At 40.0% G+C, this 55,621-nt stretch overlaps 4 protein-coding genes across 8 annotated transcripts; 2 read left to right on the top strand and 2 right to left on the bottom strand.

Annotated features, from left to right (window-relative positions):
• Positions 1-9,677: 9,677 nt before the first annotated feature.
• MARVELD2 (MARVEL domain containing 2) lies at positions 9,678-17,900 on the bottom strand. The gene is made up of 7 exons (XM_079995595.1): positions 17,445-17,900; positions 15,597-16,775; positions 13,902-13,937; positions 13,482-13,615; positions 12,335-12,506; positions 11,345-11,395; positions 9,678-10,676 (listed from the first exon to the last, which is right to left on the bottom strand). The coding sequence occupies exons 2-7, from the start codon at positions 16,758-16,760 to the stop codon at positions 10,566-10,568; spliced, it is 1,668 nt and encodes a 555-aa protein (XP_079851721.1). The 5' UTR covers positions 16,761-16,775; positions 17,445-17,900; the 3' UTR covers positions 9,678-10,565.
• A 501-nt stretch (positions 17,901-18,401) lies between these two features.
• RAD17 (RAD17 checkpoint clamp loader component) lies at positions 18,402-33,550 on the bottom strand. Of its 3 annotated transcripts, none has more exons than XM_079995504.1 (17): positions 33,476-33,550; positions 31,943-32,044; positions 31,222-31,482; positions 30,125-30,208; positions 28,244-28,400; positions 27,439-27,575; positions 26,871-26,923; positions 26,458-26,583; positions 26,304-26,373; positions 25,215-25,326; positions 23,607-23,786; positions 23,017-23,102; positions 22,712-22,858; positions 21,609-21,755; positions 20,705-20,825; positions 20,032-20,089; positions 18,402-19,162 (listed from the first exon to the last, which is right to left on the bottom strand). In XM_079995504.1, exons 2-17 carry the CDS (start codon positions 31,985-31,987, stop codon positions 18,892-18,894), a joined length of 2,055 nt encoding a protein of 684 aa, XP_079851630.1. In that variant the 5' UTR covers positions 31,988-32,044; positions 33,476-33,550; the 3' UTR covers positions 18,402-18,891. The 3 variants fall into 3 exon arrangements, with proteins under 3 accessions (XP_079851630.1, XP_079851629.1, XP_079851631.1); XM_079995503.1 differs by lacking the exon at positions 33,476-33,550 and adding an exon at positions 33,079-33,215; XM_079995505.1 differs by lacking the exon at positions 33,476-33,550 and adding an exon at positions 32,924-33,069.
• AK6 (adenylate kinase 6) lies at positions 33,536-37,634 on the top strand. Its single transcript, XM_079995878.1, has 5 exons — positions 33,536-33,671; positions 34,488-34,580; positions 35,141-35,199; positions 35,293-35,438; positions 35,591-37,634. The coding sequence occupies exons 1-5, from the start codon at positions 33,587-33,589 to the stop codon at positions 35,778-35,780; spliced, it is 573 nt and encodes a 190-aa protein (XP_079852004.1). The 5' UTR covers positions 33,536-33,586; the 3' UTR covers positions 35,781-37,634.
• Positions 37,635-39,294: 1,660 nt separating this feature from the next.
• On the top strand, positions 39,295-52,650 carry CCDC125 (coiled-coil domain containing 125). 3 transcript variants are annotated; one of them, XM_079995614.1, is made up of 12 exons: positions 39,295-39,455; positions 42,242-42,539; positions 44,233-44,291; positions 44,707-44,793; positions 45,170-45,247; positions 46,139-46,224; positions 46,324-46,406; positions 47,404-47,519; positions 48,155-48,262; positions 49,437-49,611; positions 51,741-51,874; positions 51,977-52,650. In XM_079995614.1, the coding sequence occupies exons 2-12, from the start codon at positions 42,254-42,256 to the stop codon at positions 52,316-52,318; spliced, it is 1,554 nt and encodes a 517-aa protein (XP_079851740.1). In that variant the 5' UTR covers positions 39,295-39,455; positions 42,242-42,253; the 3' UTR covers positions 52,319-52,650. The 3 variants fall into 3 exon arrangements, with proteins under 3 accessions (XP_079851740.1, XP_079851739.1, XP_079851738.1); XM_079995613.1 differs by having other exon boundaries at positions 42,179-42,539; XM_079995612.1 differs by having other exon boundaries at positions 42,124-42,539.
• Positions 52,651-55,621: the final 2,971 nt, after the last annotated feature.

Raw genomic sequence — 55,621 nt, 5'->3', positions numbered from 1 at the left:
GTAGCCACAGACACGTACTGATAGCAGCAACTTTTAATGTTTCACCGAATGGGCATGAAGTTGGGAATCAGGAAATGGGAGTTTGAGCTCCACCAGGGAGAATTTTGCATGCCCATAAAAAAGTCCTGTCTCTATGATGTAAAATCTTCAGAAAAGCAATTTTTCTGGGTTTTTGTGAGGAGGGTAGTTTTGTTTATCTATTTATTTAAATATATGCAATATTGTGTGTTGTAGCCAACATTGCTATTCTGATCACTTGTACACTGGAACTCTCCTCTCCTGTGCAGCCCTCTGCACATGCTCAAAATCTGCCCCAGAGAGTTGGGCGATCCTCCAGAGCAGATTTTGGAGACCTGTGCGGAGAGGAAAGGGAAGTTCCACTGCATGAGTGGAACACGATTCACACAGATTTGGATACAACCTTTACCCCCATGAAATCTAAACTTATTTTAGTTTTAACAGCATAAACAGTATTTTTTATGGCTTAATTAGCATGTATAATCATGTTTTGCATATTTATAAACATTACAGAACAATCTGATGCAAGCGTACTTCGAAATAAAACACATTCTGTTTAGCAGAGTTTATTCCCAGTTCAGTAAACAGACTGGAAGGGAGAGGAGAAAAGGTCAGCCTCAAGGGAGTGTCTCCAAACTAGATCAAAGGTCTCCAGAAGAAGGCAAAGATTTTTTTTTAAATAAAAAAAGTTTTTATTAATTTTTATTGGGTTACAAAAGTACGTACGGCATCTATGCTTTCAGTTCAGAGTTCTTTCTACAGATAATTCATATTCCGTGTGGGACACTGGTGTTAGACAGTATAAAGTTGTAGGAGAAGAAAGAGAGGTGAGGAGAGAGAGTGGGGGGGGGGGACTTTCATTCTTCTACATAGTGTATGTGTAAGGTTTTTGTGTCAGTGTCACATGGGTAGGTTCTATTTCTATCCATTTATTCGTTTTTGTTGGCAGCGAGAGGCATTGGTGGGGGGGCAGGGCATGATTAGTTGCCCTTACAGTACAGTGGTACCTCAGGTTAAGTACTTAATTCGTTCCGGAGGTCCGTACTTAACCTGAAACTGTTCTTAACCTGAAGCACCACTTTAGCTAATGGGGCCTCCTGCTGCCGCCACGCTGCTGGAGCAAGATTTCTGTTCTCATCCTGAAGCAAAGTTCTTAACCTGAAGCACTATTTTTGGGTTAGCGGAGTCTGTAACCTGAAGCGTATGTAACCTGAAGCGTATGTAATCTGAGGTACCACTGTAGTTGACTGCAATGAGTTTTGTTTGAGTGTGTGAAGGGGAGGGGGTTGTTGGGTCAACTTAGCCATATTGATTCATATACTGTTGGTGGGTTCCTGTTGTTGTCTTGTTGGGCTGCGTATGTAATAAAGGGGAGCCACACTGGGGTGAAGTCGTCCTCTTTTGTTTGTCTCCATGCTGAGAAGACAGCAAACCTGAGGTTCACATTTAAATGTAGAAATGTATCTTGGATTGGTGTGTTATGCATATCCAATATACATAGAAATTTGAATTCTGCATTGTCTCGCACAAAAATCTTTAAACTACGCAGTTTGAGTTGGTTAAGTCAGCATTTCTCATAGATATATTCCAGTGGTCCCCCCATTTTCCAATTTTCATGGGCCTTCACATCTCTAGTCAGGGGCTAAGGAGAGGGAGCTCCCAGGACTCAAACCTACACTGCAAATGTCACAGAGCAGGCTAGTTTCAGCAAGCCATTGTCATATCTATGGTCTGAAGGTGACTTTGTTTGAAACCAACCCGAATTACGGGTTCTACAATTCTCGTGGACATCCGATCAAGCTGCATGTTGGAAGATTCAGGAGAGATAAAAGAAAGAACTTCTACACACAAGCATAGTTAAACTGTGGAACTCACTTCCACAGGGGGCAATGACGGCCATCAAACTTTGAGCTCTTCAAATGAGGATTAGACAAATTCATGGATGAGAGTGACATCAGTGGCTACTAACCATAACCGCTGTGCTCTGCCTCACTGCTGGAAATGGTGATTCTTCTGAAAACCAGTGGCTGGAAACCACAAGACGGGAGACTACTGTACTCTTGTGTTCATGTCCTGTCTGCGGTTTCCTACAAATATCTAGGTAGCCACAGTGAGAACAAGATGCTGGATTAGATGGGCCATTGGCCTGATTCAACAGGCTCTTCTTATGTTCAGAAGCATAAAAACAAAAAGCTTCTAAGCTCCCATCTCCTCCCACCATGTGGGTGAAAAGAGAGGAGGGGGAAAGCACACAAGCCCAGGAAGGAGGCATGGGTAATTCACATAGCAGCTAAACAATGGTTTGGTGTTACACCTTAAGGCAGTCAGAGATGATTCTGCAGTTTAGGTGATTGCATACATTCCACTTGAAATGCTTCGCTTCAGTGATGTATCATAGCAGGATAATGAATGAATATGCTTCATTGTTGGGTTATTTATTTATTTATTTATTTATTTATTTATTATATTTATGTATTACCTGCCCTTCATCCTAGGGTGTGTTACAGCACTATAAAATAAAACATTAAAACCAGTTTAAAACAAATTTAGTTATTTCTATTTTGGAATAGGAAATAAATCAATCCATCTGCTTTTGATGAAAACTATACCGGCACACTGTCCCTCAGCTGAAGAGTCTGGTAGCAAAACATTGAATAAAACATTTCTAGGAATACCTTGCCATGTGCTAAACTGAGCACCTGCTGGAAGAGTTTAACAAATTTCCTCGACATGGTTATAAATGAGTAGGCTTCTTGCATAAATACATATATGTATTTGTGTAGATTTAGCAATTAGGAAACTCTTTCGTTCATCTCATGATTCACGTGCTCACAAACAAGTAATTAAAGAGGTTGACAAATCCTAATGATTAAGCATGGATAAATTCAGCTATAACGAGTTGCATCGTTCTATTTAAATATTTCCCCTTTACCTTAGGCTTTCATTTCCTCTTTCTTGCATAATGCTTTGAATCGTGACTTAATAATTTCCCTGGCACCCTTCTCTGACATAATTATATTGAAAAAGAGGATATCAAGCATTAAAGTGAATTGGGAACATACAGATTAAGTTTTGACAGATGTTGGATCCAAAGAGAAAGCTGCTACATGCCCCAGGATAAAAAACCTCAAGGATGGGCCACACACAGTGGGATTGAAATGTATAGTAATGTTTAATTCAGCAGAGATTATTACAATATAAGCATTTCTAAACACCTGCAGCTTCTTGACTTTCAAGGCAGCAGAGCCTGGGTTCAGTATGATAAACAAACTGATATTGTTTATATATCATGCTAATAAAAGGCAACACATTAAATACTTCCTTGCACAATGTACACTTAACAGCAGGAAGTCATTGCCCCAATATTTATTTTAAAGTATTTATATGCTGCCTTTCTGAATAAAAATTCATCTAGGGCAGATGATGTTTTATTATTTATATATTAATTACCTGTCCTTTACCCTAAGGTCAAAGGGCGGGTTACAGCATTAAAACACAATATTAACAACAAATTGAAACAAATTGGAACCATAAAAATAACATGGGTCCTAAAAATATATACCTTGTATGTCAAAACAATATAACATTCTCCAAAAGCTATATTTATTGAAGATACCAGATGTAATTCTGTGGAGAGGCAGTTCCACAGTTTAAGGCCGTCAACCCCCCCGCCCCCCCCCCCCGCCAGCTCTGAGGACAGAGGAACTACCAAGAAGGCCCTCGCTGTGCTCTCTTATTTTAAAACAATAGTATATCAACTAACATAATAAAATACCTTCCACAAAACCTCCTAAAGAACAATAAAACAACAATTTCTAGTTCATAAATGCATGGTTCATAACAATATTGGCCAGAATCCAGAGAGCCACTTTAGGAGCTGTTATTAGCTTCACATGCCCACTGGCAGTTTTGGCTGCTTTGCCTTTGTCTAGCAAAACCTATCACTCCATATCGCAAACTGTTTCTAACAGGTTCAAAAGCACTTTGTCATGTGACATGAAGGCCGATTGCTTCTGTCCAACAAACACTGGTTCAAACCTCCCATGGGAGTACAAAGTTAAGTTTCAGAGAGCTTTAGATCCTAGCTATTGCATGTAGTCGCTTTTTCATCTCAACAGGAACAAAAAAAAAAGCACAGAAACAAAAGGAAACACTAAACATTCTTCATGATTGAAGTATTAAGCCACAAGTATTTTTGTGTTTTTTAAATACCGTATTGTTCCGTGTATAAGATGCCCTCCATTTTGGGGGAATCAAAATTAAGAAAATACACTACGCACTTACACTATGCACAATCTGTGTATAAGACGGCCCCTTATTTTAAACTTCAAAGATGTAGGGGAAAATATAATCTTATACACAGAAAAATACGGTACATTAATATGCATATTAGCAACTCTTCACATTTGCAGCATTCAAATAGTAATGAAAATAAGAGTTTCCACATTGTACCAATGCTATAATAAGTTTCTACATGTTCTGTATTTACTTCCCTACTGCCACTGTAAAAAAGAAGCTGAGCCAGCTTTTCCAGAGGTTTGTACTTCTTCCTTCTATACATTTAATGCAACATTCAGTTTCAAAATAATTAATATCACCTTTTTATATTAGCTTTAAATATTCTTCTGCAGACAGAAAAACCATCATTCCTAAATATCCAAACTCTTTTCATTATGTCTAAAAGAACTATCATTGAATTGTGTAACCCACTATGAATGACTTTCTTAATAGCATTCTTAAAAAATACTATCATCACCACTGGGCATAGTCATCATGTGATTGTACTACAGCATTTGCCATCTTTCCATTCAGGCATTTACCGTGAAACAATTTGACACTGCTGTGGCTCTCGCAGTGCATTGTTAAACATATTTCTAGAACAATGGAAGGGAGATCAGTTTAACGCTTTAGCTCTGCTGTAACAATTCTAACACGGATTAAAAAAAAAAAAATTATAGCACACATGCAAGGGATTTTCCATCCTTCATAAAACTGGTCAAGTTAATGTTTGCTTTTCAAAAGAGGTCATAATGTATTGCTGAAGTCGAACAATTCAACATTGTGATTTATTTATTCCTCCTGAAACAATAACAGGTTGCTGAGTAACGCAACACAACAAAGGCTGATTAGGTGTCCCAGGCAATAGTCTTCAATTCTGAATGTGTCTGTTCTTGCTCAAAAGCTGTTTCTCATACTTTAGGTGTTTATGAAAGTGTTCCTGGATGACACTGAATATCTGGAGCCACTTCAATCTGGGTTTAGACCTGGTTTCAGGACTGAATTGGACTTGGTCACCCTAATGAATGATCGGGAGAGGGACAGGAGTACAACCTTGTTACTCCTACTTGATTTATCATCAATTTTTGATACCACTTACCGTCACATAGAGGAGGGAGAAAGGTTGTTTTCTGCTGCTCCAGAGAAGCGGACACGGAGCAATGGATCCAAACTACAAGAAAGAAGATTCCACCTAAACATTAGGAAGAACTTCCTGACAGTAAGAGCTGTTCGACAGTGGAATTTGCTGCCAAGGAGTGTGGTGGAGTCTCCTTCTTTGGAGGTCTTTAAGCAGAGGCTTGACAACCATATGTCAGGAGTGCTCTGATGGTGTTTCCTGCTTGGCAGGGGGTTGGACTCGATGGCCCTTGTGGTCTCTTCCAACTCTATGATTCTATGATCTCATCCTCTGTCTTTAAATAATCTTTAAATTTTGTCGAATCTTCTTCCACCGTTGCTCTTCCCTGGTCTCGGATTCTGCTCGTCATCTCTGCCAATCCCATATAGTCAATCACTTTCGTCTGCCACTCTTCCACGGTGGGTAGGTCTTGTGTCTTCCAGTACTTTGCGATGAGTATTCTTGCTGCTGTTGTAGCATACATAAAAAAGGTTCTATCCTTCTTTAACACCAATTGGCCGACCATGCCCAGGAGAAAGGCCTCTGGTTTCTTAGGGAAAGTGTACTTAAGTACCTTTTTCAGTTCATTATAGATCAGTTCCCAGAAAGCCTTAATCCTTGGGCACGTCCACCAAAGGTGAAAGAATGTTCCTTCTGTTTCTTTACACTTCCAACATTTATTCTCGGGCAAATGATAGATTTTTGCAAGTTTGACTGGGGTCATGTACCACCTATAAATCATTTTCATAATATTTTCTCTCAAGGCATTACATGCCGTAAATTTCATCCCGGTGGTCCATAACTTTTCCCAGTCAGCAAACATAATGTCATGACCAATGTCCTGCGCCCATTTAATCATTGCAGATTTAACCATTTCATCTTGTGTGTTCCATTTAAACAGCAAATTATACATTCTTGACAAATTCTTAGTACTGGGCTCTAACAATTCAGTTTCTATTTTTGATTTTTCCACCTGGAAGCCAACTTTCCTGTCTAATTTAAAGACTTCCATTATCTGATAGTAATGAAGCCAGTCTCTCACTTTCCCTTTTAACTTGTCAAAACTTTGCAATTTCAATCTGTCTCCCTCTTGCTCCAAAATTTCCCAATATCTCGGCCAATTGACCTCCATATTTAGTTTTTTAAACAGCTTTTGCCTCCATTGGCAACAACCACTTTGGAGTTTTACTTTCCAGCAGATCTTTATATCTAATCCAGACATTATATAATGCTTTCCTGACAATATGATTTTTAAAACCCTTGTGAACTTTTACCTTGTTGTACCACAGATATGCATGCCATCCAAAAAAATTGTCAAAACCTTCTAAATCCAAAATGTCAGTATTCTCCAGAAGTAGCCATTCTTTCAACCAGCAGAAAGCTGCTGATTCATAGTACAGTTTAAGGTCTGGCAGGGCAAATCCGCCCCTTTCTTTCGCATCAGTTAATATCTTAAATTTTATTCTAGGCTTCTTGCCCTGCCAGACAAATTTAGAAATATCTTTCTGCCATTTCTTGAAACAATCCATCTTATCCACTATTTGCAATGTTTGGAACAAAAACAACATTCTAGGCAATACATTCATTTTTATAACTGAAATTCGACCCAACAAGGAAAACTTCATATTTGACCAAATTTCTAAATCTTTTTTTACTTCCATCCAGGTTTTCTCGTAATTATCTTTAAATAAATTCAAATTTTTAGATGTCATATTTATCCCCAAATATTTCACTTTCTTAACCACAGTTAACCCTGTCTCATTCTGAAACTTTTCTTTCTCCAATACTGTTAGATTTTTCTCCAAAACCTTCATTTTAAACTTGTTTAGTTTAAATCCTGCTACTTGACCAAACTCTTGAATTAATTCTAATACTCTTTTGGTACTAGATTCAGGCTCTTGCAATTTGCTAACACCACAATGAGCTCTGCAATGTGTGTTATAATATGTTTCTATATAGACATTTTATGGGATGTAGAAACATATTTCAGAATAAAGATTGAACAAGGTTATTCTTTCAGCAAAGAAGAAAACTGTTTCAGTGCCTCTTATTTTTATTAGAAAAATATTTTGTAAAATCAGTACAAAAGATTAGAAGTTGATTGCCAACAGCTGAAATTTTCTTTAAAGATCAGGATAAGAGAGTATATAAATACTAATGTTTAAAACATGCAAATGTTTGCCATAAGGCGCAGTGTAGACAGGCACACAATGTTTACCAAAGGATTCCACCCTCCTGTTCAGGTGGGAACATGTGCTTCTATTTACAAATAGTCACCTTTATCCAGCAGCAGCAATTTATGCACTGAACACAATCAACATGTGGATCTGCTGTTACATTGGATAGTAAGCTGTTGTGTGGGCAATGAAAGATTGAAATGAACCCCCCTTTCCACCTGAGATTATTAGTTCTATCAGTTCAGTGCTAAATATTTGGCAAGGATAAATTTCACCAAGAAAAAGATCAGCACCAATTTTCAAACCAAAAAACAAACCTCAAAGTGAAAACATTGCTTCATTTGCAGTAGCACTCCCGTTTTATGTCATACCTAGCTTGTTTGACTATAAACCTTTTTATCAGGCTGTAGCCACCTCCTTTCCCAAAGGTAAGGAAACTAATCCCCTTCTTCTACAATTAAGCACAAACAATATAATATTTTGGGGAAAAGAAATGACTACTGACTGAAGAAGAGGTTATGGTACACTCAAAATGCATTAGACATGCCATTCAATTGCTGTACTTTTTTCAAATAAAACTATTTTCTTTAGCTTCCTTTGAGGTTCATCTGCTTTTTAGGCAGTATGCAGGTGCCCTTCTTCAGCTTCCTCCTTTCATATACAGTGGTTCCTCGGGTTAAGTACTTAATTCGTTCCGGATGTCCGTTCTTAACCTGAAGCACCACATTAGCTAATGGGGCCTCCTGCTGCTGCCATGCTGCCGGAGCACGATTTCTGTTCTCATCCTGAAGCAAAGTTCTTAACCCGAGGTAATATTTCTGGGTTAGTGGAGTCTGTAACCTGAAGCGTATGTAACCCGAGCTACCACTGTATTTTGCATCACGTCCATAAGGGCAGTCGTCACTATAAAACTCATTTTTGTCCTTGAGTGTGAGAACTTGAGAGCTGCGCATAGCAGAGAACAGTGCTTTCTGAATTTAAACATCATAAAATTGTAGATTTGGAAGGGACCACGAAAGTCATCTAGTCCAACCCTCTGCAATGCAAGAATCTTTTGCTCAGGGTCAAACCCATGACCCTGAGATGAAGAGTCTCATGCTCTACCGACTGAGGTATCCCAGCAGTCATTCATAAATTTTTGAACGTTGTGGCACAATTAGACAGGGGTTTGATCCATCAACTTTACTAATACAAATTGATTATTTTGCTGCAAGGCAAAAGTAGGCCCTTGAATGACTGCTTCAGTTATTTAAACGTTCCGTGATTAAGAGCCACAGAGAAAGTTTCTGAATAAGGTAGTAGACAGAAAAGTTAGTACAGTGGTACCTCGGGTTAAGAAGTTAATTCGTTCTGGAGGTCCATTCTTAACCTGAAACTGTTCTTAACCTGAAGCACCACTTTAGCTAATGGGGCCTCCCGCTGCCGCTGCGCCGCCGGAGCACAATTTCTGTTCTCATCCTGAAGCAAAGTTCTTAACCCGATGTACTATTTCTGGGTTAGCGGAGTCTGTAACCTGAAGTGTCTGTAACCTGAGGTATCACTGTATTTTTAAATAGGAAAAAATGTATTTACTGGTTTGTGAAACTGACCCAAAGGATTGTAACAACAACAGAAAGAACTGGGCAAGGAGGAGGAGCTGCTCAAACAATGGAACCTGGCGAGCAGAACTTTGGGCAACAGGTTTCTGTTTCCAAATCCCATTGTACAAAAATGGTGCTCAACATAAAGGAATGAAAATTTCTCTACTTAGAACTTGGTGCTGAATATAAGAGTTCCCAACACTTCACTGGGAACCATGTTCACAGAGAACTGGGAAATCAGCACTCTTAGCCTTAAGAGCATTACTTACTTGGGAAGTAAGAGTGACTCTTCAGTCTTTCAAAGAGGGAATCAGCCTTACTGACAGTACAGTACTGATCATTTGTTGGGCAGTTAGGAATGTGTGTGTTATGTGCACACACCAGCAAGCAGGCAGGCTGTTACATAAACCTAATTATCACAATCGTACTTTCAGACACAACAGATTCACATTTACAAGAAGCCAACATCCAAATTAAAAGCAAAAAAATAATCAAGCAGCAAAAGGAAACACTCAAATTGCATTTATATATGATCAAGGAGCAGGAACATAAAGTACAAAATTTACATAAATGAAGTAAAACCTTAAATTTTGTTCAAGATAACGGCCTGTCTCACACACAACGCTAAACCATGTGGGAAAAAAGAAGGAGTCCAAGTACAGTGGAACCTCAGGTTGCGAACGTGATCCATGCGGGAGGCACGTTCGCACCCCGCAGCGTTCACAACCTGCAGCGCCGCATCTGTGTGTGATGTGATTGAGCGCTTCTGCACACGCACAAAGTGCGATTTAGCGGTTCTGCACGAGCTCCGAAACCCAGAAGTAACCTGTTCCGGTACTTCTGGGTTTGGCGCGTCTGTAACCTGAAAACGCATAACCCACTGCATTCGCAACCCGAAGTATGACTAAAGCCTTGGGTTTAAGCACTCATTCTTCCCTTCTCGTCCTATGGGGCTGAAAGAAGGAATATATGCTAGCATGTCGTTTCCATTAACCCAGACTTCTTGTTAATAGCAAATGAAAAACTTGTTTAAAATGCTGGTTAGTTAAACAAGCCAGCTTCATAATGGTTTGAAGATGGCTTGTTTCAAAAACTTATTATAGTTTTAATCCACAGTCTCTGATTCTGAATGGCAAACCCAGATTAGCTGGAAACCAAAGTCCTCTCAGCTGCATGAGGGTAGGGGAGGGGAGCACAGAAAGCCAAGGCTTTGCTCAATCTTGTTCCAGCTTGTGCAAATAGCAGTAAACCATGGTTTAGCATTATGTGCCAGTCAGCCCAGTAATAAAATTTCACAAGATTTAAAAATTCATTTCACAGCAGAATGTTTATACAGTTATGGCAATAAATAAATATAAAAAACCACTGAACTAAAACCTTGCAAATAAAGTCCCCCTAAGCATTCCAATTCATAACTTTGTCATAATCTTGAATTCTCTGTTTTATGTGAGAAAGCTTTTTCTTTAGATATTCACAACGTTCTTTTTTCTCAAGAAATGTGGGATCCTGCAATACAGAGAATAAACAGATCAGTAATTTATTTTGTGGAAACCTGCAGAGGTAGGTGGGTCAAGTCACAAAGGGTAATTTCAATAAATCTCATGAAGTGTTATTTTGTTTTGCTGGGTTTCTTTTATATTTTGTCAGCAAACCTTAACATTTGAGATCGGGAAGTAATACATTTAAATGTATACATGCAATGAATTTTATTTTATTTTTAAATCCAATGCCAGAATAAAAAAAAAACTTAAATCTAGGGCAAGTTCTCTGGAAACTAGGGCAAGTGAATGGAAACTAGTATTTGAATGGAAACCCACTTATGACTTTCAGCCTTATTAATGGAACTGCCTGCTAGAATTGAGTGATACCCCCTCTTTTTCTGATGCCCCTTCCTCAAATTCTCTCTCAAAATCCACCTTTTATGTGAAGAATTTTAAGCAAAGTCCTCATCTCCAACCCAAACAAAGCTGAAGTATGTGCACCTAGGACACATGTTCTTCCTGTTGGCCCTCCCCTTCATTCTTATTCCCTACCTCTCTGCCCTTTGCCTTCCTTGTGCCAAAAATTACTATGTAAAACAACTCAGGGCAGGGGTATTTTTGTTACTGCTCTGTTAAAACATTATGCACATTAACAATCAGTAATTACATAAATAAGTAGATATGAGAACTCACATTCTTTTTCTTTCTATACTGTTGCAAAACATTTGCAATTCTGTCATGTTCCTGTAGAGGGGGGGGAAACAGCATTTCAAAATATCATGTCTATTATATCCACAAATAACATATTAATTTTCTTCTGTCCTAATATTTTTTTAATGTAACCATAAATACCATTCCGAGAGGTCATCTGCTTTGCTAGTTTGAAACTGCAGGAGCTGAACAACAGCAAAACCCTATAACAACTAAGCTATATTAATCCTGAATATTGCTACTTCAGTTCAAAAATTGGTGGTCTTTCTGGTTTTGAAGGGAATGGGACAAAAGGGAGCATGTGGTGGTTACTAGTAATCTACTGTATTTTTCACCCCATAGGGCGCATCTAGGTTTTTTTTTTGGGGGGGGAATAAAGGGGAAAAAATATCCCCCCCAAGCATGGGGCGGGGGAAGCCCGAGCTTCCCCCGACCCCAGCCCCCAGAACAGGCTGCTGTCCGCAGGGATGCAGGCAGCTCTCCTGTGCAGAGCTGCGCGAAGCCCGAAGCCTGGGGCGCGCTGAGCTCAGTGCACCCCAGGCTTCGGGATGCAGGCAGCTCTCCGCAAGCCGTGGGAGCCCAGCGGGAACTCCTGCGGGCTCCCAAGGCTTGCGGATAGCTTCCTGAAGCCTGGAGAGCGAGAGGGGTCGGTGCGCACCGACCCCTCTCGCTCTCCAGGCTTCAGCGAAAGCCTACATTCACCCCATAGGACGCACACACATTCCCCCTTCATTTTTGGAGGGGGGAAAGTGTGTCCTAATAATAATTTCACAGCTAGATGACTGACAGTAAACTACCAAGTGCTTTTCGCTGCTATCTCAAGCAACAATTTTCTGCAGCAACCAAACTAAAATGTCTTTGGCTTGCTAAATGTAAAGGATTGTGGTGATCCAATGTCTAGGTTGCCATGTGACTCCAGCCAAAACTGCTTATAAATGCAATTTTTAAATCCATGCTCAATTAAGTACTTACAAGAGTGTTTCCAGGCTGCTGAGGAAGCTTCTGCATCAACGCATCTAGCTCATCAAATTTCTTTAAGACTGCATGAACCTCAGCAGAAAGCTCTTTATATTCAGAAAACTGATCATTAAACACAGCTTTATATCGGTCTCTTTCCTCATCTGAACGAATTGCTGGGTATTTCCTGTAAGAAACTATAATTAGTCCTACAGGATCAACCATCTATGTAAGCTTCAAATGTATGCATTATGGATTTTTGAAAAGACAAAAAAACCTTGTAAAAGTGTATTGCCACATGAAAATTGTGACTCAAATTAGAAAAGACTACAACAATCTTAGATTACCTCCCACCCTCTGTAGAGGACAACTTGGTTTATTTAGTCAAATCACCTGGACTGTTTCCCAAACAATTTCATTGGTTATGACCTGGATGGCAGGCTAATTGCAGACTCTGCTTTAGAATAGAGGTTTGGGCTTGGCAATATGTCAACAATAAAATTGTTATTGGCACTTGATACTAAGTGATTCAAACTCAAAAGTTCAAAGAGAACATTTTTTTAATTAACAGAAATCAATATGGGAAGTCTCCTTTGCATGATGTAATTTGAAATGCTTTATAGCTAAAAACTATGCACTCAAAATCAATATCTGCAAGAACAGAATGGAACCACTGCTGTACAAGGCATTGATTTCCGGATACAGTTCTAATATGAAAATATAATTAGGTGGTTAAAAGTCAGCAATAATATAGAAACAAACCTTTTTCCACCAAACACAAAGTCACCTAATTTAAGCCATCTAATTTGGTTAAACCAAAAAGCCCCTCATTATTCATGGTTTCCTGTTTCATCCAAACTGAAAAATGATGATTACTGGCTTCAGAACAAACCATGTTATCACACCAACTTCAAACCAATGTTTAATATCCTGACTTGTTCCAAAGCAAGTAAATGTAATTCCCTAGTTTGGATGAAATGAGAAATTATGACTAGCTGAAGACTCCCTGGTTTGTTTGCTAACGCTGTGAAAGCAGGAGCAGAAGGCTCACATCTCAATTCATTCATATATTATTAAGCCAAGATGTGATCATCTGTAGTCGGTCATTGGGATTTATCACTCCAAGAGAAAGCTTCAAAAGGAAGGTTGCAGAGAGACTCACGCTAAGTAGTCTGGCATCACTATAGGTTTAGGAATATGTCCTGCAGGTATATGGCCATTGAGTAGTTCAGGTTTCAGTTCCACAGACTTGAAGTTCTTTGCGTTTGTTGCTACTTTGGGACTGCCATCTTCATACTATGTAAAATGGATATTAACAGTCAATAACAGTCAGTAAATCCACTTTAAACAGCACTAATTTAGCATGGAGAAGAGTGATCAGAAATAAGACTGCAATTCTATCACATACACCTCACCCCCATGTTGACAGGAGAGGATTATGATAGTTGCCTCTCTGGTGGCCCCTGTTGTCAAGTGTGTCTCAACCTTTACCTATTTTATCCGAATTCTTGTTGAAACTAAAGTAGTTCAGGCCCTGAAAGTACTCAGTATTTGAATATAGAAAAAAAAGTGTTGTTCTTACCATCCTTTTTGGGGCAAAAGATTGCGTCGTTATCATCTAATAAAAAACCAAAAACATCATCATTAAGTGTGCAAATGTAGACAATAAAAGCCTTAACACGCAGACATCTGGGGCGGAAAAAAAAGGCAAAAAGAGATTGCGCTTCTCCCTAAATCCAACCAGTGGAAAGAGCTGCATACTGTTTCTATCCTTCCTTGGAACCTCACTGGTAGTGTCTGCTGATATAGTTCCTCTTCATCTTTCTTTGAAAATGTCCCAGCTATTCTGGATTTTCAGGAAAAATGAAGGAGAAGCAGCTCTGTCCTGCTCTTCTTTCCCCTTCTGACAGAATTAGGGAAGGGGAAAGGACCAAAAGATTCCCCTGTCTGTTTTTGGTGCTAGGCCACCTGGAAGCAGCAATGGTATATTTTGACTCTCCTTTGAAAGTAGGAAGCAGAGAAACTTGGGAGGAGGAGGTGCTCTCAGATCCTGGAATGTTGCAAGGCAGCAAAGTTTAATCTCTGGTCAAAAGCACCGATATATGTCCCCACAAGACAATGTAGTATCAGTGTAGTTAACACTGCTGAAGGTATGCTAACAAGTATTGTTTTTGATTAGGTACATTCACAAGCAAACTCCACCTATTATACTGACATTATGTGGTCACATACACAGAACCTCAACAAAGTATATATTACTTGAACTCAATTCTGTTTAGGTGAAATTCTTCATAGACTCACAGAATTGTAGAGTTGGGAGAGTCATCTAGTCCAGTGTTTCCCAACCTTGTGCCTCCAGCTGTTTTTGGACTACAATTCCCATCATCCCTTGCCACTGGTCTTGCTAGTCAGGGATGATGGGAGTTGTAGTTCAAAAACAGCTGGAGGCACAAGGTTGGGAAACACTGATCTAGTCCAACCCCCTGCAATGCTGGAATCTTGTTGCCTGTGGGGCTTAAACCTACAACCCTGAGATTAAGGGTCTCATGTTCTACCAAGTGAGGCTCATCCTTGCATGAACAATGTTCATTTCAGAATTATATGCAAAAAGTTGCACATAGTTAATATTAAGATAATCTATAAAAATTCAAAGGCCTCAAATCAGGTCCTTAGATTAGTGATGTAACTGTTACAGAAGCAAGTACAACAGTAAGGAGACATAACATCTACATAGTGGGCTGGTTCAGATGTATTTATCTTAGCTGATTAAGCCAAATTCTGCACAAGCCTTGTGCCTGGGTGCTGTTTCATGTTGCCTTCCTTCCTCCTTTTTTTGGCATGCCATAATTCAACAATCAATTCAGCTTGTTTTTATTATTGCTTGTAAGCCGCTCTGAGCCTGGCCTTGGCTGGGGAGGGTGGGGTATAAATAAAAATTATTATTATTATTATTATTAACAATCCCTGGATTAGTGAAATATGGTTTCCTTTGCTTTCCAATAGTTACTGAGATTAGAAGCAGGCAGTTTATTTCAGTCCTGGTTATCGAAGTTTCCTCCTTGTACTGCAATGGGGTTTTTTTTGGTTAATAATTGTTTACTTACACAAAGGAGGGATGGGGTAGCAAGGGGACAAAAGACACAAGCACATGGTTTTAGGACACCTTGGCTTTAGTAAATTGAGATTTATGTGTCTGATCCAGGCCAGTGAATAAATGACAGTAACTATTTTACAAACTAAATGTATGGTAGGAACAACTGTTTTCTACAGAACTTACCTCTTGTTGCATAAGCTCTCGCTGTTTCCGTGCACTTTCATGCCTCCATAGTTTTAGGCAAACGATTGCGCCAACAAGATAGATTATCATTGTTACAAACAAGAAGATAATTGCAGCTGTCTGCCCCCCTTCTATACGGCAAAACATTGCGTTCATTGGCGTATTAAATAATGGGTAGTAGCAAAGTCCTCCTCTGTTAGCATCGTTCACATAGACTATCGCAGCTGACATATACAAAATAAACAAGGCAACATTAATTCCAAACTCGGTTAAAGGCCACCAGTGGGAATCTAGAAGAATTGTCCTGTAATACATGGACATACCAAGTACTAGAATTATAACAGTCACTATCCAAACAAGTGCTGCAAGAACAAGAACGAAAGGGGTTTTAGGCCCACTGTAGTAATAGCCTCCATACATGCTGCTTCCCCCTCCATATCCATACATGCTGCTTGCCCCATGTGGCTGAGAGTAGCCATACAAGTTGTACCACTCATTGTCCTTGTGAATGTAAGCTGTAACACAGGCAAACACAGCTGCACCCAACAGCAGTTCGGCAACTCCCAGGATCCTGAGCAAGCCGGCCCAAGATTTCATGTAAGAGTATCTCAAATTAAAGGCTTCTACTTTCTCACTGTATGCTAGAACAGTTTGTGTGTGCCTGTCTAGGGAGCCATAGGGATCTTGTGGAAGCATAGCTTCAGCTTCTTTCCGTGAATTGTAGGTTCCCCCCGATCCTCCATAAGGATCCTGGTATGAGCTTGGAACTGAAGTATTGCCTGGCTTCACCGGAGTAAGTGTTGGAGATGATGGTGGAGAGCATTTAGCTCCACCAGAAATCGCAGCTACTGGCTTATTCCATTCAGGGCCGTCTCTTTTCCCTTTGAAGAAGTTTTTCCACGAGTCTGGAATGAATTTTCTCACTGGTTTAAGATCAGAGGCTCCAGCAGTTTCTTCGCTGTCACTTGGATAAAATTCAGGGCCAAAGGGTGGCTGTAGTGGAAGAGGTGGTGGCAAGGGATCTGTGTTAAGTATGTGTCCAGCATCTTGAAAATCCCTTTCAGCATCTTCTTCTGAAGAATAATCCACATTCACTTCATCATAATGGACTGACCGACTGTGTTGTCCTGGTCTGCGCTCTGACGATGCATTCCTTGAAGACATTTGTGGTCCTTTCCCCTGTTTCAGAAATCAAAAGAGTGAAAAGATTCCCTTTCATTTCCTGGTTTCACATATACTGTGCTTGACAAAAGAAAAAGCAAACTGAATTCCTGCTTTGAGAGTCTGCAAAAAAAAACAACCAACATCTTCTAAAGTCCTTAAATCTTCTAAAGAAAACAGCTGATATATTTCTCTTCTTCTATCATTATAATTTAAAAAAAACAAAAACAAACCAAGCCTTTTAATCAGTTTTTGACTGGACTTCTAAACCAAAACGAAGGCATGTGAATCTATTAACAGAGTACCTTTCACTACATGAAGAATGCTAGCACTATACACAGGATTAAGAGTTAAGGCTTCCCGAGCAGAGGGCAAAACGTTAACTATACTCACAGTTCCACCATCTTACAGAAAATCATAAATATGTGTGCACAGGAAGCAGGAGTCTCGCACATAACGGGTATCAGCGTCAAGCCACCTAAGAAAACAATGGCTAGCTAGTCGGTTACACCATTACCCCACCCTTTTCCCTTGTTTTCCCTATACACAAGGAGGGAGGCCCAGCTTCGCCAGAAACTTTGCTGCGTGCAGTCAAGAGAAAACTACGCCCCGCGTCTCCCACCTACATTTATGAGGGTCGCCGCCTTCAAGCTGCGCTTCCGCAATTCCAGCTCGGCGCCCACTTACCTGGGAGGAAGTCTCAGTGGCTTCACAAGGGGACTTCTTTCTGAGCAGCCAGATATTGGAGCACACTGGACGCCTCTCAGAAATGGGAACTCCCGGACTCCTCAAGTCCCGCTTTTCGCCCGGGCACTTTTCTCCCAAGGCTCAACCAACGACCACAGCACCTTCCTGCCGCCGCCTCACTCGCAACCACACCTCGCGGGCGCCCTGCGCTCCCACTACCACCGCCAGCGGAACCAAGAAGGCGCCTTTTTCTTTCTGGCGCAGCGCAGCCTCACCGCGCTCAGCCTTTCTCTACGCAGCTTTCCTGCCCCAGGAGAGACTTGCAAGCTGGCTTCAGGCGGGGAAGGAATGCGCAAAAATCCCGGGAAGGACGAGGTTCCTTCTTCCGCCTTCCCGGCGAGGTTTCTTTCCCTCAGCGGCTCTGCCAAAGAGAACCGTCCCCTCCCGCGCGTCATGCGCTCATGTCCTCGTCGCGAGTGAGGCGCAGCCTACCTGCCCGCCTGCCCGCCCGCTCCAGGTAGAGCGGCTCTCCTGCTAGGCTGCCCCCACCGGCTGAAAGGGTTGCTGCTTCCGCTTGACGAATATTTTGCTCCACGCGAGAGGCGCTTCCCCGCCCCCCAATCTTTTGTATCCCCCACCCACCGCCTGGAAGGTCTAGAGTGGGCCCTCAACTCAAGTCTCCAACCTGTTAACCCCTACAAAGTTGAAGTCAATTCATTGACCAGCTGGGCGAATTTATGGAAGAGTAAATACCAGTTTTGTTTAGACTTGCAGATTATGCAAGTGGGCAAAGAAGCAGGCATTGTATGGTGGGGGCAGGGAGATAGCCTTTTAAAGGTCCTTTGGGCCAGTTGCACGTTTTGGATGCAGTTGAAATGACTTGTGGCCCAAAGGCAAGTTTGTCTAACACACGCTGTACCCGCTTCAGTTTTATAAACATCAAAAAATCACAAAGCATACAAGGAATTCAGAAATTTATTTACATCTTAAATAATACACAGCCCAGAACTTACAACGCTTTGTACAGGTTTTCTATCACTGCAGGTAAAGGTTACTTTTGTGAAACTCTTAACAAAACTATTGACAGTGTCCCTCCAAATATCTGTAAGAGGCATGTAAATCAGTGCATTTGTCTCATAATACTGATTTCCACACCACCTCTCGGACTGGGACCAAAATTTTGAACTGAAGTACACACCATCGAAGCTTTACAGTGTAGAGTCAAATAGTACTGGCGAAATCCAGTATTCAGATATCTTGTGTATCATTTGTTTCTCTGGAAATGAAGCTGCGTGAAACTCTGGCAAAGTAGTAATAGCTCAAAAAAATAAGTTGAAGTTATCAGTAGTAGCACTCTCAGTACAGTTGGCTAAGACTGCTTATAAAATATGAAACCTAAAATTATGTTAAACACTATCACAGCTTTGGGGTTGCCATTTCACACCGTCTAGTCACTGTCATATTCCTCTATGATTAGTTCATTTTCCTCCATGATTGCTTGTGCTAAAATTGGCTGAGGTTGACTGGCTGGTAGTTCATTTCCACTAGATTGGCTGGAAGGAAGAGGACTTTCATATGGTTCATTTTTCTCACTGGTTTTGTTTTTCTCCATTTGGGTAAGTACATTTGTGGACTGCATCTCAGCAAAATCCCCTTCATCGTCACTGTCTAGGACCTGTATTGCTGAGTCTTTATCAGTAAGAGTTTCAAGCTTCAACCTGTTGTGGAATGAAAGTAATAAAAGTTCAGAAACATTTTATGCTTTTGCAGAGAATTACTGAGGAATTCAGGTATGCAAATAACAGATAAAAACTAACATCTGTTTTCTCCTTTTCTCTCATTGCCTTTCAAAGTTAAGCTTATAAAGCTGCATTCTTAAAGTGAGCAACAGGTAGGTGTGTGGACACACGAGAAGAAAATAGTTTTGTATGCCTAGTTTGTAATACACCTAAAAAACCCTTACAGTCCAGATTTCCAAACTGTGTGTATTGACAGCGGATTACATGATTTGCTGTACCACTTTCTTCCTGTTGACTTTCACCACAGATTGTGACCCCTTAAAAACTACTGAAAAGGAGGAGAGATTGCAAATGCCTAGTTGCTGTTAGCCCAGTTTTTGCATTTAAACACAGAAAGCACAGTTAGTTGCCTTATAGGACAAATCTCACAGTGTATAATTGTAAATTTAAAACCAACATGAGGTTTTACACTTCTTAGTAATATCTCATATATGCAGACTATTCCCTCTCCCAACATAGCCCAGGGCATGGCCTTGAAGACATATGAGGCCTCCACTTTGCTGAAGGCAAGCAGGTCTGGGCAGTATATGGATGGGAGACTGCCTGAAAACTGTACATACTCTGGTTTGGGTTGCATGTAGAAAGGTAGGATATAAATAATAAAAGAATAAATAATAAAACACATAGAGTCCTTGATATGGTCAGAGTGACATATCAAGTTGATTGTTACTTTTCCCACCTTATAGATTGAGAAATAACCAATGTAGTCAAAGTGCTATATGAAAGTATATACTGATATATCGAGCAAACATATTCCAATTTGCAAAAGAGCCACAGCAGGCATTTACCTTCCAAAGTGTTTCTTTAAAGGAAGCCTTCCAATGTCCTGAATAAAAGTAATCTGAGCTGAGAAAGAATACACAAAAATTATTCCTTAGAATTGTGTTAGAACTTGAATTTGTTGTGTATCCAGAGTACACAATCCCATTTTAAGCTAAGACTGTTTTGCAATACTTCCTCCACTCCTGATTTAGACCAGAGATAGATAGATGATAGATAGATAGATAGATAATATTAACATACCATCTAGGGTTTGCTTAATCATTACATTATTTTCCATGGCCAAAGGCTTTTCTGGTCTAAAGCTCCACCCTCCATATCCCAATCAATACATTTGTCATGCTGCTGTAGGAAAAACTGAATGAGTGCAATTTTAGCAACTGCCCTTGCTCCTAAAAAATGAGCATCTATAGAAGCCCTTTGGCCCAAGTATGCAAACAAGCTACAGGCAGCACAATGAGAAAAACAATGTTGAAGCAATAGGGCAAAGCATCAGATGCAGATGTGCTGACACAAACGCTTAGAGAACTGACATTGCAGAGCATGATCAACATCTCCCATGTGGTGTTAAACCAAGGTTAAGAGTAAATTATCAGTACTAACTGCTTACCATCAGAGTTTGGCTAAGAACTTCCAATACATTTTCTGAAAAAAAGAGTTGTTGTTTTTTTTTTAAAGTACCTTGGTTTCTCATTGGATTTGTCAGCATGGCAAGATAAGGTAACAGCTGGGTCTGAAGGCACAACGGTGGTAAACAGAAACTTGAAAAGAGGGATTTTGCAGCACTGCAGTTTTCCTGAAACTATAAGGAGGCAGAACGAAGAAGTCTAATAGTAAAATATATTATCTACAGTTAAAGCACAAAATTTCTCTTCCGACTCTCTACCAATTATAAATATCAGGAGGTTATTTTGCCAGAACTTCCATGCCTTAGAAACCCAACATTAAAACAAGCGTGCAGCACTATCCAGGAAATAACTATTGAGATCTGGTGTGATACATCGCCTAGACAGCTGCAGGAGCTTAAAGCATCAAGTTATTTCTTTCCATTTTGATTTTCCTATTTAATTTTTTCTGGAGATAGCATAAATTGAAGGTCTGTCCATTTTTACTCGAAGCTGCTACACTAACAATCCAAGAGGTACACTTCTTTATTCCTAACCATGTTACAGAGTATGTTGAAATGTATTTTTCCCAGACCAAATGCTACTTTGTGGTAGCCGCTAAATATATTTCTTCTTGGGTTGTTTGTGTAGTCAAGCTGGTCTTAGATGACACTGCAGGAATGATTCATCTAAGATATTTTCCTTGGCTAGATGGCACAAGGCAATCCTTTAATTAAAACTTAAACTGAAACCTTAATCTTATTAAATAACTCTTTAATCTTGTAATGAATATGCTTATCAAAAACATGCAAGCTAAGGCAATCTTACAGCATTATTAACCTATACAAAAAATCAGATGAGAATTAGACTAAGAAAGCTGAACTTAATTTACTGTTTCTATTTTAGGTTATGATTTGCAATAAATGTAAAGCGTTTTACAATAAATGTTGAAATAAAAAATATCATTTCAAAATAATTACCTTTTTGTTTATTAGGAACCACTGTGGTTTATGAAGGGGTCGAAAGCCCATTCCTCCTTTGCTTTGAGCAGAGGCTCTGGATCTGTTTGAATGCATTACGCCCCTTGTGGCTATGGATGCACTATATTCCCGGAGTGTGGGTCTTGCCTATAGGAAATGATAAAAACAAGATCAAGGTGAAAGGGGAACATTTCTGGCAGTCAAGTTTTCACCTAGCTGCAACTGAGCATTTATTTGAGGTAAGTATTTTAAATTCCCAGGTTTTTCTAAATTGGTTAAAATCATTTGATGATTTGAACTTATCAGTTTCATATGGTGAATAATGAGCAATGCACCCCCTCACACTTGCAACAGCTGGTATTTTTCCATGCCATGTAGTCTGTTGGTTCGAACACATGGGAGCAAATTTAAAGGATGTCTGTTGGATTGTGTCATGGATATCCACTCCTGCTTCCTCTCCTTTACCCATAGCCCCTCACAACTCCAAGATAGACTCTAGGGGTCCCCCAATCTTCCAGAGCAAATTTGGTATGTGCATTAGAGGCTGTAGGGATGAGGAAAGGGAGATCAGCTGGGTGTCATTTATAAAAAAAGTATCTGAGACACGACAACTTTATCCAGACTATAGAAAGACTAGCTAGAAAATGGCACATGCTTTCTTCGGAACAATTGTTTGGTAAGGCAAAGCACGAACAGTAAGCTTTAAAGTTACATAAAACACACTGTCATACAAGAACAACTAGTCTAAGGGAGGGCACTAGGTAAATGTTGAGGTCTGTTACAATTCTAAGCAGGGAGGGAGGTTATTGGTTTGTCTTCATTATGCATTTTGTTTTCATTTTGCGTTTTTATGTTGTGAACTGCCCCATGATCTTCAGATGAAGGGCGGTATTATTAATTCATAAGAAGTAATAATAAGCAGAAACAGTTATGGTAATATATGAAATACAGAACCTACAAATTTAGCACACCCACTGGGGAATGGTGAAGCCATTCACTTTCCTTGGTTCTAAATGTTTATTTCCCTCCTCTGACATTTATTCTGAAGCCTTCATATTTCTATGTTTTGTTACTTTAACCTATTGTTACTTTTTAAAACTTACATCCCAGTTACTGCAAAGGAAGTCAGCAGTACTCAAATATTCACTGGCTCTCACAAGATCATCTATATCAGAGAAAAAGTCTATGTAGTTTTGATGAAGGTATAAATTAAATAAGTCCCCAGGCATGTGTGACTTTTCTACGACATCCTAAATAAAGGAGAATATACAGAATTAAAGTTATGCATCAGGAGGAAATGAGTTAGCATTATGACATATTAAGAATATCACTGTTACATCTACCACTTACATAGGATAACTAGCAGTAAATTTTTACTCAATTAATAGTAAACAGTAATTGTATTTACCTCAGGATGAACAAGCAAGGGATTTCGTTCATATTCTGTTAAATGAACAGGTAACCGAGGAAATTCCAAGTCTGTTGCTGGTTCTCCTGTAAAAATAACACACACTACAGTTACATATAAATTTGCATTAAATCTGAGAAGCATAGAGTATTTGGATATGGAGACAGGTTACTGACCAGAGATGAGGGGATTGTCTACAGCTCAAACTTGGCTAGTACTGGTTCACATGGCTTACAGCACATATAGACTTCCATGTGACCAAGGCTCCACTACCAAGGGTAGTGTGTGCAAGTTTTAATTGCATGGAAGCCTGCGCATGAGCTGGTACTCATGCTCAGTTTATGCCAAGGCATGGATCTATAGGACAGGGCTTGCTCCCAATAACTGTGTGATGCCCTCTGCTCACAATTCATATGTGACAGATTCCATTTAGGAAAAACATTTAGCTACTGATTCTTTATATTGTCTTAAAAGAGTCAGAAAAGTAAATGAATCAGTTGTAGGCAAATGTAGAAGCTGTCAATAATTGACATGAGAATTCTTCCCCTCACACAAATAGAGTTAAGAATAATAGGTTAACGTGTCCTTACTTTTGCAGTAAAGTATTTTCCCCAAGGCATGGAACAGAAAGATGGAGGAATCTTTGGCGCCAACAGCTTGTAACTCCTGGTTACCAAATTTCTTTTTCTTCTTTACTTTAGATAATGTATCATATTTTAATGTGGAATTCCCCTTTTTCTGTGACAGAAAGTAGTTCTCTGATGAGCAGTCTGGTAATCAAAAAGCAACAAAAGAACAAAGTGGTAGACTGTAAAACATGAACTCCAGAATTTTTTATTCAATAGAAAAATAAGATATGCTCATTAGGTCAAACATTATCTAATTATAAACAAGCTTTATAATTTTATTGCATTCAATAAGATGCATTACTCTTCAGGCCAAAAAGACAAACTAGTCAGAAGGTAGCAAACATTAAGCACAATATAAAAGTTTTAAAGAGCTGGTATTAAAATCTGTAGAGGAACTGACGCAGACCTGAATTTTTGCCTTTACTCACAAAGAGCTTAAAAATTAGTTTCTCTGTTCCTGTTCACAAAATTTGTTTGATGATTTTTTTACTGTATTTGCAATATTTTATATTATATTTTATTGTAGTTAGTTGCCTGCTTGGAAGCTGGTTTTGATGGAATAAGGGTCTTGCAATAAAACATGAGTTCATAGTGAGGAATGGAGCATTTATAATGCTCGAAGTGAATGAAAAAACAATGTCAATATATTTCTATAGTAGTTTGCCACCATTCAGTATCTGGTCCATGTCCCCCCGGTTCCAATACTGGATATTCAGAACAAGTCCATAACAAACCATAGCCATCCATATTTCAACAAGTAAACAGTCGGCAAATGTTAAGCAGCAAAATGCTGGGAACATTCTGGAAGCCCACAGTGAAGGAACTTGATTTAAAATACTGTAAGTAACAGAATAAAACATAAACTTTCTTTTCAGATTCTGAAGGAACCTTTTTTGACAAGAATAAGAAAGGAGGGTTATACTGCTCTAAATCTTATTTCCCTAAAATATATGTTTTGATGTCCTACTCCTCTAGTATCAGTAAAATATGTTATAAATGCACTTGGTTGGATCCAGACAAACTTAAGACACATTTAGGTCTGATTGAAATGAACATGAAAAGTTATTAATGACTAATTTAACTCCCATTAATTTAAATGGGAACTAAGTATGGCTAGTTTAGTTAGAATTCAACCCCCCAATACTGCACAAACTCAAGGAGTAGATCCACATCGTACATTTAAAGCACACGATTTCCCCAAAATAATCCTGGTAACTCTAGTTTTCCACACACAGAGCTACAGACTTGCTCCAACATTGTGTGCACACTATGAAAATACTTTCACTATTATCCTTTCTGGCAATGCTGATGTCCTGTTGACGGGAAGAAGTGGGTACCAGCACTGCAAGCTGTGAAAGGACTGAGGATCTATTTCACAAGCGGAGAGTTGTCTTTGCTGTTCATCTTTGGATCAGCGCCACTGTATAAAAGCCCCATTTAACAATCAAGAGACATTCAGTTCCTGTCTTGCATTGATAGAGTTCCCGCAAGGCTACCACAATAGTGTTAAAATAAAAATGATTTTCACAAAACACAAACTTATTTAAGCAGAAGAAGTTTCATACTTGCCTCTTAAAGAAGAAAACTGAAGGTTATTTATTGCACTCCTAATATCACCTGAACATCCTTTGCAAATCAACTCTAATGAAGATATGTCAGGGACATTGGTTTTTTCTCCATTCTGCAAAGAAAAGCAAAAGCATCTGTAAGGTCTTTAGTCTGCACAACAAGACTACTGTTAGTTTGTAGATAAACACTGGCCACAAGCTTTATATGATTTTATAAAATTGATGTTTGCAGCATCAAGTAACCTAAGAGATTAGACTTCCATTAGTTCTCACCTCTTTGCTCTCTCAATCAGCGTACTATCTGGCATTAGTGATACTCAGAACACATTCACGGGTTTCCCTACTCAATGGTGGAACAATGCTGCATATGATATTATTATTTACATTTCTAAGTCACCTATTAACTGAGCATAAACACATATCCATACACTACTTAAGAACCTACAGCTCCTCTGATAGTGAAATAAATTACAAGTGCTATGTGTGGGGAAGCCATCTGTATACATCCATGCATTTCTGAGCCTCTTTTTGTTTTACAGTGGTGCCCCGCAAGACGAATGCCTCGCAAGACGAAAGGGTTTTCCGTTTTGCGAGGCGCTTCGCAAGACGAATTTCCCTACGTCTTGCGAGTCTTGCGATTTATTTTTTTTGCTTTTTTCTCCCTTTTTCTAAGCCGCTAAGCTGCTAATAGCCGCTTAGCCGCTAATAGCCACTAAGCCACTAATAGCGCTAATCCGCTAATAGGGTTGCTTCGCAAGACGAAAAAACCGCTAGACGAAGAGAATCGCGGAACGGATTCTTTTCATCTTGCGAGGCACCACTGTAGTTTTATTTTACCTGTATTTTCCCTCAAAGGAGTTCAGAACACTGTATACGGTTGCCCATTACAGATCTGTGAGGTAGGGTAGTCTGAAAAATGCTGACAGACCTCAGTCATTTGGCAGCCACCTCAAACACAAGCCACTTGTTAAAAGTTATTCTGTTTTTTTGGAAGGAGCAGATTAAGTAACTCTCTCAATTGATACCTTCAGCTAACTTTTACAATATGACCATATTGCAACTGTCCCAATGCTGCTTTAATTTGACCTACCGTCTTGAACTCTGCTCCAGCTATTCGATTTAGAACTTTCATCATCATCGTTGGAGCCACGGGGTTAAAACTGAGAAAATTAATGAGGCAGATGGTCAATATACATTTAATATGAATCCTCAGTTGGGACCAATGCATTTAATGAACCTTTTACCTAATATTAGCTATATGTAGCTCTTCCTGAATCTCCTTTGGAAATAGAGACCTTTGGTTGCTGGCTCCACTGAAGGCATCTGATATTATAAAAACAAGAGGACATCTGCTTGTCCGCACAAACCTTCTAAAATGAAAAATGAAAAGAGAAAGTCCCAAGTTTAAAGGCAAGTGTTGATCTAGATATCAATCTGTAGGAGTCTATACTAGCAATAAGCAACTAGAAGCCTCTGGCCCAAGAATGCCTCCCACCTCAAAATGTTTACATTCCACCCCCACACACAAAAAAAATCAGAATAAATTGAATGATGTGAAGGTTTCCATTTGTGTTCGTGGAATTTTATAGCACATCAGCCGTATTCCTCAAAGTGGCCCTTTGATAAAACAAATTGCTAACCATGGCTTTATACTCACCTCAAGATTTCATGTAAACAGCTATGGTCACGGTAAAAATGGTTTGGCATATCCTATAAAAACCAAATACAATACTGTTATTCCAGCTTTTTTCCATTATCATTGGAGTTACACTGTTCAAACTGAGAAAATTGTCAAGAGAAGTCTTATGTCATGACAAATGCAGCTGATCCTCTCCTTACCTTATATTAGCTCTTCACAATATTCCTATTTTAGCATCTCTGTAGCATTAATATTGTGGGTGACCATTAAGACTATATGAGTCGTATGCTTATTTTACTTGACATTTATAATAACAAACTGTTTAGATTAAAGTGCTACTTTAGATAAACCCAAATGTTCCTGTGCTCTTAGTAGGCTCACTGTGACAAAATTTTCAAATCATCCTGTGAATCACCCCTTACGATTATAGTAACTCCTATCTTGCCTTATTTACCTATTTATTATATTTACATATTGCTTAATATTCAAAATCCCTAAGCAGTTTACATAAAACAGTGTCCTTTAAAATATAAGAAAAAAATATAAGATTTTAACTTGAATTAGTTAGTCAACTATTTTTACTTACTTCCACAAGAATAAGTCTTCTGTCAGTGTCCATGGATTGTCCAACCATCTGAAGACTGGCATATTTGTTTGCTCTTAATAGAAACTCTTGAAAGAGAGCTGTCTGGCTCTGATAAGGAAGTATCTGAAAATCAGACTCTGAACAGGAGAGTTTATTTTACAGTGTATACCTTATAAATAACAATAATATGAACATGAAGATTCAGTATCCTAGGACCCATCTGCTTTGAATTTGGTGTTTTAGAGCAACAGGCCATTTTTTGCCTGCTGCCAAATAGCACAGGCTAAAATCCACCAAAAGTGTAGATTACGGGAACTGGATGGGTGGTCCAAGTATACCACATCTTTGAAGAAAAAGAGTGCAGATATGATCTTCATAGTTTCTATTTTCCATCAGCAGATAACGATATCTGCCTTAACTTAGAAATCCCATTCACCTTCATTTTAAGAGCTTCAGTTGTTGTACAAATCAGTATACTCTACAGAAAAAGCAGCTCTGCAAGCTTAAGAACCAATTTACTGGGGGGGGGGGGAGGCCAGCCCCACTGTTCCCTTCCCATTACTGCAAAACTATCGGTTTTGAATTGTGAAAATGTTTGAAATCATGGGGTGAAAAGAGGGTCTACTAGTGAAGATCTGAGTATGTATCTAAAGTATCACACTATTAAGTAGAAATGAGTCTCATTAATTCCAATGAAACTTAGAACAATTTGATGGGCATCAGATTGTGATATTATGACAAATACACAAACCTACCAAATATATTCTAACTGCTTGACTCAAAAAGTCTTCAATTAAATGCTTACCAAGGCTCAAAGAATCTATGACGTCGTCTTTCTTGAAGTCTAGTGATACAGGATTTATCCATTCTTGCACTTGAATGCCAAGATCTTTGGCTAATATTTCCACAGTTGCAGACTTGCCACATCCTGGAGGACCAGTTAATAATAAAATAGAGCCTTCCTACAAGACACCATATAATAAACCAACTTGCTATATTAGAAGGAAAGAGCAGGATAAAAATTTAATGGACTTTTATTAATTTTCCCCCTCCTCCCCACACTTTTTGTTAGCACAGTTTCTGTTGTTAAATTACAAATTACAATCCCAATGATTCAATATTTCACCACACTTATACAAGTGTAAAATTAATTGCTTATTAGGTAATCATATATATTGCAAAGAATTGGAAAATGAAGCAGCAATTAAATGCTACCAAAACAAAATATTTGGCAAATTCTGTTACTACCCCTAATACTAGTTTTTATTTGAATTAGGCTAACAAAGCTAACAGCAGTTTGGATCCCATCCATATCTGTCACATACACACACACACACACACACACACAAACTATGTGGAAGGGAACTTGCCAGCAATGCTCTTCTGAAAACACTTGTGCAAGAGGAAGAATATATGGAGACTTTTCTCATGCAATGATTTAGCTCCAAGTATAACACTGCAAAAGGGACCCGGGTGGCGCTGTGGGTTAAACCACAGAGCCTAGGACTTGCCGATCAGAAGGTCGGCGGTTTGAATACCCGCGACGGGGGACCCGTTGCTCGGTCCCTGCTCCTGCCAACCTAGCAGTTCGAAAGCATCTCAAAGTACAAGTAGATAAATAGGTACCGCTCCGGCGGGAAGGTAAACGGCGTTTCTGTGCGCTGCTCTGGTTCGCCAGAAGCGGCTTAGTGATGCTGGCCACATGACCCGGAAGCTGTACGCCGGCTCCCTCGGCCAATAAAGCGAGATGAGCGCCGCAACCCTAGAGTCGGCCACGACTGGACCTAATTCTCAGGGGTCCCTTTACCTTTATAACACTGCAAACGCCAGCGCCTTTTAATTCATCCCTGTATGCCCCTCTGTTAACATACCAGAGTATCACAGTATTTCTCAGGTCACCATGCAGCAAAATCCTCCAGGCAATGTGGAAAAACTTAACATGCATGCAGAAGAACTTTTTCGAGTGACATGCAACTAGTTTTCATTTGGAGCAGACCCATTTGAATTATTGAACATGGCTAAGTTGCATCCAAAAATTTCAGGGTGCCTACTCTGAGCCAAGCTTACTCCTCTCAAAAGAAGCTGTAGCTCAGTGGTAAAGCATTGGCTTTGCATGAAGCAGCTCCCAGATTCAATAATCGACATCTCCAGGTAGAGCTGGGAATATCAGCTCCCTCAAAATCAGGAGAACTGCTGCCAACAGACAGTACTGAGCTACACGGAAAAACAATTGTCTGATTGATATAAAGGATCTTCCTGTATTCCTCTCCCCAGGTTGCAAAGAAGCAAACAGTGAAATGCACATCCTAGCTGTTCAGAAAAGGAAGGGGGAACGCCATCAAATGATGCCTATTTTTCTATGGTATGTCAGTCCACAAGTCAAAAAGCTAGAGTTTATGTTAACTTTATTTTCAAGTGCACTGTATTAGTTTTCCTAATAATTTATTTTCCTGCTACAAACTTCTAGAAAATTACTGTGCCAAATCTCAAAAGCAGATTACTGCATGAAATACTGTAACAAATACTGCTGCCAAATGAAATACAATGCAGGATTTGTGTTATTTTCTCACCTCATTTCTGATGAAAATATAATCTGTTGAACATTTCCGAGTAGGAGTCTTAAGTTACACAAAGCCTTCAAAACAAACTTAGTGGCAGGTAAAGCTACTAAGTAAATATATGCTACCTGTCTGAGTGGCCTTTGAAATGTGTGATCTTTTAACCATGCTTCAACTTCTTCAATTTTCTTCTTGTGTATGGCAAGCTCATTCTAATGAGAAAAATAATAATATATAGTTCAGGCAAATAATTTTACAGTAGAATTAAATACTGCGAAAGAACACTGTTGTAGTATATCCTCTTGGTACCTGTAACAAGTTAATTATTAGTGTAAGCAAAATAAAAATGGTTCTATTTTCACTGTGTTTCCGAAACTGGCCTGGCTCAGTTTGTCTTCCAAACTGGGATCCATTTTGGCCAGAATTCAGGCCATTAGGGTTCCAGCTATCTGGTGCCCATCTCCAAGCCCCGAAGTGTGGAGATTACATCACACACAGCAGAGTTCAGGGCCTGAGATTCAGCAGCAGCCTTCAGACTGCAAATAGTTCCACAGCCTACTAAACTAGCTAAAACAGGCTTCCTCAACCTCGGCCCTCGACTACAATTCCCATCATCCCTGACCACTGGTCCTGCTAGCTAGGGATCATGGGAGTTGTAGGCCAAAAACATCTGGAGGGCTGAGGTTGAGGAAGCCTGAGCTAAAATAAGGGGCATCTGCAGGAAGGGTCCATTTACAGTCTGAAAGCTACCGCAAGACCTCTGTCTTAATGAACTGGAATGTGGTTACAGTACATAATTGCCACATACCGGAGCCAAGGGACTAGATCTGCATTAATTTTCAAGGCATTCAAAGGACATCCAACATATTTCTAGAAACGACCATACGTGGACAGAAGTCTTGCTCACATCTCTGTTTATTAAGGTGAAAGATGAACATCTAGACATAGTCAATATCATTACCCAATAACAAGTGCAAAAATATTCCATTGCTATTGCATAATATTCCAAACACTTGCTGACCATTTAAAAATATCTATTTTAAATGAACAAACTGCACTTCGAATCAAAACATATATCTTATACTTTTCTATTAACCAAGTATACCTATGTTCTATCAACTTAATAAATCTATGAAACACTAACTGTTTTTCCTTTTGGACACACCACTTCAGCAATACACATAGCTATTTGTTGTTTTTAAAGGAATTTTAAACTAAACTTTACCTGAGTTTTCGGTTTGTATTTATCCACCCAAGATTCGTTTTGGCCATGGTTTTGTTTGGAGAGTTTATATTTATATTGCTCATCTATAGAAAGTGGCTTTCTTTTTTTTCTTTCAGTCTTACAACTTTCTATCGGAGAGCAACGCTCTTTTTTCTTCCGACTGTGTTTGGTATCTGTTGATGGCTTCTTATGAAGAATGTCGGATGACAGAATTGTATCCTTACAGAAATCACTAAAAGATGGCTCCACCCAATCAGTCACCTGACAAAATATAAGTAAACAAAAGTTATTGCATGGTAGAAATGATTAATTCTTAAACCAACTAATATTTTACAGTAGGGTAGTCCAAGGTCTTAATAACAACAACAACTTTGTCATACTATTGGAAAGCACCCTTTCAACTTTTAAGCTCTAATTGAACATTCAGTAACTTTGTTTTAATGCAAGAAAGGGAGTCTGGAATCAGCATGAAATTATGAAAATAGTATGTCTTAAGTTTATATATATATATATATATATTTAGCCATGGTGTGTTCAACAGTTTTTCTTTCCAGTAACTATACTTTGTCTGGAACATTTAACTGTGATTTCCAAACTACCATTGGCTGATGTTGTGAAAAGTGAAAATAAAGGAAGCAATCCTTCTCTACATGAGTATAACAACTGTGCATAAAAGAATAATACAATGCAAAGTCTTTAATATCTTAAAGTAATCACTCACTTTGACTTCAGCAATCTTTCTTTTTGAATATTTTTTTGACATCATCAACCTTTGTAGTTTCCATCCGAAGCATATGACCAGCAGCCCTTTAAATTAAATGACCTAAAAAAGCGTAAAATATTTATGTAAACAAACTTTGCACAAATAGAATTTTAAAATGTCCAACTAGGCAAAACATCCAACTAGGGCTGCCTTGCAAATAATTAGATGAGGGGATAGCCCCAGAGAAGGGAGAAATCACACTCCAGCTACTATTTTCCTCCAAATATGCTGTTTTTCCAAGTAAAGCTTCATTCCTAACCCTGGCCACTGCTCAGTCAGTCTGTATGGAATGCCAGGCCACTTCTTCACACAGGGCCTTTTGGGTCTTCCCGCTGGATTTCAGTGGCAGAGATCTTACCGGCTTCCACTTTATCCACCCCCTTCCCAGACTGGTGCAAAAGGGATTGGGATTGTTTCTACCAACTCATGGTGGTGGAGAAAAACCTCAGAAACTAATTAGCAGCATGACTGTGAAACATATTCCTGCAATAATTTTTAAATATAGCGGTACTAGTACGTCAGGCAGTAGTAGGCAGATTTCAGTAACCTGTCACAGACAACTATAGGTTTCATCTATACAGCAGGCAAAAACATCAGAACTGGATATTCAGTCACAAATTTAAGTTGTCATACCATCCCCAAAGGCTACACAATATAAAGGGTACACTCACACACACAGACAGTTGTCCAAAAATATAAGCACGCTGGTGTTTGAGTTAAAACCATACTCAAGGCAGCTTATGACATGAAAAGATTTGCATAATTACAAACATAACGGAAGTCATAAATAAAACACATCAAAAAGTACACAACCAAATTAAAACAATTTCCACACGAATCAAAACATGATCTAGAAATAAAGATACAAAAATCAGCATCAGTATTATTATTTATTCAACTTCTACAGTACGAGCAACCAAAGAAACCTCCAAACTCTACCCCAGCCGAAGAGTCTGTTCAGCAGCTTTTGTAGCTGGGGTCAGTCAGGGACCCGCCCACCCAGGCCAGGTGGGAAAATAACGGCCACCAAGGCACGGAGGCAGATCTCCCAGGGCGAAAGGGAAGGCAGCCCAGCCGAACTCAGCGGGACTTACTTCTAGCCGGACATGCTTCAGACTGCGCCGCTCCTTCAGGGATGTCCAGCCGAGTGACTTGCGGAGCGGCTCTGCCCGACTGTGTTGCGCTGACCCTTCTCCGCCGCTTCTGTAGCCCAGGCAGCGCCTTACTCGCCCTTCTCCATCACCAGGGAGACCTGCCGCGGTCCCGCAATACCCGCCGGAGGCGCCTTGCTCCTCCTGGGACTCAGGCTGCCTCCATTCAGGCTGGGGGCTTCCCACGCATGTGGGCGCCCAGCTGATGGCGAAACGCTAAGGCCTCACCCTCTGGCCCCAAAGAAAAGCCAAAAGCTCGCCGAAACTGATGTATGTATGTATGTATGTATGTATGTATGTATGTATGTATGTATGTATGTATGTCATACGTGATTCTTACCTCACAGAGTCGCCTTCCTATTTACCAGAAGACGGGCGGAAGAAAGGGGGCCCCTGTGACGTTGATATTATGCGCTGACTCGGGCAGAGTTGGGAAAGGTCCCCGCGAAGGATGAACACGTGTCTTCGTGACGCCTTTCCAGGCACTTGGATCGTCCCCCAAGCGAACATGAGGAGACCAAATATTCTTCTCACGGGTAAGAGCAAAACGGGTTGTGTTTGTATCTCATGCAAGTGCTTTAGAAACATAAGGTCCCGGGTCCAGTTTCTAGTGTTCTCGGATGAAGGCAACCAGTAACAACAAGGCTGGGAAAGATTCCCGTCTGAAATCCTATCCTGGAAAGCTGTGTGTTTGGGTCGACTCGGTGCGAGGCAGCTTCATGGGTTTTACCTGATTGTGTGCCTCGGTAAATGTCACTTTTACCCTCCTATTTCTACTTCAAATATGAGGCCTGGGCTAACATGCAAACAAACTATGTGATCGAATGGGCTATAACATTGTTTTGAATGCTGCTCCGTGTTTGTTTGTTTTATATAACATGCAAATACAAAACTTGCTCTTTGCCATATGCCATACAAGCTGATTGTAGACAATTTTTAATATAGAGAAGCGTTCAAAGTGTGATGCACATGCCTGCAGGATATTTTTTAAAATGGAAAGTCTTTGGCTATCTTGCTTGAACTAGGCCTGTCTGGGCCTTTAGTAGCAGTTTTCATGTGGAGTTGATTACATTATAGTGGTACCTCAGGTTACATACGCTTCAGGTTACAGACTCCGCTAACCCAGAAATAGTACTTGAGTTTAAGAACTTTACTTCAGGATGAGAACAGAAATCGTGCTCCGGCAGCGCGGCAACAGCAGGAGGCCCCATTAGCTAAAGTGGTGCTTCAGGTTAAGAACAGTTTCAGGTTAAGAATGGACCTCTGGAATGAATTAATTACAGGTACCACTGTATATGTTATTAGTTGCTACTATTGATTACTGTTTTGTTATGACATATGCTGCTTTGTAGGTACGCCTGGTGTTGGGAAAACTACCCTAGGCAAAGAGATCGCTGCAAGAACAGATTTTACTTACATTAATGTGGGTGATTTGGCCAAAGAAGGTGAGTTTTTATTTTACAGAACTTAACACTTGAAAGTTGATGTAGAATTCGTATTTAAGTTATATACTGGTAAGTAGGTATAGTTTAGATGTATGTGGTAGAGTTCAATGTTGTGCTATTATGAATATTCTGTCTATGCAAGCATTTCAGCTCATCATATGGAACAACCCCACCCCTCTCTCCTGACTCTTCCCACCCCTTCCTGCCCAAACCAATTCTGGGAGGCATTCAGTGGGAGAAGAGGGAGAAAGCTCCATTGCATAAGCAGTAGTCCTTGCACAGAGTTTCTGCTGACAGGATGCCTAGATGAATCCTATCCATAGCTATAATGCTAAAGGGAATAAATTCTGTTTATAGACGTGCTTGTTAAAAAAAACTTTTAAACATACGTCTAAAATGCATAGAGTAAGCCTCATTGGACTTATGGAACTTATTTCTGAATAAAACCCATAATATTGGGCTGCGCACGGGTTTTTGAGAGACATATCTTAAAAAAGCAATTGACAGCAAACCATTGGAAACATTTTTTGTATTCTTACCATTTCTTCCTCATTATACAGGGGAGCTATACGAAGGATTTGATGAGGAATATGGATGTCCAATTTTAGATGAAGACAGGGTACGTTTACATTTAAAAACTAGCACAGTTGTGGGTTTTATTTTGTTACTAAGAATACATTTATAAGTTTATTTTGTATGAATTCTCTTTTAGGTAGTTGATGAACTGGAAGAGAAGATGAGTGATGGCGGTGTAATAGTTGATTATCACAGCTGTGACTTCTTTCCTGAACGTTGGTTTAATATAGTATTTGTGCTTCGAACTGAAAACTCAGTCTTGTATAACAGATTGGAAAGCAGGTAAAATCAGCGCTACAAAATAGATGCAGTACCAGATTTGGTTTAGGATGAAGCCTCTTGTTAGTACATAGTCTTGTCTCTGTTTTTTAACCTAAAATGTGCTCCCAAATTATCTCAAGTGTTTTTGTCTTATCTTATTTTATTTTTTTTAGAGGATACAAAGGAAAAAAGCTTCAAGACAACCTTCAATGTGAAATTTTTCAGATCATTTATGAAGAAGCCATGTCATCGTATAAGGAAGACATTGTTCATCAGTTGCCCAGCAACATTCCAGAGGACATGGAGAACAACTTAGATCAAATTATACAGTGGATCGAACAGTGGATGAAAGACAACAACTAGCATTTTAATATATAATATTAATAGACCAAACAGTCTTAGAAATGACTTAATTCAATAGCACTGGCTGACTGGTTCTTGTCAGTTACACTTGCTGTTTCAGTCATTGAGGAAACAGTAACAGTTACTTTTCTGTGAAAATAAAATTGGAGATAAATGAAATTCAGCAGATTTATGCTGCACTAATTATAGCTGGATTCATATGACTGCAGAAACTGGACATAAGTTACAGACTTGGAAACTTTAAAAAACATGACATTCTGTGTAATTGGGCATCTTAAGATTCTTTTTGAAGATTTGGTTGAAAAGGTTAATAACAAACTGCACTGGCTTGTTTAGGTGTTAGCATCTCAATTGCTGTACAACTTCCTTTTTTTGGTAATACGTTGAATTGTTCTGTGGAAGTTTTTATTTTTTAATGGTGGGACTTGGTTTGTGACAATGTTCCAGGTTATTAAGTTATCGACATGCAATGTCATTTAATATATTTGTGTGTGTATATATATTTCATTTACTAGCTCATAGTAAATGTTATAAGTCTTTCAAGCCTAAAAGCTTTCCCGGTGAATTTACTTCTAATGCTATGGGAATATTGACCTATCTTTGCAAGTGTAATACATTGACTATACACAGTGCAACCTGAAGTGCAACCACAGGTCATGTTATTGATGTGAACACACATGCCAGTTCCACATAATAGGAAGCCCAATTTGATAGCAGCTTCCCATAGCGTGTATGTGTGTCAAATACAGATCTATGTTTTGTCTGTTGACTACCACAACGCATGTGCAAAATACACAGTACCAAGTGAAAGGTAGGTAGAAAATTGGTTATGCATGAATAAAGTATTAAGTCTGTTTGTTTAAGTATGTTTATTAGTGTCTCTTCTTTGTGTTAAAATATTTAGCTCCAGAGGTCTGATCTTTGAAATTTATAATGAAATTATAAAAATTGCAAAGGACACTGATTAGTATCTTAATAGGAAGCACATTTTCCTGTTGTTAGTTGGGAAAGGCCCACTTTGATTGCCCTGGTAGTTTTGTGGTAATTCAGCATATATAAAGCACTGATGTTTTCTTTTCTGGAACTAAAAAGGTTTAAAGGTATTCTTGAAAAGGAGCCTCCTTCTTTAGGAATAGGAGACTCCTACTGAATTTAAGCATATACTAACTTAAATGCAGCATCAGTACTTAAGATACTCCTAGCTGCACATTCTATGGTATAATGTAAATTACACAGTCATTCAGTGTGTATAGTACAACTGACACTTATGGGGGATACATATTGTCATGGCAGTGAACATGATAGGACTTTCCCGTTCTCCTCTTCCTCTTCACGCTTGCAAAATCTATTCCAGAAGGTTCCCCAATTGTCCAGAGTAGATTTTGAGGGGCATCAGTGTACAGGTCAGGGGGAAAGTCCCATTGCACAAGTGACTGTCACTGTTGGGTGTTGCCCTTATCCATGGAGCATTTGATTTGTGCCTCTTATAACGTCATTGTATGTTTGTGTTTTGTATATATGAAATTGAAAATCCTCCAGTTTCCCTTTTTCCTAACTAAGCTACTTTGACTTGAAACTTTTATTATTTACTAAAGAACTATTGGAAATGACTTTGTACTTAATATAATTTTGATTTATGGGGAAATGGGTCTATAGTTTTGTAAGTTTCTTAATAAAAAGGAATGCATTTAATGATAAACATTTAGCTTTGAATTTATATACAGGTATGTCTATTAAAGTGCCTTCTATGATATGCTGTAAGCAATTTCTTTTAATGAATGTTTAAATACGATGTTTCTATTCAACTTTTGTAGTAGCTCTTGCTGTGTTCAATAAATTTGCTTGTGTTGATGATCAGTTAAGAAAACTATTTAACTTCAGACATGTATTGCAACTAAATCTGTATCTCACTCATCCTTTCCTGTTTGTCAAAGCTTAATGATCCTATAGTGCAATAGAGGGTTTTGACATGTAGTAGCTACCTATGTATGTGGGAAGACCCTTCATGAAGTGGTAGAGCTCATACTTTGTTTAAGACCAGAGGTTTAATAAAAAGGTTCCATGGTGGCAGGTCATCTATCTATCTATCATCTTAATTTATCCTTTTTCAAATAAAATAAAAATAATTGTACATTTTCCAATTAACATTCAATTAGTATTACTTCCCCTCCACCACTCCGTGGTTTCCCCAAGTATTGTAATATTGATGCATATTCTAATTATTCTATAACTTATCTCCTCCATAATATTCTCCTATATGTATTTTACTGCTGTTATTACTCCAAACCTACTTACGTTTTAACATGTTTACAATATTTTTTTAATAAGCTGCAAACATGTTCCAGTCCTCCTTTAAAAGCTCATCTTGATCTCTAATTTTACTAGTTAAGCTTGCTAGTTGGCAGTTGAAACTGAAGGAATATGCTCAATCTTCTAGGTCATTTATAAAATCTTGACCTGTTGTCACTACATACTGATCTAGATGGACTAATGATCTAATGGTGTAAGGCAGCTTCATACGATTAATTGCCTGAATTTAGATAATCTCCCTTAATTTTTTTTTTGCATGAGATTGCATTGTATGCACCTTTCAAATGCTTATTCGGAACCACCGTTCAAGGCACAACGTGCAGATGAAAATGCCTGATAAAAAGCTCTTGAGGTGCCCTCTAGATATTGAAGCCTCTGACTCCCATCAGTCCCAGCTAGCATTTCCTGTAAGGAAAGATGAGAATTTCAGGATTGCACTGTACGGTGGTACCTCTGGTTACAAACTTAATTCGTTCCGGAGGTCCGTTCTTAACCTGAGGCGCGCTTTTGCTAATGGGGCCTCCCGCTGCGCGTGCGCTTCTGGCACACGATTTCCATTCGCATCCTGGGGCAAAGTTCGCAACCGGGAGCAGCTACTTCCGGCTTAGCAGAGCTCGTAACCCGAAGCGTTTGTAACCAGAGGTACCACGGTATTGGCACCAGTGCTGGATTTACATATAAGCTAAGCAAACTATAGCTTAGTGCCCCACTCTCTTGGGGGCCCCCCAAAAAAATAAAGGGGAAAAAACCTGGATGTACTGGTACATTGCCAAAATATAAGATAAAATACTAAAACAAAACCTACATACAGCAACAGTGTTTTGTGTTGTGTAGGTCCATAAATTACCATATAGCATATATTCAACACAAAAAACATCGACAATTTGTTGTTGACAAAGGACAGCTGGACATACAAAGGGCCCCATCAAACCTAAATGCGACCCTGATTGGCACTGTATTTGGACAGGAACATAGACACCAAATATGCCTCTCTGGGGACCTCCCAGGTAAGTGAAATAAATACACCCCCCCCAAAAAAACCACTGCCTCGCAGCAGATGGGTATAACTTAGTGTCAGGTACCATTTCTTCCTGCTGCAACGGCACAGAGGCTTGTGGGCGGCGCCTTAAAAACTAATGGGCCAGTTAGATGGATATTTGCAACCAGCTTCTTATATTACCGTGCCCACTCTTGACTCTGCAGGTTCCTCCTCTAGCTGCGGGGAAGGAAGGGCTAGTTGGGGTAGGCGGGCAGGTGAAGGCCTGCCCCGGAGGGAGGCCGGGAGGAACTGAGGGACGGACCGGGAAGGGCGACGGCTGGACTGGAGGGAAGGAGGAAGGAAGCCCTGCTCGCCTCGCCGGCCAGGTGGGTCTGCGGCGGGCTTGGCTTGCGCGCGGAGGCCCGCAGCTCTGGAAAGCTCGGCCCCGTGGGAGAGGGAAAGGGGGCCGAGGAGGGGCCGAGCCGTGGGGCGTCGCGGTTCTGTGCATGTGGCGCGGAGGGAAGCCCGGGAGGCTCGCGCTACGCGCTCTTTCGTGAAAGTGGAAATAAATAAAAAAACTAAAAAATTGTCCAGTAGCACCTTAGAGACCAACTAAGTTTGTTCTGGGCATAAGCTTTCGTGTGCATGCACACTTCGTAAAGCTTCGCGTTCTCTTTTTAGTCAGAATTCGCGTTGGCGGGAGCTGCGTTCGCCCGGCTCAGGCGCCCTCTGAGATTTTGCGTTGCCCCTGCAACTCGGACGGGGAGCTTTCCTTGCCGTTCTTTCCTGTGCCTTTTAATATTGGTGGCAAAGGGAGACCTTCAGCAGACCACAGTTTTGCCCTGTATGGAGACGCCAGTGATGCTCAAAGCAGCACCTGTTGAATGTTGGTTGGGCATACAGCTTTTTAAAGAAAAGGGGGGGGGGACAGAAGAGAAAGCCCTTAAGGTGTTGTCATAATTGATTGATAGAATCACAGAGTTGGAAGGGATCCTGAGAATCATCTCGTCTAACCCCTGCAATGCAGGAATATGCAGCTGTCCCTTAGGCAAGATCGAACACGCAACCTTGACATTGTCAGCATCACACTCTAGTCAACTGAGCTACCCATGAAAGAGATAATTAGAGGATAAGTTCTTTATTCTGGGAAGCCCTAAAATAAGTAAAGGGGACCCATTATATGATTCTGCATCGATAAGGTATGTTCTGTAATCTTGGGTCCATGCATTTCTGGCTTTTCTGCCAGCTACAACTGTACATAAATATGAAGAATCTTATAACTGTATATTATAAATATAAAATGCCTGTTGCTGTATAGTTATGCAGCAATAAGGGATGTTTTGCAATACAGTGGTACCTTGGGTTACATACGCTTCAGGTTACATACATAGTACCTTGGGTTAAGAACTTTGCTTCAGGATGAGAACAGAAATCGTGCTCCGCCGGCGCGGCAGCAGCAGCAGGAGGCCCCATTAGCTAAAGTGGTGCTTCAGGTTAAGAACAGTTTCAGGTTAAGAACAGACCTCCGGAACGAATTAAGTACTTAACCTGAGGTACCACTGTATTGGATTTACTGTACCATGGAATGTTAAGACATCAGGAAGCCGCCTTATAATGAGTCAGACCATGGGTCCATCTAACTCAACATTGTCTGCACTGATTGGGAGCAATTCCGGATTTCAAACAAGCCTCTCTCTCAGCCCTACCTAGAGATGCTGGGGATGAAGCCTGGGATCTTTTGCATGGAAAGCAGATGCTCTATCACTGAGCCACAGCCACTTACCTGCTAGCTATATAAGTAAAGGTAAAGGGACCCCTGACCATTAGGTCCAGCCGCAGACAACTCTAGGGTTGCGGCGCTCATCTTACTCTATAGGCTGAGGGAATTGGCGTTTGTCCATAGACAGCTTCCGGGTCATGTGGCCAGCATGACTAAGCCACTTCTGGTGAACCAGAGTAGCTCACGGAAACGCCGTTTACCTTCCCGCCAGAGCTGTACCTATTTATCTACTTGCACTTTGTGCTTTTGAACTGCTAGGTTGGCAGGAGCAGGGATTGAGCAACAGGAGCTCACCCCATCATAGGGATTCGAACCGCCGACCTTCTGATCTGCAAGCCCTAGGCTCTGTGGTTTATACCTGCAGATAAATATGCTTTGCTCATTGTGTACTTAATAAATATAAAATGCTTGTTGTTTCAAATATAAAACTAACTGTGTGGCATTCTAATGAGAAATGAGCAGTGCTTAATGCTTTTTGTTGATACAAGTGTGGTTCTGATAACCCTAAGGTTGCAGGTTTGGTCCCCGTATGGGACAGCTGTATATTCCTGCACTGCAAGGGGTTGGAGTGGATGATTCTCCAGGTCCCTTCGAACTCTACAATTCTATGATTCTGTAATTCTATGTTTCTAGATTCAGGTGGCAGCTGTGTTGGTCTGAGACAGGCAAAATAAATTTTAAAAATTTAAAAATTGTCCAGTAGCACCTTAGTGAAGAGAGGGTTTTCTATAAATGCTTCCTCTTAACATTATTTGTTAAAAAAAAAAGCAGCCAAGTATTCAGAGTTCCTTTGTGAGGATGTTATAAATGGCTGGATTCTATTAAAGAGAACTAGGAAAGCAATAACATAGTGTAATATGCACGTCTCATACAAGAACGCATAGGTCTTGATGTGACTTTTGCAGTTGTTGGATTGTAAGTTAAACAATGCTTTCTTTTTTATTACATTTTAAAGTAAACAAAATGACTGGGTGTGTTTATGGTCCTGCCAGCAAGGCAGATTACACTGATATGCTTTTAAGTTCTTGGAATCTTATTTTGCAGTCGTGCTTTGAAATCAGTACTAACAATACATGTGTTTAATTTGCAGGAAATGCTTCCTGTAATTAGTAATCTTTTCGACAAGAAGCATGGGTTATTTAGGAAAATCTTAGTACAGTGTAAAAAAACTATTTGCTGCCGCCTAGAAATGGCGGAAGTGGCTTTTAAAGAAACTGAGACATCTTTAGTTTTGTTATAACATAATTATTCGTTTTTATTAATTTATTTTCCAGCACAACTTTCCCTGACGTGTTTGTGTTTAAACAAAGCTTTTGTATTTAAACAAAGGCACTGCTAGCTTGAAATAAGAAGCTATTTATGTTGCCAATGAGTGAAGCAGTGTCATTGCAGAACAAACTGGGTATGACCTCAGAAGGTGAAGATGATGACATGGCATGTGGAGATTTGGGAAATGGACTCATTAGAAGGCAAAGTGATATGTATGAACCAGAAAGCTTCGGCGCACACCCAGGTATGCCTAGAAGAGGTTCAGCAAGGAAAAGCTTCAGTCCGTTTATGCTGCGAAAAAAAGGAGAAGAATGTGATGCAACAGTTTTTCATTGCTCAAGGTGTAACAGTTTAAATGACACGTCAGTCAAAAAAATGGGAATCAATGCATTTCGTAGCTGCAACCGACAAAACAGCTCTGGTAAGGTTTTAGTTCAATCCAAACTTTTGGACCATTTAGTATTCTTCATACAGCACGTAAATGTTGCTATTAAGATACTTAATTCATAAACATCTCCAGAAGCATGTAAGTACCACAGAACAACAAATATAGAGCAGCAGGCGAAACAGTTTATTGCACCACCTAAAATGCTGGTTTCAAATTTTCAGTTATACTGAGCTTTTCACATATTCCTGTAGGTGTTCAAAACAAAAAATAAGGAATGTAAGATATATGTATGATGGATAGTGTTGACCCAGTTGTGTGTGCTTAAGCATGTTGACTTAAACAGAAGCTATAATAACTGAATTAAAAATATTAGACCTTGCATGTCTACTGTTTTACGAGTTTTCCTGTAAAAAATGAGAGATTCCAGTGTATCACAAGAGAGGAGAGGAGGCAGCATTTAAGGCTTTATATAAGTTGTAAACAGTGCTGTACAGGGGACTGGTGTATCAGTCAGCACACTAAGCACTTATTTGTTGACTCAGCCATTTGGGTGCTAGGCTTCTAATGATGTAGCCCAGCTTGTAGATTCCAAGCATGAAAGAGATTAATGTAGTCTCATTTATCTCCAAGGCCGCAGTGTACAGTAGCGTCTCACTGGATTGTAACATGAGTGAGAGTCCATTTTGGGGAGGAAACTCATTTTTCAAATATTCAAAACAATAACTGGATGTTGCTGAGGAAATACAATTTCCTTCTCCCAGAAAACTATTGCTTCCAGCGCAAGTTGGAGTTCTGTATGGATTATGACTGTGCAAGTGTTGCAGGCAGTTATTTTGAAATTTGTCCTTTGAGTATTGCATTCCCCCACCCCCTTGTTCTTTTTTAAAAGAGGTCAGCTGCTCTCTGATATTTCACTTTCTTGCTTTGCCTTTTGGTGAACTCCCCTCCCCACCTCAGTTTTACTTTTATTTTATTTTAAGGAATCTCCATTAGAGTGCATGTGTCCCAAGTTTTTCTTTTGTTTATACATCTCTTGAAACATAGTTCCATGCATGCATGGAGACATAGGTGGCTCATTCCGTTTTGCCACCTGAGGTAAACCGGAAATTGCCGCCTCCTGCCCCATCTGCTGAATGAGCTCAGCTCTCACCACTTCTGCTGCTAGAACACTGCAGCTCTCACCAAAGTTGGTGGGAGCCAAGCTGTTCCACAAAGCGTTCTCTGCAAACCAGAATGCCTCCCTCTTGCCAGTGAGGGGTGTGTGTGTTTGTGTGTGTGTTCTGGAAGCAGTAGTGTGGACAGAGAGCCATCTCTTCTGTCTCCATTGCCTGAGTCTGGTGCTTTACCACACCTCATGTGCTGGACAGCTCAGCATGGAGACAAACAAATGTGTGGTTAGCCATTAAATAAGTTAGTGCTGATTTAACTTTACCTTTTGATCTAAAGTTCTTTTGCATCCTTTCCCCCCCCCCTCCACCATTAGGAGATGCCCAATGTGGTTTTTTTCTCTCCTTCCAACAATCAGATGCTATTTCTTGAAATTTAAGAAGTGGTGTATTAAATGCTTATTACATAAAAGTGCAAGGGGAGGGCAAATTACCATAGTTTTGAGAAACAGCTGGTGCTTTTCAAGTTCTTTTTTATCGTTTTAAAAAAGCACTTAAAAAAAGCATGCCATCTTATTAGTTTCAAACCAGGACGCTTTTTCTATTATGAATGCACACAGAATCTAACTCTGAGGCATCAAATGAAGAATTAATACAACACCTTCAAGAAGCTGAAGAGGTAAGTGCCTGTCTTGGCAAGACTTAATTTGGAACCTTATTTTTCTCATTAATAGGATGTTCCTAGACCCAGAAGCAATAGCAAATATGGGGCATGGTGTTGAGAGAGTAGTAGAAGTCCAGCTTCACCCATATTTGGAGGAAGTGGATTTTCTGGATCCATATCGGTCTGGCTTTAGGCCTGGTTATGGCACTGAAGCCACCTTGGTTGCCTTGGTTGATGGTTTAAGCAGGAGCCTCTCCTGCTGGCCAGGGAACCCTCTAGAACAGTGTGGGAGATGGTGTGGAGATGGGGCTGCAGCCTGAGGGAGAAATCCTTCCAGTCACACAAGCGGGTGTACCATCCACACATAGCAGAAAGTCTCTGTATGATGCCAATATTTTTGTTTACTCAACGTGACTTTATTCGTACCCAGGAGATAGAAGTTTTAAGAGTTGAATTGGAAGCATCTCAAAGACAACTTGAAGGCAAAGAGCAAGCACTAAAAATTCTGCAGAGCATGGTAACTTGCTAATATATATGAATTTACATGAAATTTGTAATGTAGCATTTTTCAAATTGTACATGTACTGTTATGCAAATGAGACAGCTGTTCTTCACCGTTATGGTTTTATTACTCATGTTGGTGACCAGTTCCTTAATTGATGCAGAGGCAGTTTTAGGGTAGCGTGACCAGTTCAGATGCACTGGGTTCTGTGCTGCAGGGGGAGCCATAACAGTGTTGTATTAGAGTGTGAGAGGCAGTGGGGAGCCTCTGAAATTTGAGAGCTCAAAGTCTGCCACTGATTGATACATATGTTTTCACTTTTAGTATGATCTGCGAGACATAATATTATGCGAGACATAATAGTTCAGCTTTTAAAATTTTTATTTCTCAGGCAGTGCTGGATAAAGCCACTTGTCATACTAAAGCGGTGTTTAAAAAAACAGAGCAGCAGAAGAGAGCTTTAGAAAAGGTAAGACTATACCTTATTCTTTCTCTGAAGAGGGGCAAAAATAGCTGAGATGTGTATGGGATTGCAGCCCTAAAGCAAAAATCCAAAACATACTTGATTTCAATGGACTAAGCATGCTTAAGACTACAACCCTTACTGGGCAAAAAGATCCACTGAACACTGCAATTTACTTCTCAGTAAATATGCATGGCACTGCACTGCACATCTTTGTTGAATTGTCTTTTATTTACAATATTTTATTTAGTACAGTTGTAATAGTTTGCTGGAATACTTATTGGAAAGTCTGGACAATTCGGAGATTTCAGAGCACAGAGTTTTTATTCCATGGGAAGAACTGTTTGATTCTTCTCTTTTAGCGAACACTGTGCCCACAGATTTTCAAGTTTTTCTCCACAATAGTGAAAACTAAAAAATCGATTTTCACATTAATGCAGTAGACTGATGGCATGAATGTGTGGATACATAGAACATTCCTAGACATTTTGTCTTTCATCAGTAGTTATCTAAAGTTGCTGACTCAGTATTTTTAGACAAACAATTGACTGCAATCCTAGATTTCATCAGGAAAAGTGAACAGGAGAGCACTAAGTCCACAGTCAGGGGTGTTTGGAATGTACTTACCGCCCAGCAGAACAGGCAGCTGGCTTGTGGTTGGCTTTTTGAACCAGGTGATTACTTGCAATAAATTATTTTCAAACATTGCCAGTTGTGCACTGGCTGTTTCTTGCCAAGTTAAGGCAAAATTATATGATCTTGGAGAATAAATTTGAGCAGTGTGGTTATGGGATGTAGGAGGGAATTTGATCCATCCTCACGACACTAAGAGTATAATGTTCAAATTATGGAATATTGTCCTGCTTTCTTCTAATATTAACATTTTACTGTTTATAGGAAATAAATGTTCTACAGTGGGAAATAAAAATTAATCAGGAGAAATTCAAAAATACAGAAGAGTCTTGGGCAGAAAAATATGACAGGTATATATATACCAAAGTAATACCTTAGTTTTGCAATATATAGAAGCATATGTTTGAGGTATGATTTAAAAACATGTCATTTGTTGCCATTGTCAACAGAATTTATTGTGAAAATGCTGCACTTAAGGAAACACTGAAATTGAAAACGGATGAAGTTAAAACACTAAAGTCTGAAAATGAATGTAAGTATGCTCCACCTTTTTCAGTTCTTTGCCTTTTAAAGAAATTGTTTCTCGCCTTCATCTTAGATGCAAAAAAGCAAAGACTAATCTTTGTGTACTGTGTACTGTGTTCAGTTTAACTTTCTATGATGCAGAATATATTAGTCCAATATTTATTGTTTTTAGCCAAAGGCCATTGCATTGTAAGTCACAAACGAAACAAGATATTCCAAGAGTAAGTTAAACAAATGTATTTTCAAAAATGCAAGTTGTTAAAACAGATAATTGTAAAGTTCTTCAAATCATTTAGACATAATGTCTTAGTCTTAAACTTTTGTTTGTACTCTTGAAAGGATTTCAACATCATGTCGCGCTTAGAAGCATAAGGTTGAAATTATGCATTCTTACCAACTGAATATACTGGAATTTAGGATTTTGCATGTTGCATTGATGCAGTTAGCAATAAGATTAGCATTGTCATGTACTCACCTAGGTAGCCTAGGTGAGGTGGCAAGCGGCTGAAAGTCACCTATTGAGCTTCATAGCTGAGAAGGGATTTGAACCTGAATCTCCTTACTCCTAATCTGTCACTCTAAGCAGCTACACCATCACTGGCTCTCAATGTTTAATATTGCCTCTGGCAACACTTAATGACACATTATTTCAGCATAGTTTAGTAAACCACAGCTTTGAACCTGCTTCAAATGCAGAATCTTCAGTCCATAATATATGAGAATATAAAACTAGTGCTTTGTAAAGAGCCTTTTCCTCCTTAGTGCGTAATCTCAACCAATTCCACAAAATCTGAGACTGGGGAAGCTTCCAACATAAACCTGTGGGCGAGCTTGAGCTCTTTGTTCAGAAATTAAGCTCCTTTATTTTGTGTATACCCCACAAGTTAGTAAATGAAGAATCAAACCCTATTAAATTGGAAAATTATGTAAGTGAGGATTTGAAGCAAAAGAAGCTGATTGGAAATTTCACAAACTGTTTCCTTGCTCAATATTTAACTTTACAGTTTTGGAACAACAGCACTTGGAGATTCTCGCTGTCCTAGATACAAAACAGCGGAAGATTGTTCAGGAGAACATGTCCCTTAGCAAGAGTGGTTTTACAGAGATAACAGGACTTGAGGTGTGTATATTAAAATTGCTTTGTTTGAGTCTTTTGCTGATACCAGTTACTTTGAGAATGAAGTGGAAGGGCAGAGGCTTCAGTTCTTTCGGCTACTATTTTCCCTCCTCCATTTGAACCTGGGATCTTATCCAGTTCATGAAATACCATTGCTCGCTCCCTCTTTCTTCCTAGACCAGTCTGCCCCAAGCTGATCTTCTACAAATTTTTTCAAGCTGTGAAAAGGAGAAATTGAAAATAGACAAGCCCAAGAGCTCATAATGAGTTTGATACTGATTTTAGTTACAGTAATGGAATGTTGGGGCTGGGTGGGGGATAGGTGAGAGGTGATTTTTCGTTGATCCCCACCTACACTACCTGATAATCTTCCCATGAGAGTTGGAGGATACTCTGGAAGAAGGTGCATGAGGCAGAAGGGGAATCAGAGAAAATCGTCTCTACCTTTCATGAATGGGAGCTTCTATTAGATTGTAGTAACTTCTGGAAATGGAAGCAGTCCTTCTGTTCTAAAGGGCCGCTCTGGATCCAAGCCAGTAATATGACTTTTATGAAGATGCATAAGTCTACCCTTATTCTGTGTTTTGTAAAAAAATAATAATAATCAATAATGGAATGGTGTGCATTTGAATTTGAAGCTGGCAGTACTTGGAGCCTGCACTTGCAGTGGTCTTGAGGGAGAGCCATGCTCCTGTGCAAAAATGTCAGCGGCGACTCGAAAACAACTGCTTCAGCTCAAACAAGAGGTATTTATGCTTGGACTGAAAGTAGCATTGTTGTCCCTTTTAATGAAGATGTGTAGAAGGCACTTGCCATGTGTGAAATTGTTCAAAATGATGTAAGCTTAAAAATATAGTGTTTAGGCAGCTGATTTGTCAATGCATTTTCCTTTTTATGATGACAGATATCTAAAACTTGTATTATTATTATTATTATTATTATTATTTATATATGTACTGTATACATATTAGCGGCCCAATGCATAAGAGTATATTTAGACAAGGGTAGCCTATGAAAACAAAATGGGATGGATCCAAAGATGGATCTTTCTTGCTCAAATTTAAGGGTCAGCAAACTTTCAGCAGGGGGCCAGTCCACTGCCCCTAGACCTTGTGGGGGGCAGGACTGTATTTTTTGGGGGGTAATAATGCAAGAGCACTACGAGCCCCGGTGGCTGCTTACCTGTGTCTTGCAAGCGGCAGGGGCTGGTGGTGGTAGCAGAGGCATAGGGATGATAAGCGGCACGCGAAAGGGCTCCGGAGAGGGGCTGCTTAAAATGGCGGCCGCTCAAGCGCTGCTGCTGCTGGCACCAACAAAACCCAGCCCCCTTCCTCCTCTAGGCAGGGCAGGGAGGAGCCAGGAGGAGAGAGAAGACTCAGAGAGAAGACTCTGGAAGTGTCCCAAAAAGTTGCCTAGGTTTGGTAGCCAATAATTGTTTATAGAAGTCTGTCTGTCTCTGCTTTCTTGGTTGCTGTTCCACACAGAGAAAAAGTGTGGGTGTGTTTGCTGCCTAAGCAGGAGGATTTTATAGGGAGCAGTAGTAGGTGATACTTATTTTTGCAGCAACTCTAGTACTCTTTACCATTGATTCTGCATCCGAGCACAAGGTGTAGCCCAGTTCCATGGTAAACAAAGAACAAAGTGCTTCTCTGTGTGGACAGCCACTTTTATTATTGTTTTTGTTGTTAAATGTCAATCCTGTGGCAGAGTATACTAGAGGTTTTCCCAGTCAATTGTTATAATTAAATTTTCTGGTCACCTAGTGACAGTGTGTGTATAGCTCTACTTCATTTGGGGAAGCAGTTGCCATACCAATGTACTGGGTCTAAATGACTAAAAAAGCTTCAAAATGTGGATTCATTCACTCTTTTTTTGAACGTCATCTGAACCTTCTCTCAATCTTAAAAAACAACAACCTAGTTTGATCTTCTGAAGAAGAGTAAAGAAGAAGCATATATTATGGCAGATGCCTTCAGAATTGCATTTGAGCAGCAGCTGATGCGGAGGAGGGAGCAGGCTCTGGGACTCGCACAGATGAATAAGATCTGCAGAAAAGACAAGAAACGATTCAACTGGAAAAACATAAAAGACGATGGTAATTTTCTCCATGCTGCATGATTCTAAGTGGTACTGAAAGCAGCCCGGAATTTGTAGTTTTTGTTTTGAATAAAACCTATTCGAATAAACCTAAAACCTACTGTTTGACATCATACATTTGCTGACCTGAATTTCATAGCAGCTAACCATTCTGCATGCATACAGAGTAGCAAAGCAGTCCCTACCAAGAGAATTTAAGGCTGGTTCATGCATGTTAATTGCTTGATTACTGCTCATCTCATGAAGAGCAATAGATCAATGAGCCATCACAGATAACATCATCAAAGAGAGAACTTTTATATATCACCTCAAAACACAATGGTCTTGTTCAAACATCACAGCCAAAGTTCAGGATATCTTATTTGAAACCTTCTGGATCTCACTTATTCATTATCTGGGAAAAAGTCTTTACAGGGAGGAAGCTATGAAAAATCTCTCCAAACTGGTGGTGGTGGTGTTAAATATGCTGGATTATGTCCAATAAAATAAATGTCAAGTTAAAAGACCATAGGAAGCATTTTTCTGGCACATGTATAATTTGCATGTGGTGATATTCAATATGATAAAAGTGTGATCTTATGATTGCAGTCTGCTTTGAAAAATGAATATTTTGAATGATGGGAGAGGATTCATCCACCAGTGAGTGAACTAAAGTACCGTATTTTTCGCCCTATAGGACACACTTTTTCCCCTCCAAAAATGAAGGGGAAATGTGTGTGCGTCCTATGGGGCGAATGCAGGCTTTCGCTGAAGCCTGGAGAGCGAGAGGCGTTGGTGCGCACCGACGTCTCTCGCTCTCCAGGCTCCAGGAAGCTATCCGCAAGCCTTACACGTCCGGGGGGAGTTCCCCCGGGCGTGCAAAGCTTGCGGGCGGCAGTCTGCAGCGCGGAGCACGGGGCGCCCTCCGGAGGACGCCCCGTGCTCCGCGCAGGTGTCGGCAAGCCTTGCGCACCCGGGGGAACTCCCCCCAGGAGCGCAAGGCTTGCGGGCGGCAGCCGGCAGCGCGGAGCACGGGCGCCCTCCGAAGGACGCCCCGTGCTCCGCACAGGTGTCGGCAAGCCTTGCGCACCCAGGGGATCTCCCCCCGGGTGCTCACGGCTTTCGGGCAGCAGCCTGCAGCGCGGAGCACGGGGTGCCCTTTGGAGGATGCCCCATGCTTTGCGCAAGCCTTGCGCACCGGGGGGGGCGCGTGGGGCGCCCTGAAACAGAGGGCTCCCCATGCTGCGGACAGTAGCCTGCCGCCCGACGTGCGGGGCGCCCTGAAGCAGAGCGCCCCTCACGCCAGGCAGACATCAGCCAGCCCCACAAGCTCAGTGGACAGCGGGGAGGCGCAGCACCACCATCCCACTGTTCCCCGACCTGGTTTTGGGGGGGAAATAAAGGAAAAAAAAATTTCCTTTATTTCTCCCCCCCCAAAAAAAGTAGGTGCGTCCTATGGGATGGAGCGTCCTATGGGACGAAAAATACGGTAATGAACAGTTTGTTTCCTTTTTGGAGTTCATATAATTTTCTCCCAGTTTATTGCAATTTCTCCTCCCACTTTCAAGCACCTGCATACATTTCTTCTCTTCTCACCCCTATATTATTGCCTTTCTGGTGCTGATAGGATATTGGAGCTTAATAGTAGAGTAGGGGTAGCCAACCTTTGGAGCGCCAATCATCCCTGGCCTTTGATTTTGCCACGTGGGATTAATGGGAGTCCGAGCCCAACAATATTTGGAGGGCACCGCATTGGCTATCCCTGTAACAGACTATGAATAACTATTTTAGAATGAGGATTCAAAACATGTTATCTAAGATCAGCATATTTTGGCCTTCATTACTAGCACTCCACTGTTCTCCGTTTATTCACTTTAACTGCAGAACATTTTGCTCTATTCTTTTTCTTCTATCTGTGCTGGTTATTATTTTGTCTCTTAAAAGTGTAGCAGTCACACTAAAAAGCAGGTGTACTTTTGGAAGCTGGATTATAGATGTGTGCCATTTATTTTCGTTTGGTAACAGCCTCAGTTTTCCAGTGGTATATTTGTGTTAGGCTTAATTTTATTTGGACTTTAAAAAGGTGGTTGTTGTTCAGAATGTCTCAAAGATCAGGACTTAAATGTGAATGTTATTTTTCCCCCTCAGGTGCTTTCACATTTCAAGGGAATAGGAAAAGCTTGGGGCGAAAGTTGACGGGCATGCTTGCTTCTGGTGCTGACAGCAAGAAAATAGAAGAATTGGATAATCCACAGGAAATCATTAGGATGCTGATAGACTTGGTTGGTAACTTGTATGGCTTCATAGAGGACATTATTAATGGTGTTCTTTTATCTCTGTAAAAATAAATATTGTTTATTTTATTTTTTAATTGATTTTTACAGCTGAATGATAAGGAAGAAGCGTTGGCCCATCAAAGAAAAGTTAGTTATATGCTTGCTCGTGCCCTGGAAGAGAAAGAAGATAGTTTGCAGCGGAATAAGGAAAGCGAATTTTCAGAAGAGCTTGCTCTTAGCAGTAATCAGTGCAAAGATGATTCAGAGCCCCCAAAGTCAGCACTTCCTGTGTGTTCGAGTTGCCAGACACGCGGTGCTCAAGATTGCTCCTGCTCTATTTCCCACACATCTCCCACCAGAATGCTGAACTGTACGTCTAAAAGTTCTTGTTCCCCAGCACTTGAAGAAAATTATGTGCATTTGACAGAGGAAGCAGCTGATCAAAACTGAAAATACTGAATGCTCTACAGGGGAGGGTAGAGCCTAGAAGGGGGTGGGTGATGACAGAGGCAACACACCTCTTTAATGCTCAAGACTGATTTAAGATTCATATGCGCTTGCGTGGATGGGCTTTCAATTGACTTCCAGGTCCTTCATCACTGTGATACATAGAAGTCAACAGGCAGAAGTTCTTGTGTGTCAACAGAGCCTCTGGTTTGGGCTGTAATTCTGTCATCATAATTCAGGGAACCTTTTTATTAGAGTGATTTTAAGCATTTTTCACCAATTAAATTAAAATAATTGCAAAAAAAACCCTAAATGTGTTTTATACACTTAATGTAGATATTTGTAAATAGTTTGCTTGTACGTAATGCCTGTGTATTTTATGCTATGATGGAATTGGGGGCAGATGTATTTTTGAAAGCACTATTTCACGATCGAATGAACGAATTTATATGCTATGGGAATGTTTACTGTAAGATAAAGGGATTCTGGGTTGTGTATCCACATACGTACATAAGGACTAGATCCACTAAAATCAGTAGACTTTTAAGTCCATTAATTTCAGTGGGTCAGTTCTGATATATGGTTTAGCAAGTTGGGTACAACTTTTTTCTCTGCTGATCATAAATTAATGGATTCCCTGCTATTTTAAAAATTAAGTACCGGTAATGTCATTTATAATTTAACAGTGTGTCAAAACTATGGGCAGTATTCAACTAAATAAAAGTGAAAATGCAAGGATTAGAACTAGTGTAAGGAGACGACTCCCCTCATGTACATCCCACTGCCCCCAAATTTACTCTGGAGGCTTGGGGAACCTTAAGAACAGATTGGGGGGCAGAGGAGGGGGGAGATTTTGTTGTACAAGGATAAATCCTGTGCTGACAGAACAGTCTCCTCAGCACTCATACACCCCTCATTTTGACATAGTCACATGTATTAAGGAGAACAAATCACGCCCCCAACTGGGGAAGGGTAACATTTTTACATGCTAGGGACTTTAAAGTGGCCTTAATTGAAGACAGGGGTAGGTAACCTAAGGCCCGTGGGCTGGATCCGGCCCAATCACCACCTAAATCAGGCCTGCGGACGGTCTGGTAACCAGCATGTTTTTACATGAGTAGAATGTGTCCTTTTATTTTAAATGCATCTCTGGGTTATTTGTGGAGCCTGCCTGGTGTTTTTACATGAGTAGAATGTGTGCTTTTATTTCAAATGCATCTCTGGGTTATTTGTGAGGCATAGGAATTTGTTCATTCCCCCCCCATATAGTCCGGCCCCCCACATGGTCTGAGGGATGGTGGACCGGCCCATGGCTGGAAAAGGTTGCTGACCCCTGATTTAAGATACTAGCTATAATGTTAAGTCAACCACACATTTAGATAACGAAACACATTTAGCACTTCAGAATGGATAAACCCACAGCTTTTGGCAGTTGTACCAATCAAGTTTTTGAAGCCAATTTTCATCGTAAAAGCTGCTGCATGCTCCCTTGTACACAGCAGTCTTAATTTTGAAGCTAGATTTGTTTTCTTTTGGAGCCTAAAGCTCTGGTCTCCTGCTGCCATTTTAATCTGGACTAACAAGCACATTTAGATGTAATTAGAGCAGCTGTAGATCTTAAAGCCAAGGACCGGTTCCAATTTGTCCCTGTAACTGTGACAAACAAACTACAGGGAAAGCTCTTCGGCAGCAGCCAAATGTTGTGAACTAAACAAAATGTCTTGTTTGTCTTCACTCATTATTTGTATGTGCTGAGAGGATACAAAAGGGGGGGGAACCCACCCAGAATAATACTCTTCTTATCGATGGCGAGTGTGAAAACTTACAGAGTTTTTCTCACACACACAAAAAAAAGCAGGTGTCTGCATAAATTACCGGTACTTGTTGTATAATGAAAAGCGAATGGTGATACTCTCCCTTTCAGGGCCCATCTGCTGCAAACTGTGGTGCAACAACAGAAACAAAGGCCACGTTCTCACAAACAGGAGCAACATGTTCCTCCACTTAATCACTTCAGGCTGGGGGGAGGGAGGGGCCCATAATAGCCCTTCTACTTAACTGTTCTGCAATGTTTCTAAGGAGGGACAGTCAGCCATATGCATCTGTAGTGGCACAAGATGCTGCCAGAATATTAGTATTTTGCAGAAGGGATTTAAGTGCAGACTTGGTTATTATTCAAAAATCGTAGAGTTGGAAGGGATCCTGGGAATCATCCAGTCCCCCTTGCAGTGCAGGAATGCCAACTAAATGACAGATGGCCATCTAACATCTTATTAAAAACCTCCAAGGAAGGAGAGTCCACCACCTCTTCTGGGAGTCTGTTTCCACTGCTAAACAGCTCTTACTGTCAGACAGTTCTTTGAACTCTCAAGTAGGGCAATTCGACTTCCTCCTAAATTATGTTGCATTTAAAAAAAAAACAAAAACACCCTGCTCTGCACAGTCCCAGTTGCCTTAGATAAGCACTCTAGTACTCTAAACCCCTAATTTTCAGCTCCTGTGTTTTATTACAATCTTCAGACTACATATGGCGTAACACCTTCAGTTTATCAATATATGTTGATTTGCACTTTTTACTGTACCCACTTAAAACATTTTTATTTAGACAAGCCTATTCAAACATTGATGTGTTTTACTGTTAATTTTAATTATTTTAAAATGTTTTAAATTGTTTATATGTTTTATTTATAATTTTTATTTTTATTGTCTTTACAACAATCAAACTACAATTTTTGTTAGAGAAATAAATTCAAATTATTAACATATATTTGCTGGCAATTAAAACTGATTATGACCTTGAAATACTGCACTGTGCATCTTAAAAACAAAATTAAGTTTTCTATTGCACATGAGTGTAACCTGCAAACAGATGGTTTCTTCATCACCAGATGTTATTTTACCAAAAGCCATTAAAAGCAAATAAATATTTTCACAAACTTTAACATAATTCTGACTATTAGATTAGATTATCAAGCCTGAAGGCTTAGGATGTGCTGCTGTAAACAAAAACAATTATTTGGGAGAAGTGATTAAGTAATTGGGCATGACTCCCTTTCAACACTTCAGACATACAGAAATCCAAACAATTTAAAGCTGAATATTAATGAATTATATTTACACTCACAAGCTGAGAGTTTGCCTAAATATTCTGTAATATTTTGGTATGTTGAAGAAGTAATATTTGCTACAGTTTGTTCAGAACACAATGTATTTATTTAGAATTATGTTTCGCAGCACTGAACACGAGTGCCTGCTGGATCAGGCCGATGGCCCATCTAGTCCAGCATTCTGTTCTCAAAGTGGCCA

Source organism: Podarcis cretensis (assembly GCF_951804945.1).
Source record: "Podarcis cretensis genome assembly, chromosome: 11".
NCBI classification, from domain to species: Eukaryota; Metazoa; Chordata; class Lepidosauria; order Squamata; family Lacertidae; genus Podarcis; species Podarcis cretensis.
Note: the sequence above shows the minus strand (reverse complement) of the source record. Positions and strands in the feature narration are given on the sequence as shown.

What these genes read in the sequence shown, in the direction of transcription:
- RAD17 (XM_079995504.1), bottom strand. Translation starts at nt 31,987, where the DNA reads ATGATGTCAAAAAAATATTCAAAAAGAAAGATTGCTGAAGTCAAA. An exon ending in TCAGTTTTCTTCTTTAAGAG is followed by an intron (nt 23,787 to 25,214) that starts GCAAGTATGAAA and finishes TTTGATTACCAG; the next exon opens with ACTGCTCATCAGAGAACTAC. An exon ending in TCCTTTGCAGTAACTGGGAT is followed by an intron (nt 21,756 to 22,711) that starts GTAAGTTTTAAA and finishes CATTTCCTATAG; the next exon opens with GCAAGACCCACACTCCGGGA.
- CCDC125 (XM_079995613.1), top strand. Translation starts at nt 42,209, where the DNA reads ATGTTGCCAATGAGTGAAGCAGTGTCATTGCAGAACAAACTGGGTATG. An exon ending in ACTAAAGTCTGAAAATGAAT is followed by an intron (nt 46,407 to 47,403) that starts GTAAGTATGCTC and finishes TTAACTTTACAG; the next exon opens with TTTTGGAACAACAGCACTTG. An exon ending in TTAGGATGCTGATAGACTTG is followed by an intron (nt 51,875 to 51,976) that starts GTTGGTAACTTG and finishes TGATTTTTACAG; the next exon opens with CTGAATGATAAGGAAGAAGC.
- MARVELD2 (XM_079995595.1), bottom strand. Translation starts at nt 16,760, where the DNA reads ATGTCTTCAAGGAATGCATCGTCAGAGCGCAGACCAGGACAACACAGT. An exon ending in GAGAGCTTATGCAACAAGAG is followed by an intron (nt 13,938 to 15,596) that starts GTAAGTTCTGTA and finishes GTTTTTTATTAG; the next exon opens with ATGATAACGACGCAATCTTT. An exon ending in GTGATGCCAGACTACTTAGC is followed by an intron (nt 12,507 to 13,481) that starts GTGAGTCTCTCT and finishes AGTTTCTTACAG; the next exon opens with GAAATACCCAGCAATTCGTT.
- AK6 (XM_079995878.1), top strand. Translation starts at nt 33,587, where the DNA reads ATGAACACGTGTCTTCGTGACGCCTTTCCAGGCACTTGGATCGTCCCC. An exon ending in GGGTGATTTGGCCAAAGAAG is followed by an intron (nt 34,581 to 35,140) that starts GTGAGTTTTTAT and finishes CTCATTATACAG; the next exon opens with GGGAGCTATACGAAGGATTT. An exon ending in TATAACAGATTGGAAAGCAG is followed by an intron (nt 35,439 to 35,590) that starts GTAAAATCAGCG and finishes TATTTTTTTTAG; the next exon opens with AGGATACAAAGGAAAAAAGC.